The sequence below is a fragment of the Notothenia rossii genome, assembly GCF_949606895.1.
Source record: "Notothenia rossii genome assembly, chromosome: 3".
NCBI lineage: Eukaryota > Metazoa > Chordata > Actinopteri > Perciformes > Nototheniidae > Notothenia > Notothenia rossii.
The window spans coordinates 44,966,411-45,038,499 of record NC_136901.1 but is presented as its reverse complement, the minus strand read 5'-3'; the positions used below and the strand labels follow the sequence as shown (position 1 = coordinate 45,038,499).

General features: G+C 40.5%; 4 protein-coding genes and 1 long non-coding RNA gene across 12 annotated transcripts in view; 2 read left to right on the top strand and 3 right to left on the bottom strand.

Annotated features, from left to right (window-relative positions):
- The window catches only part of LOC307031576 (kinesin-like protein KIF1C), a 47,518-nt gene extending 35,939 nt beyond the window's left edge, over nucleotides 1-11,579 (bottom strand). Inside the window, exons 1-11 of the mRNA XM_079668787.1 lie at nucleotides 11,282-11,579; nucleotides 4,093-4,220; nucleotides 3,465-3,541; nucleotides 3,152-3,230; nucleotides 2,967-3,067; nucleotides 2,819-2,884; nucleotides 2,160-2,338; nucleotides 1,746-1,857; nucleotides 1,593-1,670; nucleotides 1,439-1,504; nucleotides 1,263-1,341 (exon numbers count right to left, since the gene is read on the bottom strand). Of these exons, the coding sequence (XP_079524913.1) occupies nucleotides 1,263-1,341; nucleotides 1,439-1,504; nucleotides 1,593-1,670; nucleotides 1,746-1,857; nucleotides 2,160-2,338; nucleotides 2,819-2,884; nucleotides 2,967-3,067; nucleotides 3,152-3,230; nucleotides 3,465-3,541; nucleotides 4,093-4,198 (943 nt within the window). The 5' untranslated portion in view covers nucleotides 4,199-4,220; nucleotides 11,282-11,579. The remainder of the gene's footprint in view (nucleotides 1-1,262; nucleotides 1,342-1,438; nucleotides 1,505-1,592; nucleotides 1,671-1,745; nucleotides 1,858-2,159; nucleotides 2,339-2,818; nucleotides 2,885-2,966; nucleotides 3,068-3,151; nucleotides 3,231-3,464; nucleotides 3,542-4,092; nucleotides 4,221-11,281) is intronic.
- Nucleotides 11,580-15,755: 4,176 nt separating this feature from the next.
- cysltr3 (cysteinyl leukotriene receptor 3) lies at nucleotides 15,756-24,389 on the bottom strand. The gene is made up of 5 exons (XM_079668819.1): nucleotides 24,269-24,389; nucleotides 20,665-20,815; nucleotides 19,304-19,471; nucleotides 18,824-18,991; nucleotides 15,756-18,083 (listed from the first exon to the last, which is right to left on the bottom strand). Exons 1-5 carry the CDS (start codon nucleotides 24,273-24,275, stop codon nucleotides 17,552-17,554), a joined length of 1,026 nt encoding a protein of 341 aa, XP_079524945.1. The 5' UTR covers nucleotides 24,276-24,389; the 3' UTR covers nucleotides 15,756-17,551.
- Nucleotides 24,390-26,887: 2,498 nt separating this feature from the next.
- LOC307031580 (E3 SUMO-protein ligase ZBED1-like) lies at nucleotides 26,888-29,164 on the top strand. The gene is made up of 2 exons (XM_079668793.1): nucleotides 26,888-28,135; nucleotides 28,305-29,164. Exons 1-2 carry the CDS (start codon nucleotides 26,903-26,905, stop codon nucleotides 28,848-28,850), a joined length of 1,779 nt encoding a protein of 592 aa, XP_079524919.1. The 5' UTR covers nucleotides 26,888-26,902; the 3' UTR covers nucleotides 28,851-29,164.
- A 5,652-nt stretch (nucleotides 29,165-34,816) lies between these two features.
- LOC307031607 lies at nucleotides 34,817-46,775 on the bottom strand. Of its 6 annotated transcripts, none has more exons than XR_013806007.1 (4): nucleotides 43,282-44,522; nucleotides 39,870-39,969; nucleotides 36,410-36,751; nucleotides 34,817-36,214 (listed from the first exon to the last, which is right to left on the bottom strand). It is a non-coding gene; the product is annotated as an uncharacterized lncRNA (long non-coding RNA). The 6 variants fall into 6 exon arrangements; XR_013806008.1 differs by having other exon boundaries at nucleotides 39,905-39,969; nucleotides 43,282-44,519; XR_013806004.1 differs by lacking the exons at nucleotides 39,870-39,969; nucleotides 43,282-44,522 and adding an exon at nucleotides 46,697-46,775.
- LOC307031591 (putative high affinity immunoglobulin gamma Fc receptor IB) lies at nucleotides 40,277-51,154 on the top strand. Of its 3 annotated transcripts, none has more exons than XM_079668820.1 (7): nucleotides 40,287-43,377; nucleotides 46,254-46,381; nucleotides 46,715-46,750; nucleotides 46,934-47,188; nucleotides 48,817-49,056; nucleotides 49,131-49,268; nucleotides 50,628-51,147. In XM_079668820.1, the coding sequence occupies exons 1-7, from the start codon at nucleotides 43,271-43,273 to the stop codon at nucleotides 50,738-50,740; spliced, it is 1,017 nt and encodes a 338-aa protein (XP_079524946.1). In that variant the 5' UTR covers nucleotides 40,287-43,270; the 3' UTR covers nucleotides 50,741-51,147. The 3 variants fall into 3 exon arrangements, with proteins under 3 accessions (XP_079524948.1, XP_079524946.1, XP_079524947.1); XM_079668821.1 differs by having other exon boundaries at nucleotides 40,290-43,377; nucleotides 46,240-46,381; nucleotides 50,628-51,145; XM_079668822.1 differs by lacking the exon at nucleotides 49,131-49,268 and having other exon boundaries at nucleotides 40,277-43,377; nucleotides 50,628-51,154.
- The last annotated feature ends 20,935 nt before the right edge of the window (nucleotides 51,155-72,089 follow it).

The following is a 72,089-nucleotide window of genomic DNA, read 5'->3' as shown; positions in this document are numbered from 1 at the left end:
TGAGGCGGACCAGAGTCCGGTTGTTTAGTTCACTTCAGAGGTCTCGGACTGCGTTCACACCGACCCAAATGAACCGCACCATGCGGCTAAACGCACCAGGGTTCGATTCAACCGAACTGTACAGGGCAGGTGTGAACACACCCTTGACTTTTTTAAAAACCTTTGCATGAGATCTTTCCACCAGATGTGCTCCAGTCAGTCTGAAGCATCCTCTGTGCTCCAGATGTGCTCCAGTCAGTCTGAAGCATCCTCTGTGCTCCAGATGTGCTCCAGTCAGTCTGAAGCATCCTCTGTGCTCCTGATCTGCTCCAGTCAGTCTGAAACATCCTCTGTGCTCCTGATCTGCTCCAGTCAGTCTGAAGCATCCTCTGTGCTCCTGATCTGCTCCAGTCAGTCTGAAGCATCCTCTGTGCTCCAGATGTGCTCCATCCTCTCAGTGAACACAGAGCTGCTGGTCAGACGCTGAAGGCTCTTCGAGCAGCTCTCACTGATCCTGCTGGGATGTTCCATGTTTGTTGTTCTTGTGTCTGGATGTTTGTCTGTTGATGTTACACATGGAGCTGCTTGGATGCAAGGAGCATTTCAGACTTGACCTGACCATCCAAGTGTTATCGTATCGTATTATTACGTATCGTATTATTACGTCTCGTATCGTATTATAACGTATCGTATTATTATGTATCGTATCGTATCGTATTACTACGTATCGTATTATTACGTCTCGTATCGTATTATAACGTATCGTATTATTACGTATCGTATCGTATTATTACGTATCGTATCGTATTACTACGTATCGTATTATTACGTATCGTATCGTATTATTACGTATCGTATCGTATCGTATTATAACGTATCGTATCGTATTATTACGTATCGTATCGTATTATTACGTATCGTATCGTATTATAACGTATCGTATCGTATTATTACGTATCGTATCGTATTATTACGTATCGTATCGTATTATTTCGTATCGTATCATATCTTAAGACGTGATGAATAAAAGGTGTTGGTAACGTCAGGGCACGTTCCCACACCCTAAAGCCTAAAGCCACTCTGAAGTGCGTAAACGCAGGCGAGCAGTTATTCTCCAGAGAATCATGAACAGAACATATCGTCTGAATCCTCTGGAACCATCCGGACAGGAAGAGCTTTGATTTAGTAGATCTGCAGCTTTCCCTTAGGTCAGAATACAAACATAAATAAACGAGACCCCCGATGTGCCGACTGTTACGCCATGAGTGCATGTTGAGACTGACCCAGGTTCTCCTTCAGCAGCCAGGTGAGCACCGAGTCTCTGTACGGGATGAAGTCGCTCCTCCTCTTCTTGTTGCTCTGCTACACATTCAGAAACCATATTCATTCAAACGATCAAATATAAAAGAACAAGAAAAAACAAGTTGAATTCTTCATTTGAATGAAATGATGTTCTTACCATCTCAGCGAGAGCAGAGATGACCTTCCCCAGCGTGGTGAGGGACTTATTGATGTTGGCTCCTTCCTGTGGACAAAAGACAGATGTTTTAATTAGAACTGCAGAAAGTGACGATTAAATGGTTAAATAAATAAATAAAGATGCGACCTCTGACCTTTAGCCGGGTGCCCTTCGCCCCCGAAGAGTCGGCGCGTTCACTTCCTGCCAGATCCACCAGGCTGATCTTACTCACCTGAACACACAGACATTTTACATTGAAATAAAATGCAATGTATTATCAGGACAGTAAATGTGTGTCTTTCTGTACCTTCTCGGTGTCGAGGCCGGTCATCTGGTCTCTTCGTCTCTGAGTGAAGACGATGGTGAAGACGGCGTGAGATCGAGACGACGTCTCGTTCATGTTGGTCGCCGCCACCGTCCTGAAGACAGGAAACAGGAAGAAAGAAAGATATTAGATCCCCCATGAAGTAACCTATCTACACACAGGTCATTTTCACAGGTTGACTCATCTGGACTACAGCTCCAAGAATGCCTTGTAAACATCCATGACTTAAACACTTTATCCAGGATCAAAGCCACATAGCTGCACCTGCAAGGTGAATACAGCTGGTAACAGAACACGTGTTTGAATGCGTAAAACCCGTCTTCGTAGTCCAGGCCTCAGGTCTCGGATGATAGTTATATTATAGAATATAGTTTATATATTAATATAAAGACGTACCGCGCCTTGTTGCCGGCGTCCATCAGGTCTCGGATGTCGGGGAACCCGGTGACGGCGAGCTTTGAGAGATCCTCGACGTACGGGCCGAGGATCGGATGCTCTCGGACCCGAAGAGTCAGAGAGGACTTCGGATTCAAGAGGTCTCGAACGCGCTCGCAGTAAATCTCCATGTAGGACACCTGGAGGACGAATGGAGATGTCACAGGTTAAATGCATTAAATATAAAGAGTTTAGCCTTTTCAACTAAATGTTTCTAAACAATAACAAATATACGTGTTTTTAAAATAAAGAAAACCATTTCACAAAATCACGAACAATTATTTTGTTTTCTTAAACACTTAAAACAGAAGAAAAGGAAAAAGCAAAACGATCAAAATACATGAAAATAATTCTAAAAGAACATTTTTCACAAAAAATAACCGAGAATGATAGATTTCTAAAAAAAAGTCAAAAAAAGGTAGAAAAAAAAAAACCTTTAACAAGAAACACCGTTTGTTCTGATCAAAAATAAGAAAAACATATTTACAAAGAAATGAAGAAAATATAATCTTTCTAAAAGATAAATGTGACGACAACGTTTCACAGAAAACCAGAAAAAAAACCATTACGAAATAATTTTACAAAGAACACGGATCAGATAGTTCTGATTGAGTTTTTACCTCCACCGAATAGTTGAGGTCAAGATCAGCGTTTCCTCCTGTCCTCTGGAACAGGTCCTCACACAGCTGGGGGGGGGGGAGAGAGGGCTCAGTAGCATTCACTTCCTATATAATAACACATACCAGGTGAAACTGAAGTGATATGTACCTGAGGAATGATGCCCTCCTGGCCCGGCTCCTGCCTCCCCATCATGGTGTAACTCTTGCCTCCTCCGGTCTGTCCGTACGCAAAGATACACACGTTGTACCCTGGGAGGTAAACAACAACGTTAGTGTTGTTATTGTTGTTATTATTAAATAAACAGTTGGATGATGATGATGAGCAGCCGTTACCCTCGAAGGCGTGCAGCAGCATCTCCTCTCCGATGTCTTTGTAAACCTGACGCTGACACGCAAACCCCGGCTCCTCTGCCTGAACATATTAATGACAACAAATTCCTCAAGTTAAATACACTCATCCATTTCCTCAAAATGGGTTAGATTTATTTATATCCTTAAAAATCCATATAATTTATTATTTCTTAAAAATGTAATCTACATTTTTATCGCCTTAAAATCGAAATATACGCTTTTTATTGACTAACTTATCAATACATATTAAATAGATTTCTCTAAACACATTCTATATTTAGCAGTCAGGTCTCACCGTGGTGTGGGACCAGTAGGAATAATCGAAGCTGAAGTTCTTCGCTCCGTCTTTGGGCTGCTTGGGGTTCGTGATGCCTGGAGAATAACATGAATAATTATAAAACACATTTTAAACATCTTGCATTTATTCAGACTCACACAGCGCTGAGGGGTTATTACATATACATTTAAATACTACTCGTTTCTATGTTCTATGTTAGAAAGCAGAATACCCAGCATGCCTCTGTCTCCCTGACATGTGACCTCTGAACCTATTTAAACACACGCACGCACGCACGCACGCACGCACGCACGCACGCACGCACGCACACACACACACACACACACACACACACACACACACACACACACACACACACACACACACACACACACACACACACACACACACACACACACACACACACACACACACACACACACACACACACACACACACACACACGCACACACACACACACACACACATTGTTTTTTTCTCTCATTAGTGCTTAACAACTTGTGAACATATTTAGTATAGACATCCAGTGTGTGTGTGTGTGTGTGTGTGTGTGTGTGTGTGTGTGTGTGTGTGTGTGTGTGTGTGTGTGTGTGTGTGTGTGTGTGTGTGTGTGTGTGTCTCTTACAGGTGGTGTTTCCCTGCATCTGGATCACACACTTGGCGTTTCGTCCCGTTTCTCTGGAGTTGAACGGCCGGACTCGAACCGCCACTTTCACCGAGGCTCCCGCCATCTTTAGGCCCCGCCCACTTCACCTGAGGACAGCCAATCAGAGAGCTCGATTAAACAACACATTCTGTTTTAGAAACAAAATTATGAAGAAAAGAAAAAAAAGAAGGCAGGGAGGTTCTGAAGGGGTGAACAGGTGCATCATGGGAAATGTAGTTCCAGGTGATTCTCACTTTTAAACACGATAACTTTACATAATATGTGTTTTCTGTTAAAAAGACACTTGAAGGAAATCAAGCTGAAATAAAGAGCAGCAAAGAGCCGTCTATCAACAGAACATTCAAAGATAACACTTTTGATGACAGATTAGTCATTAAGTAAAGAACAGTCAGAACACTTTGTGAATAGGTTACGGATATTTAGTGGGAAAAGTTACAATATTTCTGAGAAAGAAGTTAGAAATATTGAAGGAGGAAAGTCACAGAACATTAAAAGGGAAAAGTTGTGATGAAATACTTTTAGAAATATTACAGTTTTGTGCTTTAAAAAAACAACAAGTTGGAATACTTTCAGGCAACATTTTGAAAACTCTGAGATCTTGTATTATTGTAACGGGCGTGGAAAATCATCAGCAGAATTTATCTTTCTCACTTCCTTTCCTTCCTCTCTAAACCCTCCTTCCTTTCCTTCCTCTTCACACATCTCATTTTCCTCTCCTCCTCCCTTTCCTTTCTAATATTGTTTTAACTTCTTCTCTTCCTCCTCCTCCTCTTCCTCCTCCTCTTCCTCATATTTTCCTCTGTCTCCACATTCCTCTCTGTGTTGTGTTTGTGGTCTTCATGGAAACTCCAGTCTCTCTCTCTCTGTGTTACTGTACTCCTCTGACACAGGTCCGTCTGTAAGTGAAGCTAATGCAGAAGAAGTGTGTGTGTGTGTGTGTGTGTGTGTGTGTGTGTGTGTGTGTGTGTGTGTGTGTGTGTGTGTGTGGTCTAGCATTACTATACTTGTGGGGACCTAAATCGGTTTACACAGTCACGTGTGGGGACTCGCGGGGGGTGTGGCGCAGTAAGATAGACTGTCCATTATGTCCCCATAATGGGGTTATGGGGACATAATGGAGGTCCCCATAACCCCCTCATGGGGACATAATGGAGGTCCCCATGAGGGGAATCATTCATTTTAGGGTGTAGACTTGGTAAGGGTTAGGGTTACGGCCCCTCCACACGGTGGCGTGCGTTGTCGCTTGCCGGCGGGGGGGGCTGAAACTCGACCAACAACCAATCACATGAATCTCCCGCCCCAGACACACAAGCACGCCGTTTGATTGGCTAGAGCTTGGACTGGCATATGATTCGATTGGCTGACGCCTCCTTCAAAGTAGAACATTGCTCTACTTTTGCAGCGAGCACCGCGAGAGAAGCTACGCTTTCACAGAAGGATCCACACTTGTGTTTTTCAATGCAAACACAAACGTGTTCCGTTTCATATTCATGTAAATAAAATCCAAACACAGAAAAAAGTGTTACATGTGTATTTTTGATCCACACATATTGGTTTTCCGTTTAAATCCTGAACCTGCAAACACAAACTGCTTTCTGTGCACGGATCGCTGTGCATTCGTGTGTGGGTTTTTTGAGACTCCCCTGACGGTCAGCCGATTCGTACTTGTAATTTCTCTCATCTATAGCCAATCAGACGTCTCCTCCAGTCTAAGCCAATCACATGAGCGCGCCCGCACGAGGGTAGGATTTCTTGCGTTCATGACACTTCATGTACGCATTTTGCGCAGTCCGGTCAGCTCGCTAAACAGAGGGCGGAGCTTCAGGTGATCATGCAGAGCTGCGTGTCTCCGTCAGACTCAGCAGGTGATCTGATCTCTCTCTCGCGTCTGGTTACACTTCACTCGCGTTTATGTCCATATCGATCAGATCCAGCTCTCCTGATAATAATGACCGGCGGGGCTCCCCCCGTTGACAGTTCACTGTCTAGCACTGGCTTCGTAGTGCACTGATCGATTAGGCTAAGCTAACCTGTAGTTGCTCCCTCCACACTCACAACAACAGCACAGTGATCCGTGTGTGTGTGTGTGTGTGTGTGTGTGTGTGTGTGTGTGTGTGTGTGTGTGTGTGTGTGTGTGTGTGTGTGTGTGTGTGTGTGTGTGTGTGTGTGTGTGTGTGTGTGTGTGTTCAACATATAATCACAAGAGCATTGTTGCACAGAAAGCAAATACATATTTTTTCAGCAAACCAGTTTTCCCTCGACCTCAATACATTTATTTTCCTTATATTCTCTTTTTATTTGATGCATTCAAAATATATATATATATATTTGTTTTAACAGTATATCACATGATGAGTAAAACACGTTGTGTTGACACAAACTAACCTATAATCGTTTTCCAAGATAAGATCACATTCCCAGACTTTTAGTCAAAGGAAAAACAGACTCTGAATGAACCCTCGTCACATACACACCCTACAGCTCCAAGTGTGTGTTAATCCGCCACTGAAAATATATATATCTCACCCTCTGTCTGAAACCAGAGCCCAGTCTGATCTGATTGGTTAGCTGGCCGTCTATGTTGTTATTGGTCAACCACTAAGAGATGTCCCACCCCTTGGCCTATCACGTACAATGTGTTGGAGCGCTTTTATGTCACTATGTCCTTGAAGTAAACAAAGGAGTCCAATGAAGCAGAGCAGGGCCTCTCTTTAAGCAAATAACTATTACACAATGGTTTACATGTCTTACAATAACTGAGACACACTACTGAAGAGTGTGAGTGAGTGTGTGTGTGTGTGTGTGTGTGTGTGTGTGTGTGTGTGTGTGTGTGTGTGTGCGTGTGTGTGTGTGCGTGTCTCTCTCTGTGTGTGTGTGTGTGTGTGTGTGTGTGTGTGTGTGTGTGTGTGTGTGTGTGTGTGTGTGTGTGTGTGTGTGTGTGTGTGTGTGTGTGTGTGTGTGTGTCTGTGAGCCAGGTTTCTCAGGTATGTTTCAGACCCTGTCATTATGGCAGGAAGCTGCAGACGCACCTGAGAGTCTGTATGTGGAGCAGATGGTTTCTTCATGGAGACAAAACACTTCTTTATTCAGGCTTCTTCCTGATTTAAACTCATCTAAAGAGCTGTTTAGCAGTTTAGAGTTTTATATTACCATTTTATTTATATTTTAACTTTATTATTACTCTATTTTCTTACTTTAATTCATCATCTTTGAGTGTATTTGATTATCTTTCATTATTGTACCTTGTGTTTTCACTGTTGAATGTATCATCTGTACAATTATTATGGTATTATTTATTTCATTATTCGTTAATTTATCTCAGCTTTAATTATATTTATCCTGTTATTTATTTATTCTTAGATTATTTACTTTTTATTTGAACTTTTCTGTTTTTATGGAATTGTCTTTTATCCATCGTGTTATTATGTACTCATTCTAAACAGTGACCCTGTGTCAGTGTAGACTCAGCCACTGGAACTAATGTGTTAAAGGTTAACCAGGTACAACTCATTACTGTAACACACACACACACACACACACACACACACACACACACACACACACACACACACACACACACACACACACACACACACACACACACACACACACACACACACACACACACACACACACACACACACACACACACACACACACACACACACACACACACACACACACACACACACACACACACACACACGGTTTAAACAGAGGGTGTGTGCTTTGTCAACACGGCCTCACATCAGGAACTCAGCAAACAGACAAGATGGTGGACAGAGATACTGGATTGGAGCCTGCATACCATAGACCCGGGCAGAAACGCTGACATCAGAACACAGGCATCCTCACACACACACACACACACACACACACACACACACACACACACACACACACACACACACACACACACACACACACACACACACACACACACACACACACACACACACACACACACACACACACACACACACACACACACACACACACACACACACACACACACACACACACACACAAACTCTGGTGGAGCAGGCTGGGCTAGTTTGAAAGCTAACAGCTGTTCAAAGAGACGTTAGTAAAGACAGATCTTTGCCTCAGAGATAAAGTGTGTTTTTTAAATGAAAAACAAATGTGTGTTAAAGATCAGATAAAATGTACTTTATTAAATCCCAATTTGGGAATATTTGTTTTGTTTCTAACTGCAGGATAGCGAGCTCACGCCAGCTGTTATCGTGGTGCGTTCAAGTGCTTTTTAGTTAAAGTGAGAATGTCTGGGAAAGATTACAAATGAAGTTAATGCCCCCTGGCCCTGATCTTAATGATTAGCTTCTGTTTTGCACTGCACCCCGTACACACATCTATGAGTGGATTTCTTTGAACTGAATCAAACTTTAAAGTGTGCATGTTCTCAGGCAGGTTCTGCATCTTATTCTGGGATGTCTGATGCAATTTAGACGTTAAAGTTAAAGTATGCTGAATCACCTTAAATAAGCTTCTTTTTGCAGCCGGTTCGTGCGTTCACACAGATCTGAGAGTGGATTCTTTCAAGATGGAATTTAAACCTGTAATGATATGTTTTCTGTGAGTAACGATGATATCTGGTCCCTCTGCAGGTCATTGATCCTCTGATCTGATCACAGACAGACTGAGCTCCATGTGGCTCTCCGGAGGAATGTGATAATGAATGGCCTTCAAACACACACACACACACACACACACACACACACACACACACACACACACACACACACACACACACACACACACACACACACACACACACACACACACACACACACACACACACACACACACACACACACACACACACACACACACACACACACACACACAGCTAAAGATAGCCCTCAGCCTGGTTTGTAGGAAACATTTCACACTCGTCTCTCCTTCACAATGACAACGAGCTGCCTTCACTTGCAGTGGGAAATGTTGGCATCACAAACACTAAGTATTACATTATATCTGTTTGTGATGTGAGCCGATAAGTCAGGACACACTGAGGCAAGGTGTGTGTGAAGACTACGGTGTGTGAAGACTAAAGTGTGTGTGAAGACTAAAGTGTGTGAAGACTAAAGTGTGTGAAGACTACGGTGTGTGAAGACTAAAGTGTGTGAAGACTAAAGTGTGTGTGAAGACTAAAGTGTGTGAAGACTAAAGTGTGTGTGAAGACTAAAGTGTGTGTGAAGACTAAAGTGTGTGAAGACTAAAGTGTGTGAAGACTACGGTGTGTGAAGACTAAAGTGTGTGAAGACTAAAGTGTGTGAAGACTAAAGTGTGTGAAGACTAAAGTGTGTGAAAACTAAAGTGTGTGAAGACTAAAGTGTGTGTGAAGACTAAAGTGTGTGAAGACTAAAGTGTGTGAAGACTAAAGTGTGTGTGAATTCCGAATTTTAAAATAAATTAAAATAATAGATGTTTACGTTCCTGTCCGCCTGTCTCAAGCCCCGCCTCTTCGATGACATCATCACGGTGATGAAAGAGGGCGCGCTGTGATTGGTCGATGGGCGAAGTGACGGAATCAGTCATGAGCTAATCTGAAGGAGATGATCCTCCAACTCATGATATCAGTTTACTGACACACACACACACACACACACACACACACACACACACACACACACACACACACACACACACACACACACACACACACACACACACACACACACACACACACACACACACACACACACACACACACACACACACACACACACACACACACACACACACACACACACACACACACACACACACAGCTGGGATGCCTTTAGCCTCGCAGGCTAACTTTAGCCCGGCGTGCAGAGGTTAGTGTGTTTACAGCAACATTCCTCAATTATTCCCTTTATCTGAGAAAAAACACAAAACCCTGAATATATTTTATTTGTGGGGTAATTTAAAATGCATTATTAAATTATAAACACCTAAGGTCCTTCTTTTCAGGTATCAGGTTATATCATTAAATAGATATTTATAATTATAATTAGTAACAACAATTAGTAGCATTCCTACTCTCTAAATATGGACCATAAAGGAACAAATACATGTTGTTTCATTTGTATTTATTGTTTTGGGGTAAATGTAGTGTTTATTAAAATGCATATAAATAAATAGTGTTTTTAAAGTGCAAACCATGACTGAACTCCGTCCTGACGATTTAAAGTGATTTAACGTATAATATTTATCATGTTTTAAAGCATTGCATCGTATTGTTTGTCAGTGCATTTTTTAATTGTAATAAAAGGTAAATAAAAGAAATATAAAACATAATAATAATTTAAAGACAATTAATAATATTTGGAATGGAAAATACATGTTTTTTTCTTTATATTATATTACATTGAATTATTTTCAATTAAATTATCCTTTTATTTACTTGTTTATTTTATGATATGCTCTCATAGGTCTTTAAAGTGTATTATTCTAAATGAAATGACATATATTTATTATTTATTTTATTTTTTATTTAACCTTTATTTAACCAGATAAAAAGCATTGAGATAAAATCTCATTTACAATGCTGACCTGACCAAGAAGGCAGCAACGATACACAGAACACAAACATATCAAATACAGAGAGCATAACTAAGAAAACAAAAGAGGAAAAGCAGTTACTACATTGTGCACATTATTATACCACAGGGTATCACAGACCTAGAGAGTCAATCAAAATCATTCATTCATATTTACATGTTATTAACTGGAGCTGAGGCACCTCGACCGGACCGAGAGGAACCATCTCACCGAGACACAACAAACAAACAGCAACACACAGCTGGTACCGGCCCGGGCCTGTCGGTACCGGCAGACACACGCACGCACGCACGCACGCACGCACGCACGCACACACCCACCTCATAGACACACACACACACACACACACACGCACGCACACACACTTGGTCAGAAAGTTTGGGGTGGGGGCGCAACTGAGCCCCACACACTTCTCTCTCTCTCTCTCTCTCTCTCTCTCTCTCTCTCTCTCTCTCTCTCTCTCTCTCTCTCTCTCTCTCTCTCTCTCTCTCTCTCTCTCTCTCTCTCTCTCTCTCTCTCTCTCCACACACTCTCTCTCTCACACACACACACACGCTAAGCTAAACTAAACTTTACTCACTAATTTAGTCCTCTGTAAGTTTCCTCGGGATGACGTCACTCCAGAGAGAGAGAGAGAGGCCGCGGCGGGGCGGAGAGTCCCGGCCGAAAACCAGGCTCTATGTCCGGCTGTGATTCTGACCCAGAGCCGGTCCCTGGTTGGCTCCGGTTCTTCTGTTAGGGGGTGATTGGGGGGGGGGGGGTTTAGTGACGGTAAACCGGAGAGTTACCGGAGAGTTAGAAACTTTAGAGAAAGAGAGGAAAGAGAGAGAGAGAGGCTGGCCGAGGCCTGGCCGCGCGGCGGTGTGCGAATGCGCGTCCCCGTGACGGAGGAAGGGGGGGGGGGGGGGGGGGGGGGAGTCAGAGAGAGGCTGACCCGGAGAGAGGGGCCTGAATCCCCGCCCCGATAGAGCCTCGACCCGCCCCTCCTCCAGAGGGAGGGCTCACTCTGACACACATTCAGAAAACTTTCATCTGGTCCAAAAACGCTTCATATAAACCTCAATAACTCAGTCTCATCTGAACACACACACATTAAACTTATATTTTGAGTTGTAGTCAACCTAAACTACCAGCAAATATTATCATTATTAAATCCATCCAGAATAAATGACTGTAAGACAAGAGACTTAGAAGTCATTTAAAACGGACCCGGCTATTTTAAAGTTGTATTTGTAGTTAGTTGTATTTATATTAACGGATATATGTTGAAATTAAGTCAGACTTAAACACTCAAAATGTGACATTTTTATTAAATCCATCACAAATAAATGACAGTAAAACAACTTCGAAGTCATATCAAAAAGACGCTCCTGAACCTGCCTGAGAGTTTTGCTAGTTTAAAGTTTTATTTGGTTTTAAAATAATTAATTTACATTTTCTTGTAGAAATACTCGATACATTGTCAAAATGAGCTCCTGATAGTTGATTCGGCATACTTTTAATGCGAATAAAATATAATTAAATAAAGGGCTCATATCATAATTAAAACAGCGAAAAACGTTCATCTCATCAAAAACAATGCTTCATATAAACCTCTATAACTCAGTCACATCTGAACACACACAATTAACAGATACCTTTTGTAATTAAGTTAGACTTAAACTCTCAAAATATGCATTTTTTATTAAAAGCATCACAAATAAATGACCGTATATCCACTTTGAAGTCATATAAAAAAGACGCTCCTGAACCTGCCTCAGAATCTCGCTATTTTTTAAGCAAGTCATTTTCTTGTAAATCACCGTGTACAATCTGAAAGTGAGCTTTAAATAGTTAATCCGGCTTGCTTCGAACAGACAGAAAATATCATCATTATTAAATCCATCCAGAATAAATTACTGTAAATTAGTGCAGAACCTGCCTGAGAATGTTAATGCTTTATTTTAATCCAATCAAATTTTTACAAAATGCTGTCAAAGTGCTGATTCTGCAGAATTATATATATTGTGGTATAATAATTATTGATGCATTAACTTCTTAAACAGCTGGTAATGGTGGAGTTTATTTTTTATAAAGTACAGTGACTTTTCAAATACATGTAGTGCAGTGAAAAATGAATGAGAAATACTCCAGTGAAGTACAGTGCCTCATAATTATAACATTAACACGTTTTCATCACATGAGTTTCTGTGTGTGTTCCTGTCAAACATTACGAGTTTCTGACTGTGTGTGTGTGTGTCTGTGTGTGTGTGTGTGTGTGTGTGTGTGTGTGTGTGTGTGTGTGTGTGTGTGTGTGTGTGTGTGTGTGTGTGTGTGTGTCTATGTATGTGTGTATGATTGTGTGTGTGTCTATAAAATGGGAGGGGTGGGGTCAGGAAACACCTGGAAGTCAGGAAACACACACACACACACACACACACACACACACACACACACACACACACACACACACACACACACACACACACACATGAACGACGGCAGTAACTCCTATAATAAAACCCTGGTCCACAGAGATGTAATGACAGAGGGTCACCGGAGGGGCGCTGCTGTTCTACTGCAGTTGATGTTTGAAATGAAGTACTTTGGCGCCCCCTGTGGGCTAAACATGAGAATTACACCAGGTCATTTGTGATAATCTCAATGTAGCGGAATAAAGTAATTTTTCTAAATAAATAAAATTGTAATAATTAAAAGTACAATAACTATATTAATAATTATTTGTATCTTATTGTATTTAATACACAATATATGTTTCCAGCTACTTTCTCAGCTCCTTATTATTTTCTTTTAATATTTTTTAGTGGAAATACATATGACAAACTGAAGTATTATTACAATGCTCCTGAAACATATAAGTGTTAATTAATATTTTAAACATGAAAAAAATATATACAAACAAATTATTATACTTTTTTATTTATATTTATATTTATTGTTATATTTATTAATTATATTATTATTTTTGTAACTCATTTTTTTTATATTATAACATTGATTTCCTGTGTGCTATGGTGAGTTAATTTCCTCCTGGGAAAATGGAACAATTTTGTTTTGTTTATAACTGTTCTTCTGAAGAAAGACACTTCATGGGATCTGTAATATAAAACAAGACCTTACACATTTCTGTGAAAATACTCAAGAAAACCGATTCAGCTTTGGAGAAATGCTTCCTGTTTACGTGACGGAAAACATTTAGTGCCACGGAAATAAATATTTAAATAAATATTCCTCACAGGAAACATTTAAAACGCAATAAAACATTCACACACTTACACACGTAGGCCTACATACGTATACACACACACGTACACTAGGGTGACCAGACATCCCCGTTTTTAGGGGTCAGTCCCCGTTTGTATTGGCCTGTCCCCGGTTTAAACTGTCCCCGGAAATGTCCCCGTTTTTTAATGTACGTTAAAAACAGCAAGGTGAAATAACACGTTTCATGTCAGGAAACACTGGGTAAACACAGACTGTGGTCATTCAAGCCAGCCCGCACGTTGTATTACGGCGGGCGAATATCCAATGCATTACGGTAGAGGCCTGTAAAAACTACCTTCAAAATAAAAGCGTTTGCTCGGTCAATAACAAATATACCTAAAAAACACACCAAACATATTCATATATACTGGAGCTTAAATTAAGAAATATGTACTATATAATGTGATCAATAATAATTTAAAACAAACTACATATAACTACCACATTATAACTGAGTGAATGTAAAATGTAAGGATACAGTTATAAAGACATATCGGACATTTCCACTGGGTGACTAATTTCAATTGATGTTGACACCATCTCACAACACTCCTAAAATAACATTACTTTCTGAAGCATGATTTAAAATGTATGCTGTTTAAAATCTCAAATTAGATCTATTGTCCATCTATATTTTGATTATTATTTATTGGAAACTGTCTATAATCAAAGAGTCATTCTAAGTCAATCAAATACTTATTTCACTTCAGGGTGATAGCAGGACACCCCATTTAGTCAAACAAAGAAAATCAGGACATTCTGATGTAGAGTTTCAAAATAAAATACTTTTGAAATCTCATATATGGGCTATCGTCCTTCTGTTTGTATCTAACAGTTAAAATGTTCGAATTACATTGAACCAGAATTGTCTCCAATTTTTCTTTAACAGTGTCGAAAATTGGATATGTTAATGAGATATTGACCGCAAAACTCAAAATATCCCCGGTTTTAATCTTGAAAATCTGGTCACCTTAACGTACACACGTACACACACGTACACACGTACACACCTACGCACATGGATACATACACACTTAGACACACGTATACACACACACACACACACACACACACACACACACACACACACACACACACACACACACACACACACACACACACACACACACACACACACACACACACACACACACACACACACACACACACACACACACACACACACACACAGTTCTACTGCAGTTGATGTTTGAAATTAAGTACTTTGGCGCCCCCTGTGGGCTAAACATGAGAATCACACCAGGTCATTTGTGATATTCTCAATGTAGCGGAAAAAAGTAATTTTTCTTAATAAATAAATAAAAAGTACAATAACTATATTAATAATTATTTGTATCTTATTGTATTTAATACACAATATATGTTTCCAGCTACTTTATCAGCTCCTTATTATTTTCTTTTAATATTTTTTAGTGGAAATACATATGACAAACAGAAGTATTATTACAATGCTCCTGACAAATATAAATGTTAATTCATATTTTAAACATGGAAAAAATGTATACAAACAGATTATTATACTTTTTTATTTATACTTATATTTATTGTTATAATTATTAATTATATTATTATTTTTCTAACTAATTTTTTTTTTATATTGTAACATTGATTTCCTGTGTACTATGGTGAGTTAATTTCCTCCTGGGAAAATGGAACAATTTTGTTTTGTTTATAACTGTTCTTCTGAAGAAAGACACTTCATGGGATCTGTAATATAAAAAAAGACCTTACACATTTCTGTGAAAATACTCAAGAAAACCGATTCAGTGTTGGAGAAATGCTTCCTGTTTATGTGACGGAAAACATTTAGTGCCACGGAAACAAATATGTAAATAAATATTCCTCACAGGAAACATTTAAAACGCAATAAAACATTCAGACACTTACACACATACACACACGTACACACACGTACACACACACACACACACACACACACACACACACACACACACACACACACACACACACACACACACACACACACACACACACACACACACACGTACACACACGTACACACACTTCTTATGTGCAGACCAAGAAAATGTCCAACTTTGATAAAAACACAAGCATATAGTTTAATGATATATTTTCTCAACAGTGCAGAATTGTTAACTTAATAAAAATTCCAAAATATTTTTACATTTTTTCCCCTACACTTTCTACATAACTTAACATTTGTCAAAAAATTATTCAGTCAACATTTTGTTACTAAAATATTTCAATTTACAATTATTAATAATTTACAAATGTATCAGTTATTACAGTTTTTCCTGAAATATTTAGAGTTTTTTTCATCAATAATTTTGGTATTTTTTTGTCTAGAAATATTACGTTTTCCTCCAAAAAATATATTTCTATTTATAAAATTATTACGAAATTTCTTTCCATATTACTTTTTTTCTTGTCTAATTTCCAAAAGAGCTGCCTCGTTGGTTCAGGTTGAAAAGCTTTCGTCCAATCAGGTGCCTCGTAGCACAACCATTAAGTGTCCAATGTTTGTAAGTATGGCGGTATGCAAGAGAAGCAGAGAAACATATGAATCGATTTGTGCACAAAGACATAAATAATTATTATAATCGTACTGCTTTAAGTTCAGAGCACCTTTGAATAAATAAATACAACTAATATACTAAATATACAAAAATTAGATTTCATGCAAATCTTTCCGTCTCTGCAATCTCCCGAAAAGGCATTTGGTGAAAAATGGACTATGATTAAATATCTTTGTTAAGAGATATGTGCATTTCTATAGGAGCCTCCCTATTGGTCTAGCTGTCGTCCAAAATGTGTCTAAAATAAAAACATTTTTTCCCCAAATATGTCGAGCTTCCGTCCAATCAGGAGCCTCGTAGCACAGCCATTAAGTGTCCAATGCTAGGGAAGTGTACCATCATGGTTTAGGGGGACATTGGGTGTTGGATTGAGTCTAGTCAAGCCTTTGACCAATCAGGTGCCTCCTACAACCCCAAGAGTACCGTCATGGTTTAGGGGAACAAAATAGAAGAACCTTTCAAAATATGCTGACAAACCAATCAAGCTTTCGTCCAATCAGGTGCTTCGTAGGACACCCACAAACTGTCCAATGCCAGTAAGTGTCCTTTGGAAGTGTACCATCATGGTTTAGGGGGACATTCGGCCTCGGACAGCCAACAGTTGGCGTTCTTCCTGAGGCACAAATACATATTTTGCTGAACTTTTTTAATAATGAAATAACGTTCCATGCTAGTCCAGGCTTCTTCCAATCAGGAGCCTCGTAGCACAGCCATTAAGTGTCCAATGCTAGGGAAGTGCACCCTCATGGTTTAGGGGTACATTGGGTCTTCGCAATAAAATAGAAAAACGTTTCCAATCGTCCAATCAGGTGCCTGCTACCACTCCCAGAGTACCATCATGGTTTAGGGGGACATTAGGGGTTGGATTGGGTCTTCGTAATGAAATAGAAAGATGTTTCCAAATATGCCGGCAAACTAATCAAGCTTTCGTCCAATCATGTGCCTCGTAGGACACCCATTAAGTGTCCAATGCTAATAAGTGTCCTTTGGAAGTGTACCATCATGGTTTAGGGGGACATTGGGCTGTTTCTCCGGCGGTTCATTGATATAGCGGTGGCGATGGACCCCCGGCGGCCAGACAGCGAGGTGCGTGCTTCCCTCAGGTTGTCCCTGAACCTGCGGGTGGAGTAGTAGTACAGCACCGGGTTGATGCCGCTGTTGGACGCCGCCATGCACAGCGTCACGGCGACCACCTTCTGCAGCGGAGCCGTGAAATCGCAGCTCCAGCCGGCAAACGTGGCGTGAAGATGCACCGAACGCATCACGTGGTAAGGCAGGAAACACACCACGAATGTCACCATCACCATAGCGACCAGGTGTATGGAGCGCCGGCGGTTGCATTGGCGAAGTCGTGCGGACGGACCCTCGGCGCCGTGGAGGCTTGAGCGTCTGGTGAGGTGGCGCACGATCCGACTGTAGCTCAGCACGATGGTGAGGAAGGGAAGCAGGAAACCGATCAACAGCGCCACGTAGTTCATGATCAGAACCGTCTGCGATAAGGAGCTAGTCGGAGGGTCGAAGCAGCGATAAACCCCCGACCTGAGAGAAGGAACAAATCAAAAGGGATGTTTTGTATGTTCAAAATAAAGTATTTTGGGTAGGGGATAGGTATTTTTGTTTCCTTTGACAGACACATTGTTCTGTACTTTTTTTAATGTGCTGAAAGTGCCTTGTCTGCAAAATAACAAATGAAAAGATTTTATTTTATTTTTTTAAATAAAGTAGGAAGTGAGAAGTAAACCACTATTGCCAAAGGTGTGAATGTGTAATGAAAACCTAAATGTCAATATTAGACATAAATTGCACAACAGGTAATGGTGGCGACATTATATAATAATTATATAATGTTTTATTTTATATATATATATATATATATTTATAATGTATTTAATGAAAGATAAACAATTCAAATCTAAAGGGGCGTTAAAAATAAAGTACTTTGCCGCCCTCTGCAGGCTAGAAATGAGAAATACACCGGGTAAAACTAATGAAGGTGTGAATATGTTATGAAAATGTAATTATTACACTTAAAATGCACAAAAGGTAATGGTGGTGACATCATCTCATTATTATATTACATTTGATTTGATTTTGTATTTTTTACAATATATTATATTAAAGCTCACCAATAAAAAACATACAAATAAAACGTAATATTCACTTTTTTAGCATTTATTTTTTGTTTTATTAATTTTTAAAATGTAATTGATATTGGAAAGAGAAAATAAAATACATCAAAATGGAAGAACACATTTTACGTTTATTATTTCCTGTCTCACCTGCAGATCCTCCCTTGGATCAGGAAGGGTGCGGAAGCCACGCCCACAAGCAACCAAACTCCCAAACAGACCAATAGGGCTTTAGTGGGCGTGGCCAGAGCGCGATGACGCAGGGGGCGTGTCACCGCGAGCCACCGGAGCACGCTCAGTAGAGTCAGGAAGAGGATGCTAGGCGGGAAATTATTCTATTTTTATTATTTTAATATTACAACTTTTCTTCTAGAAATACCACACATGTGTTTATGTTCTGACTGAGACTATTGAATATTTCTTAAAATATTGCTAATAATACCATAATTTTCTGAAGATATGAATAATTTTTACCCCGAATAAATATATAAACTTATTTCGTGAGATGGTTAAGATTTTTTCTTATTGTATAATATTAAAATGTTAGAGGGGAAAAAACAGACATATTTTGTTTCTCTAATATTAAACATATCTGCTCTAAGTGTTCAAATGTAATTCACTGTTTGTTACCTTGTGTACAGGTTGACGTAGAAGCAGAAGACGTAGAGTCTGCACAGCCAATCAGAAAAATTCCAGACGCGTCCATTGAAGTAATAATGAAGCCTCAGAGGCAGCGTGAGCGAGAAGCTGAAGTCTGATAGGGCGAGGTTCGTCATGACGACACAGGAGGCGGAGCTTCTGCAGGGAAAAAGGAAGAGATTACATGTGTATTATTGTTTTTTTTTTTTAACCCAAACCCTTATTAACACTATTATTATTTATTTTAAAAAGTATTATTGTTTTTTCAACACTTTTATAACAATACTAAAAATACTAATATTATTATTTTAAAACGCTATTATTATTATTATTATTATCATTTACATTACTTTTTTTGTTAAATTATTATTATTATGTTTATCATGAACACTATTATATATATTTGTAACGCTAATATCACATCATTTTTTTTAACATTTTCATAATCATAATTATTTCATTTATTTTTCAACACTATTATTATTATTATTATTATTATTATTTTTATTATTATTTTTATGTCATTCATTTTCTTTGGAGATTTTGAAAGATGTTTTCTCATAAATTAAACTCAACAGCAGGTACAAACTTAAGGTTTTGTAGAATATGATCTTTTCTTAAAGCATATTTTTAACATTAAAACAAATAATGACGTGAGAGCTGTGTTCCTTAATTTGTTTTGTAAATAAAAAGTACAAATATCAAATTATAACCTTCATTTTGTGGACAGGTGTAGACGCTGCTGTCTGAATGTTTGAGAGGGATGTAAATATTATATTATTATATGTAATAATATAATAGGAGTTACAGCAGCTCTCTGTGTGTCATAAAGGCGTTAGTGTTGAGTTTGCAGTTTAATGCAAATTAAATTCAAACCGTCTCTTCTGAACGGTACTGATAATATCTATATATGAATATACTCCACTCAGAAACTGTAGAGATCATTTGTTTCTAACGACAGTCTCATATTTACAGTGTGATATCTGTGTGTGACTGAACACACACATTATAATCCTGCAGACTGTGAACTGTGCGGACGGAAATACAAAATTATGAAAACACAAAAAAAATAAAAATAAAATAACAATAATAAAAAAAATTAAGATAATAACAAAATAATAATAAATACAATTAAGAAATAGAAAAAGATTTAGGAAAATGTAAATATATAAATAAAAAGAATAAAGCTGCAAACATGATGTCTGTTGTTGATTTGTATAAAACTCAAACTGGTTATTCATGTTTTATCTGAACGGTAAATCACCTGAACGAGGGGCGCTCTGCAGAGAGGGGAATGCGCTTGTCTTCTTCTTTATTATTATATATTTATTATTATTGTGTATTTCCAGTACCTGCGGCTCCTCTGCAGGATGAAGACGACGAGCGCCCCCCCGTTACAGATCAGGGCGATGGGGAACAGCAGCAGGTAGGTGGCGCTGTACACAAAGTACTTAAAGGAGTCCTCGGAACACCCCCCCACTGACGAGCTGTTACTCAGGCACACTGAAAACACAGATTTCAAGATAAGTGCAAAGATTTATAAATAAAAGTCTTAATTATTAAATAAAAAAAATCTATTGAAAGTGTTGAGAACAAGAAAGTGATATCTCATGAATTCAAGGCAAAAATAAATTCAATATTAATAATATCAAAACTACTGTGAATAATTTGTAATTTTCAAGTAAAAAAAGTAAAAAGAAAAATTTGTGATAATTTGAAGGAAAAAAACTATCAAGAACAGAAAAAGAAATTTTGATTGTTAACGAAGAAAACGTCAATTTAATTTGAAGAAGATGATGAGAAAAGTGAAATATCTTTATGAATCAATAGTTTACATTTTTAAGGAAAAAACTTTTGTAAATACAAAAACACATTTGATCTGAGGAAAATAAATTTGAGCAAAGCCAAAGATTTTGGGGAAAAGTCTTAATAATGTCCTTATTTGGAAAACACAGATAAACATATTTTAAGAACAAATATCAAACGGATTACAAAAACGGTTTCAAATATTTCTACGAGTTTTCTGACGTGTCATGTTTAAATATGCTAATGAAGCTAATGATGCTAACGCTAACTTTTTGTTATTTTGGTAGCAGTAACAAAAACTAATTCCCACAAGTATTTTCAGGTGTGTCTAAAACAAATGTTATTTCTGTAATCTGAATACCAGGAAACTGTGTGTGTGCGTGTGTGTGTGTGTGTGTGTGTGTGTGTGTGTGTGTGTGTGTGTGGGTGTGTGTGTGTGTGTGTGTGTGTGTGTGTGTGTGTGTGTGTGTGGGTGTGGGTGTGTGTGTGTGTGTGTGTGTGTGTGTGTGTGTGTGGGTGTGTGTGTGTGTGTGTGTGTGTGTGTGTGTGTGTGTGTGTGTGTGTGTGTGTGGGTGGGTGTGTGTGTGTGTTAAACAAAGCAGTCCTTGTTAGTAAAACACCTGCTGACAGGAACACACCTGACGACAGTATTTGAATGAAGAGTTTGACCATTTGGGTTTTTATGGATGTATTAGTTTCTTGTTCGTTATGAAGGACGCTTGTTGCTTTAGTTGTGTCTCTATGATCATAGTGTGTGCGTTGATGCAGCTCTTCTTGTCTATTTGTGGTCATTTCCAGAAGTTTAGTGAGTTTATGGAAATTATTTTGAGTTTTTGTGAAGTTTTTTGAGTTTTCGTAGTTACATTTTTGAGAGTTTGAAGGAGTTTTTTGCAGTTATTTTGAGGCCATTTAGTAAATCGTTAGTCAACCTTTGTGGTCTGGAGTCTTTTTGTAGTTATTTATAGTTTCTTTATGTCCATTAATAACGTGTTGTTGTCGTTCTGAGTCTGTTGTTAGTGAATTGGTGCCTCGTTGTCATCCTTTAATGTGTTTGTGTGGTCGTTTAGTGATCGTTTAGTGGTCGTTTAGTGTAGTGATCGTTTAGTGGTCGTTTAGTGTAGTGATCATTTAGTGGTCGTGTAGTGGACACTAAGTGGGCTTTTCATGTTGTTTTATGTCCCTTTGATGTAGTTTTTGCATCTTTACAGTTGTTTTGTGTTTTCTCCTCTCATTAAACCTCTCATAAAACACGTTCTCCACAGCTGACGAGGAGCAGATGTTTATTAAAGTGTGTGTTCGCTGCGTTTCCTCTGAGTTTCTGCAGTACCGCCTGTGAAAAGTGTTTACGCTAAAAATGTCTGACATACAAACAGCGCGACCTCCGACCTCTGTGTTTATATTTACTGTCACTGCAAATGCACTCTGAGATGAAACTTCAACCTCTCCTCACGTCTGATTTAAGACCGTTTAGAAATGCCTTTTTATAGTCTTTCTGGGAGTTTTGATAGTTATGGTTTCTGTGGTAACTCTGAGTCACTTTAAAGAGGCTCTCTCATGATGTCTGTGGTTTCCCCTCTCCTGTAGTGTGTTAGGTGTTAGTGGAGGTAAATGGTCTGCAAGACATGTTTAATCTGAGGTTCAACGTAAACACTGTTGCTGCAGAAACTCAGAGGGAACTCTACAAACAACTTCTTTAGTTTCAATCACTTTAAGACAGGAGTTCAGGAGCAGAAACAAGAACCTGTTAAAAACTGGTTTTAAAAACGAAACCGTCCTCTTTAACCTGTTCAGCCCGAGCCTGTTTTCCAGGTCTCAGGCTCGAAAAGGACATTCCCAGAACAAATGACCATATCTTCCCTTCTAAAAGGGTAACATTAATAATCTTTTTTCTCAAAGTAATGATAAACCTGTGAGTTTGATGTAGAAGAGTCAGAATCAATATAGATGTTTTTATTTTAAAGAAAATTCAGATTGAACATGGTAACTGTAAATTATAGTGTCCGTCCAAAAAGAACCCATTACTTCTAGTGAAAACCACCCTTGAATGATGGGATCGTACTAAAAGCTTTAGGAATCCAAACTATAACATATAATAAGTACCCTGTATCAAGATTGATGCAAAACAAGTGACATTTGACCTTTTTAGAGAGGTTTGGAAAAGAAAAAACCCTTCTGGGGTCATTTGGGTGGATTTTCCATATCTCTGGAACCCCTCGGTCGATTTTAGGGGGGCTGCCGGGCTTAACAGGTTAACTTTACAGATCTTCTATTATGAGATGTTTAATTAGAGAAAATATACAAAATGATCACAAAAAAACGCCTCCTTTGGACTCCTTTGTTTACTTCCTGAGCATAGTGACATCACTACGGAACACTCCTATTGGATAGGACTCCAACACATTTTACGTAAAACAAACTCCTAACATCTAACGCAAACTATCCTCCAATTACTTTTACTTTTGACACATTAAGTACATTTTGCTGATAAAACTTGCACTATTTATAAATAACCAACATTGTTTAAACTTTTACTTATATTTGAGTATTTTAACCCAACGAGACCTCTGTTAGCGTTAGCGGTTAGCTCCGTTATTTAGTTCGGCAGGACTCAGCTAACAGATAAAACTAACTAGCCTCCTAATACTTTAATTAAGCTACTAAACTTTTTGTTTACATAAATATTTGTATTTCTAAGTTATTGTGTGTTATATATCTCAAGTCCCATCCAAATTAATAATGTAAATGCAAAAGAAAGTAAACACATAATGCAGGTAGGGTTATAAGAAACACCATCATTAATACAACTAATCTAATGATGTCATTTTTATAGAATAGACTTGATGGGCATTCTTTATACTACTTGTACTTTTTATACTTTAAGTACATTTTGTTGATAAAACTTCGACTACTTTCACTTGACCAACATTTGTGCGATTTTACTTGTTGTATTTTATCAACAAAGTATTTAGATTTTTTTCCTTTAGTAAAATATCTGAGTCATCTTTAAAACATGTTTCTGCCAAACAGAGTTGAGTTTATATTGAAGCGAGACGATCCTCTGACTGTTTAACAAACCAAAACACCTTTTAAGGCTCTGAATTTAAAGAATCTAAATATTAAATGGCTTTATTTTGAAAGGTCGTCACTCACCGTTCATCCTGTCTTCATCTCTTTTTATTTCATTTCATTTTTATTCTCCATCCCTCCGTTTATCCCTCTTCTCCTGCGGCGATAAACCCTGAGTGAGTGTCTGAGCGAGAGTGTGTGTGTGTAATGGATTTCCTGGGAAGTGGGCGGACACACACACACACACACACACACACACACACACACACACACACACACACACACACACACACACACACACACACACACACACACACACACACACACACACACACACACACACCAGTTGCGGTCAGATTCCTCTCTGGAATGTGTCTTGAACCTATACAAGTGAAAACGTGACTGAACATGTTTCATATTTATGCTGTTGACATTCTTACACGCACGCACGCACACACACACACACACACACACACACACAGACACACAGACAGACAGACAGACAGACAGACAGACAGACAGACACACACACACACACACACACACACACACACACACACACACACACACACACACTCTCTCACACACACACAGACATACACTCTCTCAAACACACACACACACACTTCGAGGCAATTTTTGTGAAATTGTTATAATTTTATATTTTTATATTCAATACATGTATTTGTAATACAGTCCTACAGCCAGCAGGTGGCAGAACAGGAGATTCATTTTGCACACAAATACTGTTATTAGCGATCCCTCTTAGACAGGGGTGCCCAATACGTCGATCGCAAAGGTAGTGTGGGTAGATCGCATGGCATTGAAAAAAGAGAGGAAAGAAATAAAATAAGTTAGCCTATCATCCATCCTTACTATGGCATTTGCCACTTGATTGACGTACAGGTAAGCCAGTCTGAGTTGTGTTGTGCCATACGAGTTCATGCAGTTATGAGGGGGCCTCCCCCCCCCCGCACTCGCGACACAGATGGTGCAGGGGCGGCCCTGTCGGTAGATCATTTGGGCTTGGTCATTTTAAAAGTAGCTCCCAAGCTGAAAAACTGTGGGTACCCCTGCTCTAAGAATTAAACACATCGGAGACCTTATATAATCCCACGCTGCTCAAAGCCGTACGGTTTCTCTCTCACTTAAATCTCTACGCTTCATCTTTTTTTTTTTTTATTCCCAGCTGTAATGTTTCTCTTTTTTTTTAAATGTTAACCTGATTAAGTTTCACAAAAATAACACACTTAGCAATAAAACAACAAATAAATAACTGTCACATTCCCCATCGTGGGAGTCTTTTATAATATTTCACATTTAACAACAACAAAGAAGCTTTCAGTGAATATATTACATTTATTTCTCTTATCATTAAAGTCACATGTACTCACTTCCTTTTTAGTGAATAACAAACAGACTGCAGGAATAATGAGAAGTATTCAGCACGCATTAGCACTCTCTCTGGGTAAATGTTAGCCTAGCATGGTTAGTTTAAATATGTGTGTTTAAAGATAAATGAACAACTCTAAATCCTGAAAACATCAGTAATAATCTGGCGCCCTCTAGAGGTCTGTGTTATTACTGCAACAACACTTCACTTAGTTATCATTTCAACTGATAGAACTTAAATATAAATATACATATGATTACAAATGAATTACTTTTAAAGTAGTCACAAACGTATACCTAATGGTACTGTTATGACCGGCCCGTAGGCCACAACAGGAAAACAGAGAGAGACGTTCAAGGATTCCAAAAACCACGGCACTTTAATTGTGATCTTTCAACACAACACCGGAAACATGAAAGAATGGGCGAGAGTCCTCCTGCAGCCGGCTTGGAGAGAGTCATGAAGGCCCTGTGACTGCGGGCAGCTGGGCTTAAGTGTCCCAGGTGTCCCCAGTCATGCTGATTGGCCTCTTCAGCTCCACCCCCATCGCAGGACCTGCAACACACCTGCACACTCACAGGCCCCAGGCCTCACAGTACAAATTACACAAAAATGACCTACATTTATATGATGAATATCTTTTACTGGAGTATATCAGAATAATTTCTGAACATGAGGAAATACTTACTGAGGTAATAAGTGTTATATTAATACTGATAATAATAATACAAATAATAATAATAATAATAAATTGTAGTAATAAAAATACAAAAATAAAACATAATAAAATTGTAATTATAACAATACAAAACATAATAAAAATAATAACGAAATATAAGAAAATAGTAATAATCATAATAATGTATTAACCACTTCTACACCGCACCTCCGATACCGGGGGGGGGAAACGCGTCATCTGCAGGAAACAACGTCTGAGGGCATCTTAATATTCAATAGACTATGTGTAGCGACAGCAGGAAACAAACAAAGTCGCTGAGAGGCTGAGGCCGGGCCTGGTTGATATTGTGTGAGACGCTACAAGAAAGGACTTGGTGAGATCAAAGACTCTGTTGCAAAATAATCTGGTTTAATGAAAACTGGGATGATCAATTTATACTCCTTGGACATGTACATCGTTATATTAATTAGGGATGGGCATGATTAATCGATGATCGATAATTGATCGTTAAGGATTTTGTCGATTTCGTATTTTTCTTATCGATGATCGGTAATAAAACATCCTACCAGCAGGGGGCGTTATAGCGTAAGGAGTCGCGACAGCAGAGAAAACTTCCTGCGAGCTGCTCACTCACAAAGATAACAACATGAAGCGTGCGAAACGAAGTCCGGTGTGGGACCATTTTGAGATAAAAAACGAGTCCGCTCACTGTATACACTGCGACACGGTTTACAAGTACAACACGACAACAACTCCGATGATGTACCACTTAAAGAGCCTTCATCCCAGCGTGTTAAGAGGCACTGAATCCTCCGTTCAGCCCACCATCACCTCAGTTTTAAACCGGAGGAGCTGTGATGCGAAGCGGGCGGAGAAAATCACAGAAAGTATCGCCAAAATGATTGAAGTGGACATCTTCCCCACAAGTGTCGTCGAGGGGAAAGGATTTAGAGATGTGGTTAGTTTACTTGAACCAGCGTATCAGATTCCCTCACGGCGCACTATCACCAGGGTCATAGAAACCCACTACAAGGAGCGAAAACAGGAGCTCCTAAACAAGTTAGCCACAGCAGCTAGTGTTGCTATAACAACAGACTGTTGGACCGCTTTAACAGCGGAGAGCTACATCACTATCACATGCCACTACATTTGCGACAACTGGCAAATGAATTCAGCGGTCCTGCTCACTGAAAGCCTTCCAGGCCGGCATACTGCCGACCTTCTCGCTGAGAAGATGAATGAAGCTGTAGAGCAGTGGGGATTTGAAGCCAGAGTTATCGCCTGCGTCCACGACAACGCGGCCAACATTACGGCTGCCAACAATCCCACCAGAGTCAGCTGGGTGTCTGTTGCTTGCTTTGCACATACTCTCCAATTAGCCATAAATGACGGGTTTGCTCTATACCTGCATCGGGTCATCTCTGCAGCTGGTAAACTCGTTAGCCACTTTAATCACAGCACTGTGGCAACCAATGCGCTTAAGGAGAAGCAGGAGCAAATGGGCCTCGCCACCCACCGGCTTATTCAATCGTGCAAAACACGGTGGAACTCAGTCTGTGAGATGTTTGAGCGACTTGTGGAGCAGCGCTGGGCTGTTGTTGCTGTCCTCTCGGACAGAACCCTGACCAAGCTTCAAGATGCCAGGGTCCTGGAGCTGAAGGATGAGCACTGGCGGCTCATGGAGGACGCACAGCCTGTGTTAGCAGCACTTAAGTGTGTCACAACTGCCATGTCTGCCGAGAAGGACGTCTCCATCTCAAACATTTATCCAGTAAGCTTCAGCCTCATCAACACCCATCTCATGCGGAGAGAAGGAGACGAGACCAGAGTAACCGAATTCAAGACCAAAGTGAAGTCCTCCCTCAGCAACAGAATGAAGGTAAACTAACTAATTAGTTGACATGACACTCATAATAAATAGCCGCTGATGACGAGACTGACATAGGCATAGCTAAATGTCGCTTATGTGCTTTGCTTATTTAGATATGGCATATTTTCAAACGTTTTTTATCGATCATCCGACATTTTTCTATAATTTATTTATACAGGTTTGGTCTGACGAGTTTGTGACATCCGCCCCAATGATTGCATCCATGCTGGATCCCCGTCACAAGCATTTGAGCTTTCTTTCGCCACCACAGAGACTAATTGCTAATGCTAAACTGGTTGAACTGGGAGAGGCAATTGATGCAGGTGAGGCGGCTATCCCACAGACTGGGAGAGAGGAGGCGGTGTTGTCATGCCGGGGAAGTCCCACAACTGTCACTGCCACTACGCACGTTTCTGCGATGGCACTTCTCCTGGGGGAGCAATACTCATCTACCCCACAGGACACTGGCATTGAAACAGAGACTCAGAACTTTCTGAGGGACATACCCCCACCTCTGGAGTGCAGCCCGACTGATTGGTGGAAAGTGAACGGTGGAAAGTTTCCCAGGCTGGCTAAATTAGCTAGACGCTATCTCTGCATCCCCGCCACCTCGGTCCCGTCAGAGCGGGTCTTTTCAGCCGCTGGACTGACCGTCACTCGGCTCCGTTCACGTCTCACCCCCGAGCATGTTAACATGCTAATTTTCCTCAACAAAAACCAGTAGGTTAAGTAAGCTATAGCCTCCTAACCACCGTAGCCTTTAGTCAGACCGAGGCCTATAACGTGTTATTGTTTTGTGTTTACTATTGTTAGTTAAAGTTTTATATCTAAAATAGGCGGAATTGTATTTATTTTGTTTGAGAACACTGGCTCTTATTTTGTTAATATCCCCGACGCCTCCGACATTTGTTTTGTTTATTGTTTGCACATTTAAACACAGAAGTGAGTTTCTGATACTATTGTTAGTTAATGTTTTATGTCTAAAATAGGCGGAATTGTATTTATTTTGTTTGAGAACACTGGCTCTTATTTTGTTAATATCCCCGCCGCCTCCGCGACATTTCTTTTGTTTATTGTTTGCACATTTAAACACAGGACTTTCTCATTATACTATTGTTAGTTAATGTTTTATGTCTAAAAGAGGCGGAATTGTATTTATTTTGTTTTTGTTTGTTTTAAGAACACTGGCTCTTATTTTTTTAATGTCGCGGAGGCGTCGGGGATATTTCTTTTGTTTAACATTTGCACATTTAAATAAACATAAAAGTGAGTTTCTCACTTCTGTTATTCTGTATCGACCTGCATTAATGTTCACGTGTTCTGTTAACGGTTGTTTTATGGTCAGGCTTCTGTGAGGAGAGCAGTTAGGGGCGGGGTGGAGAGCAGAGGGCTTTTTGAGTGCGTGTCTGTGTGGGCGCGTGCGTGTGGGTGAGAAAGGCTGCATGTTAGGGAGAGGAAGAGCAGCACGTTGTTGAGCGGTTTGTTGTTTTTGGTTGTTTTGGCGTGGTCCCGGCCCACAGTGACCCTTCCTGTAACCGCAATAAAGCTGTTAAGATTGTATACGCTTCGCTCGTCATTCCGACCTGTCCGGGTGGACGTTACAATACGTCATACAGTTTTTTTGACGGGTATAAATGTTAACGATTAATCGATAATTGATCGTTAACGTCTCACGATGATCGATTAAAGAGATTTCTTAAAATGCCCATCCCTAATATTAATCAGAGCAATCATTTCAATCTGAGGTCAACAAAAAGTACAACGGCCCTGTGTCACCCTCTCTTCCACACACACCTCCCGCAGGTGAACAGGATTATAATGAGTGCCGCCCATATCCATGTGACCCAAGCCAACCAATCAATAGAGATCAAACAAATATCTTATATTAAAACATAAAGGATTACTAAACACGTTTCATGGCTCCTACACACCAGCTTCTAATTATTAGGATAGTATACATAATAATTACTAACATTATTCAAATGGGAGACATGTGATAATTATAACTTAGTAATCAAGTCCATACAGTTGCAGTTCATGTATGTGTAGTTTCCCTTCTTCTTTCCTGTGTACGAGTCAGTCAGGCCCAAAGGTACCACCTCCTTGGCTCAGTCAAAGATAATCCTTAGTGTCATTTAAGTCTGTCAGTCGAAAAGAGTCAATACTGTGGAAAAGATGTCACTGATGTTCTTCCGTCTCTTCCTGACGTTCCTGCATCTTCTCCACGATATTCTCGCTTTGATCGAAATGTTCATTTTTTAAGCCAGCCACTTCTAGTCCGAACACAATATGGCTATTTACGACCCTCTCTTGGCCCATGGCTTGTAAACGAATCTGCGCCTTCTTTCCAGTTAGGCCGAGCTCGTGCATCAGATCCTCTGTACAAAACACTGATGTACTTCCTGGGTCCAGGGAAGCATAGGTGGTGACAATCTTGCTGCCCTTCGTTGACTTGACTTGCACTGGAACTATGGGAAGTTTACAATTGTCGTCACAAGCCCCTGTAAGGCCACTTGACACCAGTGCGCTGTCCACTGATAGCTCTGATGTACTCTTGGCTTGAGCAGGATTGTGTCTTGCTTCATTGGAAGGGATGTGAAGTATGGTTGGATGTTTGAAGCCACATTTTGAACAGGAAATTTGTTTATTGCAATTTCTGCTAATGTGCCCCACACACAGACAGCCGAAACAGACACCTTTCTCCATCAGGAAGCTTCTCTTTGTGTGTTCCTTTTTCAAACTGATGGCACGAGTCCAAGGTGTGACCTCCTCCGCAGCGCAGACATGTCCTCCATCTTGTCAGAATGTGTTCCTTCCATTCAGTATCTGTCTGGGTTTCATTTTCAACAAGAGCTACAGTGGTGGCAAAGCTAGTTCCTTCAAAATGTGAGCGAGGCTCTGATCTGTTTAAAGCATTATTTGTTGTTATGAAGGGAGCATCTTGAATGTTTCCAAACACTGGGTCAGTCAGGATTTTAACTCAATGAAGTGTGTGATGTCAAAGAATGTTGCTCTGCGGCTGTTCCTCTCCTGCAGCTCACAGGCTAAAGTTCTCCACTTGTCTCTGAAATGGTAAGGTAACTTTGAAATGAAAGGCATTGCTGTTGTATTAACAGCGTGGTTATTTCATTTTGGTTTCTCATAATGCCCAGTATGTTGTGTTGATCTTCACTTGAGTTCAAGCTATCTCCATAATTCATTTGTGTTATCAAAGTGGATTTTTTATGAGATACTGGCTCTGAGGAAAGGAACCAAGGTGACATGTTCTCATTAGGCTGTGTAGTTGGATCCAAGTAGTCATTGCTAGCCTCTCTTTGGTTTAGCAACATTTGTGGAGTATTTGTATTGTCCTTGGCAGTGTAGAGGACCTGTGGTTTAATGTTTCTTTGTTCAAAACTTCGTCCATTCCATGGAGCTCAATGTGCACATTCAGTGGTAAGGCTTACCTGGCTGTGATCCGCGTTGAAGGCGGCTTCCAAACTGCAGTCTTTATTAACAGCCAGTAATTAGTTAATAAAAAAAGTTTAATGAAAACTGGGATGATCAACTTATACTCCTTGGACATGTACATCGTTATATTAATCAGAGCAATCTGCTGTCAACAAAAAGTACAACGGCCCTGTGTCACCCTCTCTTCCACACACACCTCCCGCAGGTGAACAGGATTATAATGAGTGCCGCCCATATCCATGTGACCCAAGCCAACCAATCAAAAGTGCTCAAACAAATATCTTATATTAAAACAAAACGCAATACTAAACATGTTTCATGGCTCCTACACTATGAATGTTTTATATCCATGCAACGGGAAGAAACTCAGCTAACTGATCATTTTTTTTATTTAAAAAAAAAAACACAAAGCTAGCGCTGAGCCTATGAATTAGCCACGAGCGAAAAATGCTAACGGGGTGTTGCACAGAAACTCACTCATAACACCCTTATTACTTATCGTAGCTGCACGCCCAACCCATCGATCTGATCGTGAGATGACACAGAATCGATGGGTAAATACATCTTCACTCCATGATAAGAACTCGTGAAGCTATTAACAAGAACAGACATCAAAACATGTGGCGCTAGGTAGCTAAAAACGGCAACATGGCTCACCTTGGTCGTTGTCTGGTCAAAAGTGGTCTTCAATGGCATTAAAACGATAAAGACGCTGCTGAAGTTAATCCATAGGTTAATCCAATGTGTCTTTGTCCCCTTGAAATGATTTCTGATAATCCATCAGCAATAACAACCCAGTCTCACGGCATGTCGTTTTATAGTCAGGGCATGTCATCTATTGATTCGTGTTTACCAACACCATTTTCACACGAAAAAAAGGGGAAAATGGTGTTGGTGAACACGAATCAATAGATTAAATGTCCTGACTATAACACGACATGCCGTGAGACTGGGTTGGCAATAAACCTGCTTTTCCGTTTCAAGATGTCAGAGCGAGAGATAGGTTCGCTCAAATGCAAACCTGCATGCGCAAAGCCCCCACCTTTTTTTTTTTTTTTACCATGTGTGTGAGTGGGGACATTCCCCTTCAATTCTATTGGCTCTAATGGTCAAAAAGAGATGTCAAAATCGACCTATGGGTTCCAGAGAAACGGTAAAAACACCCATTTCCACCCAAATCACCTCAGAGGTAGAGTTCTTTTTGCTAAACTTCTCTAAAAAGGTCAAATGTCACTTGTTTTGCATCAATCTTGATACAGGGTACTTAGTATATGTTGTACTTTGGATTCCTAAAGCTTTTAGTCTACTAACCCATCATCCAAGGGTAGTTTTCACTATAAGTAAAAAATAATTTTTGGACGGACACTATAATTTACAGCTTTTTACCATGTTCAATCTGAATTGTTTTTAAAATAACTCACAGGTTAATCATTGCTTTGAGAAAAAAGATTATTAATTTACCCCTTTTAGAAGGGAAGATATGGTCATTTGTTCTGGGAATGTCATTTTCGAGCCTGAGACCTGAAAAAAAGGCTCAGGGCTTAACAGGTTAAGCAGAGTGTAACATTCAGTTAAATCTCGTGGTGCTTAACATAAATTGGAAACAGTCAAATTAAATAAAATGTGTCCTGGAGTCAAATTTGTGAATTTTGGTTAAAGAGTATTTATTTGACTTGCAATGAAGCTGACCACCAGCAGGTTGCGCCAAAAACGGGGGCAGCAGAGCTCTTTTCCACATGGAAGAACCGAGCGCTCTGACCTGCAGGAACAGGGAATATAACCAGGCTTCACTTTATTTCAGAGTTCCTCCGCCAGCTGTTGTTGTTGTTTAGGTTGAGCATTGGTCAGACGTGTTTACATGACCAATAAAACCTTCACCGTGTCCTTGAAAGCACCGCCTCACAGAACTTGATAGGCCGGTTCCTTTTGGATTCACTTCATGTACGTAACTATAGTTTCTTCAAATAGTTTCTATCTGTGTTTTTAATTATTGTTTTATTTGTATGTATGCACCACGACACCGAGTCAAATTCCTCGTACGTTTCAACCTACCTGGTGATAAAGATGATTCTGATTTAGAGAATGTCAGTTTTGTTGAAGTTATATTTGTTTCCAATATAAGTTGACTTCCAGAGTGCATTGGTTTTACCGCCTGTTCTTTGACTTTATATTATTCAATATTTCTAGGCCTAGGTCTTTTACATAAGAATAAGCTAAAACTTCAAAAACAAATTGAATGATTGACCTGGAGGATCTCATGAGGAATGAATACGTCATTAACATAAAGAGAAGAAGTCTGAGATGTTGTTCTGTGAGTCATGTGACAGAAGTCCAGTGGGGTTTTAACTCCTGAGACTCAGGCCGTGTCTCAATTCAGGGGCTGCACCCTTCGAAGTACGCAGCCTACGCAGTCCTAGCCCACGTAGACCGGGTAGGCTGGACCGAGCGGCCTACGAAATGAGACGGTCTAGCCTACGGAGCGCTTCGTATTTACGTCACGGGATATGCGCTGTTCGGTTGCGTTGCTCCAGCAGCCTGCTAGCAAATTAGCCGAAAAGGATCCATGGTTTAGAAGATGTTAAATAATTGTGCCTGTTATTATTATGCTCCAAATATCTGGACCAAACTCCCAGAAACCTGCAGGTCCGCTGCAACTCTGACTACTTTTAAATCCAGGATGAAGACTTTTCTTTTTGTCGCTGCTTTTAATTGAAACTGAGCCGTTGTGTTCATCAGTAAAGTGGAACTTCTGTGTGAACTATTCATATCTTAAACTGCACTGTAACTTTTTATTCATTCATTTTTTCTTTTAATGTTGCTTTTATTATCTTTTCTTTTTAATGACTGTTTTTAAATGCCTTTGTCTGAATGTCTTTCATTTTTGTAAAGCACCTTGAATTGCCTTGTGTTAAAAGGTGTTATATAAATAAACTTGCCTTGCCTATGTGAAAATAGGACTCACGCTGACCTTTGACCTTTGAAACCTTTATTGGCTGTTTGAGTAATAATGTAGACCGTATGAAATAGAAATGTCTCATTAAGACATCACTAGTCGAGCTGATGGTTGAGTTTAGAGATAAAGAGCTAACTGGAACTCCCTGAAACAGAAAGCTAAATACTTTCAGCTTCACCTCCACTGCAGACCTACATGAGGCGGGGAAATAAGATAAGATAAGATGGAGCTTTATTAACCCCCGTGGGGAAATTCAGCAGTTCAAACAGCAACAGGCTGAAAAACAGGAAAGCACAGATTCATACAGATTCATACAATCAAAAATAAGATCAAAGATACAAATAATAAGACACTATGAAGTAAGAAATGAGTAAAAAATGAAAATGAGCATTTATACATATTGGGTCATATATACTTATTACATATATAGATATATTAACATGGGTGTGTGGAAACAGTTTGATGTCCAGTAATTGTTTCACATTATTGACCCCTTTTTGTGCAAAAATACTCAATCAAATTGAGCATTTCAGCCAGGATATAAGGTGTTTAAGTTTTAATCTTGAGATATGCAATACAAATAAGAACAAATGATATAAATAGAACTTCAGTTTCTAAAGTAAATACAACAAATATCACTGAAATACAGGACACAGTTCAGAGCAAGCTGTGTTTGAGTTTTAAGAACATTCACTTTCTGCTCTCAAAGGTTAGTTTATTATCATCTGACAATTATTCAATTCATTATCTGTGAATGCTCTGATTCAACTTCAATCAGTTATCATTGAATTGACTTCTTATCGAATTCTTATTAGTTTGTATCCCTTTAGCACTCAATGTACTGGGTTTGTTTTCATTATTTCACATTCCATGTAAATCTACTTAGAAGAAAATAAATACACTTTTTAAAGTCTAATTCAAAACAATCATTTAAAGATTTACCCGGACATTTCCCTGATGCATATTTTCAAAGTGTATTTAGTAGAGTAGAGATATACTGGAGATATTAGCTGCAGATATATCAACCTAAAGCAGACTATGTTTCTGGAGCTATAAGTAAAAACAAAGCACACGTGAAATATATCACCAACAGATAGATACACACTTTGAGACCTCTTTACACAGACTTTAAGATTTAAACTGACCTGCTGGTATCTAAATAAACCCTCACCATGAATCACTGTATCAGATATTTTGTGATCACTTCCAGGCTCTGACACACAAACACCAGATCAGACGCCATGTTGTTAGCTCTGAGTCTGAAAGATAGGCTTCACCGTCGATCCTAAGTGTTCGGCAGCAAAGTCAATCCTTCTGATTAGCTGAAGTGTAATTTCTGGAATCACGTTTGGTGCAACCCTCACCAGGTGTTTGTGTCACAGAGGGTTGTAAAGCCCCTCTACCACGACAAGGTAGTGATTCACGGAGAGGATTATTAAGTTTAGAAGCAGGGGATGGAAGACAGTCAGATGTAAAGTGGTCATTAAAATGTCCGGTGTTCATTTTACATATTTCCTCTTCGTCGAAACACTCTAATGGTCTCTTCATGTTAACTCTTTTAGATTTCACAACAAATACATCAACAACAACACCAACACCAACACCAAAACCAAGACCAACAAGGAAACAAACCAACCAAACTCCCAACCAAACGTATCCTCCGGGACCCTCTGGATGTTCAGGACCTGAGGACAGAAACAGAGAGCAGTGAGGAAACGACTGGACCTCCCCTCATGTTGGAGAACAGCTGATCATGAAGGAGATGAAGAACAGAATCTGTTTCCTCTCCAGTCTCATGTCAGACATTATCTACCGATCACAGAGCATCAACATCATCTTTACACCAATGGAGGAACTCTTCAGGAGAAACACCAACTCACTGTCAGAGACGCTCAGATGGACGGAGTTCACAAACTCTCCCTTGATTTGATTATTGGAGAGAGTTATAACCTGACACTGGTAGTTTCCTGTGTCTTTGACGCTGACGTTCTTCAGGAGAATAGAAGCGTCTCTGTTATTCTTCTCTGGATCTTTCAGCTCAACACGACCTTGATAATGTGGATCCTGGTAGCTTTCAAACAGCCTGTTATCTCTGAAGAAGAAGACGGATCCCTTCAGCTCAGGTCTTTTCCACTCTAACAGTGTGATGGCAGCATCTGTGGGAATGTGACACTGAAGAGTGACGTCTTCTCAAGACTTTGCCTTCTTCCTTTTTTCTAAATCTGGAGAAAAACAGAAAGGCAGAAGTCAGTCATTTCATTGTGAGCCGTTTGTATATTTATGAGGACTGTTGCAAGCAGCTGCAACATCTGATACAAACAAAGGTTTACAAAAACAGAAAGGCCATTACAGACTTGGGTTTTGTTATTATTATCATTTTTTAATGATTCTTCTGAGAGAAGCTGGATTCCAGTGGTAGATTGTAGTGTGCCACTGGGTTCCTACATGTATTCTAGTTATGTACTTAAGTATAATGTTGAGGTATGTTATCAGTACATTTTAATCTATGATACTTTATACCTCAGTGTCAGTGATCATTAGGGGTGTAACGGTTCACAAACATTTTGGTTCGGTACGTACCTCGGTTTTTAGGTCACGGTTCAGTTCGGTACGTTTTCGGTACAGCAGAAAAATAAACATACATTTTTTTTTAAATTATTCTTAAACTGTGAATATTCACTCAAATAAATACAAAATAAAATAAACATTAATGTGCAGCATTTCGATGAACTGAAGTAATCTGTATTTGAACTGTACTCGTACCTAAGCAGCCAGTTTGACAATAGGACTTGCTTGTCATTGTATTTTCATGTTTGTTTAAAGAAAGATGAACTTGTCCACATTGCTTGCTGAAAGGGCAGATCTGCTGGCACTAACAATGTCTCTGTGGAGAACACCCTCTCTAGGGACAGAGGTAGCAGATACAGCCAGGTAGCGCTTTGCTAACATGGCAACATAAGGATATTTGGCGTTTGTAATAGCTTTGGCTCGGTCTGAACTAGTTGCGAGTGGTGGAGGCTTAAATGCTAGAGGGAGTTGGGTTTGCACTTCAGTCTTTTTTCTTTTGGTACCGGTGATATTCACGTTCGGGTGATGCCTTTTCAAATGAGTGTGCAAGTTTGATGTATTGCCAGCCGCGTAACCAATGTTAGTTGATTAATGCCGCCTCAAGTCAGTATTTGCAATGTAATTACATACACGCTCCCCTTGACAGATTAACGCCACGCGTGAGGTTTAGATTATTTCCCTGTCTCAATCAAAATGGAACTGTATGAAATAAAACGGCACATTTGTCTTGTAGCAAATAAAAAGGGATCACTGTGAACGTGACGTAGTACACGTTGAAGATCCAATGGGGATACTGAATGGCGGTTCCGACTGATCTCAATCAGTAAGGCATGACGCAGACCCAACGTTTCGTTGCTCTGATTGGCTGTAGACAGTGGTGTAGTGGGGACGCTATTTTAATTAGGTCATCCCAAACAATGCCACACAAGTGCGCAGTGCACTCACAAAACGGGCAAACAGGTCCACAGAAACCACCAGCATGCTTAGTCCTACTTTAGATGCTGTACTGCAAAAAGAAGACGGCGCTGCGCTCAACACACACACAGACTCAAAACCATGGACACACTGGCACATAAGTTAAATAAACAATTTATAGGCCTATGTTGCATAAATGCTTGAGCTACAGTATTGCAACCAAGCAGACAGCGCTACTTCTCTCTCTCTCTCTATTTTCAAAATCTATTTAAAACTCATAACAAACAGAATTCCCAAAGTTGTCCTGAAATTAACGAAACAAAAAATATAGCCTACTTTTGCAAACAACATTGAATCTGGACTTGAAATTATTCTGATTAGGCCTAGCCTGCATTGCAAATAAGCAGACCACACACACCATGTATAAATCACTTCAGGGGACATTACATTGACTTACATGCATTTCCTGGAGACTTATCCTAACCATAACCAACACATGCCTAACCACACCCACCCACACCCCCACACACACCCCCCCACACACACACACACACACAGAGTCCCCCTGTTGCCTTGATGACAGCTTTGCTCACTCTGGGCTTCTCTCAGTCAGCTTCATGAGGGCGTCACTGTAGCATTTCCATGTTATGCTACTTTAAAATCCTCTACTTTTAATTGACATTAGTAACTTTGCAGGATTATATTACTAATAAAACATATAAATAAAGTCATGAATATGATATATTATTGTGTATTAACAAATATATAGTATAAGATGTATTCATAAAAATAAAATAGAAAAATATATTCTTAAATTATTACTTCAAACGATTTGACACCCAATTGCTTTTTAGTATTTAAAAGTGTATCAAAAATATTCTATACCATACAAACCAAATTATATTGGTTATATATACAAATAGATGTATATAAAATGTACCAAATAAAATCAATGAACCATAATTGTTGTTAAGACTTATATATACAAAAACTATTTTAGCATGAAAAGTTTATTGTTGTTTACTTTTAAGATCATTTTACATTATTATAATAAGAGGAAGTGTTAGAGCCAGGTTTTAGTTTTGGTCAAAATAATATTGCCATCTAGTGGCGACCTTGTGCACTGCATGGTGAATAAAAGACTACAATTCCCATGTTGCAGCCAATTGAGAGACAGAGGTGGTCAACCTGTGTGGAAGATGCCGACACAATTATTACAATTATTTAACGTTTATCATCGAACAGAATATATAAAGAGAATCTTAGTTTGCTTCAATAAACGCTTTTACTGTATGTTGAGTTTTGCCTCTTGTGTTGTGTTCACTCTGACTGAAAGAGTATTTTCTGAGTCTAATTTGTGTGGAAACTATTTTATTTGTATTAACCGCAGAAGCCTTGTAGCCAAGAGTAAAACTGATAACCTGAAGGATTAGTAGATGTGTTTCAAAAGGTGTTCAGAGTGGTTGAAGGAAGCGGTGACAGGAAGGAAACGCTGGTGTGGGCTACTTTCAGAGAAACAGTTTGATGTCACATCACAAAGTGGTACAATGGATCCAACAAGTCTTCAACGCCTCGTCTGTAAGTACAATCTTTATATTGTTAGCATGAGGGAAGACGTTCAGATATCATAAACACATCTGAGAGTTCACTGACCTGCACAACAAGCATCCAGAGTCTGGAGAGATGGAACTCTCTTTACTGTTTGGTACGTTCAGGAGGAACTGCTAACTAATATGATTGTTGTGGTGCATTCAAGTTCATGCTGAAAGAGAAGTTTGGTATTTCCTCAACTTCTATCCAGTCTGACTCGTGCTAACTTTGCTCTACATTAATGTGTTCTAAAAGCACCATACAGACCTGTTGAAGTGTCCTGTGTGTCGCAGTAAACTCACACTGTGGTTTCTCCTCAGTCCTCACCTCCCTGCTCCACTAACCAGGGTCAGTACACTTTCTCCGTCTGAGAAACCACACACACACACACACACACACACACACACACACACACACACACACACACACACACACACACACACACACACACACACACACACACACACACACACACACACACACACACACACACACACACACACACACACACACACACACACACACACACACACACACACACACACACACACACACACACACACACACACACACACACACACACACACACACACACACACACACACACACACACACACACACACACACACACACACACACACACACACACACACACACACACACACACACACACACACACACACACACACACACACACACACACACACACACACACGTAGCAGCTTCACTTGTAGCTTCGGTGCTGCTAGCCTCTTTCTTTTTGTGAATGATATTCTTTTTAGAAAATAAGTCAAGTTGTTTGCCTGCCATTGTAGAGCTTTCTCGTTAGCGTTCTTGAGGGAAAGAACTGCTGCCAAATCACTGACATACCCCCAGCTCGCCGCGGGGTCACGAGCGTGATGACGAATCATAATTTTTTAAGGAAATCTTTTTTATTATAATTACTGTGAAATGTATTATGTTTTTGTCATTATTACAACAAATACACACTTGCAAGTGATAACACTGGCAATGATTTTATATTTATTAGACTATTAAAAAAAAGATCTTGCTCCAAATAAGTGGTGGTACGGCTTACCCCTGCGTCCAACGCCCACTACACCTCTGGCTGTAGGTCTATTGAAATTGCATTCGGAGGCATTTTGATCTGACCCCGGCCGCGCTGATATTATAACGCCAGAGAATTTCCAAACCTTTAGTGTATAAAACTCCCCCACTACTTAGACTATTCCTTGCACCCCTCTTCTAGCATAAGCCCGAATGGTCTCAACCATATTGCATCAGTAACTGCACTTGTTGTTACAGCAGGATCAGTTTGTGTGTTGTGGACACGACCCGTATATTTTCTCAAGCCGTTTTCTCAACATTTAGCATTTTGCTTATTATTTAATTTAATTTTCTTACTTTAACATCATTTTTCATGGTGGGGCTAAGCCATTTCTTTGTATGGCTGTAGCCTACCCCAGCCATACCCTGGCGCCGCCACTGCCAGAGACCCAGAAACATATCTGATTTGTTGCATTTTTTTTCTAACACAAAAACACTCAAATGCGTAGTGCATGGAGCGAGAAAGAGAAACAAATCAACGTAACACTGTGATATTACAGATCAGCAACACAGATACCATTCTCATTTACATTTTATTTATATAATTAATATACAAAAAACTTGTGTTTATATATTATATACGCATTAATAGAGTGGCGAAGTCCCTCCCCTTCCGGTGGACCTCCATGGGACCTTATTTCGGAAAAAATATGTATTGAAGTCAATGGAGAGAGAAAGATTATCTTTCGATCCCGTTTGAATTGTGCCACGAATTACACATTATGTTTTTCAATTTAAAAGATTATTTTGCAAGTCAAAAAAGAAAAAATGTGTCGCAAAACTGTGAAGCAACACATTTTTTTGTGTGAAACCCTCAGTGAACTACATCTCTGGTCTCGCAGAACAACACACGTCACCAAGATGGCCGTCACTAGTGATGGGATTTATGGCTCTTTGAAGGGAGCCGGATCTTATGGCTCCGTTCCTTTCAAAGAGCCGTTCAAAAGAGCCGGTTTTTTGGCGGGGTTACTTGGTTTGTCTGTGAAATAATCACCAGGATAATGATTGACTGTATTGCCAGACCTAATGTCAATAATCTGCTTTGTAAACACGACACAAGGTGGCGCCATATCCATGTCATTCATGTCCGTGAATGTACTACTTTGAATTTACCCTCCGTATGTGTTAAGTAAATAAAGTTGCCTTGCCTTGAATGAAATTCACGCAACTCTTAATATTAGATACTGTGTTTTTAAGTGGCGATGGAGATCATTTGTTGACCCTGCTTTAAAGGATATTTTGCCTTTACAAATAGTGCGCTTTTTTGGTTGAAGTTCATCAAAATGCTGCTGCGTTTTCGCGTTTGGCTCATTTTCCATCCGAAAAACACGTCGTCTACCTGTCCTGTAGCCTACCACTTGTTATGACTTCTCTCTCTCCCGTATTCCGTAAGACCCACCCCATCTCACTCCTCCTGCTGAAACCTACTAATCAGAGTAGGGGCGGGTCTTCACAGAATACGTTTGGGGAACAAAATCAAGCTTTTTAACAGGCGAGTGGATTTTGGCAGGCAGTGAGGGCGGACTAACAATTGAACGATAACAAGAACGGCTCTCACCAAGTACGACTCGGTTCCCCTCGTTCATACCAAAGAGCCGTTCAAAAGAATCGGCTCGTTCGCGACCGACACATCACTAGCCGTCACTACTGTCTTGTCAACAAAAGGATTGACTACCCTCACTATCACCACAATGAAACACGTCCAGAAGAATGTCATGCAAAACTGCCTGCCTTCCTTCCTTTGATTCTCTCTGAACTGCCTGGTCTTTTTAATGTTTAATGTCAACCATTTGTGCAGATAGCATGAAGTAGAATAGATCGGCGATCGCCGATGCTAGCGTTAGCATTTCTCCCCCCGGCTTAAATGGTGTATTATAGAATGATCACACCGGTGACAGTACTCTTCAAAGGGTTCACGAAATATGACTACTACTCTTACTGTTTAACATTTTGGGTTACTTGATGTTACTTCATGTTAAGGCTAATAAAAATGACAAGGCTGTAATGCTAACTAAGGTGCTAGCTACTAGCTAGGTAGCTAACTTGATCCAGCCACTCCTGGTCCTTTCATCAGACGGGAAGCGAAAGAACGAGCAAGACCCATTGCTGGTATGATAACAACCTGGTACTAAGCACACAGGCATCTTGTTAAAGTTATCTTATCTTAGCCAGCGCCATATAGATAGATTATAAATATATGGCGCTGATCTTAGCTATCTCTTAGTGGAGGAAAACAATTATGACATCACTTCAAGACTCTGGGATTTGAAGTCTTTCTAGTTGCATATTTTTCATAGTCTTATATTTCAACAGTTTTACGACAAATTCTGACTTTTTTGACATGGAAATTATTTTTTAAGATTGACAAACATTATATGTGTAATTCATGGCACAATTCAAACGGGATCGAAAGATACGTTTTCTCTCTCCATTGACTTCAATACATTATTTTTCCGAAATAAGGTCCCATGGACCGGAAGTAGATGGGCGTGACTTCGCCACCCTATAAGATATCACTGCTAACAAAAACGGATTTTAACTCTAAATGTAAAATGTAATGCATGCCCCTCACCTCCTGCAGCCATAGAACCAATAATCAGGAACATGAACAGCCCCACATGATGAGCTGCCATGAGAGCAGCTGGAGAAGAACAGGAATTGATCTGAAGTGAGTATAATCCAGTGTGAACCGGTCTGTGTTCGCGCAAAGGTTTTATACACAGAGGAAGGAAGAAGAGGAGGGGGGAGGAGGAGGGGAGGATCCACGATCACATGATTTACAAGAACCACTTGCTGAATGACATGTTCAAGTACAGAGGGGAAAAACTGTGCGGTCAGATCATTACAAAAGTGATCTAAGATTGAGTCTGATAATCAAATGTGAATCCATTTGAAGTCCATAAAGTAAGGGTTAAACTTTTAAAGAAACATAAACACACATATATATCTATATGTATATAGATATATATGGGTATATGTATATACACATGTACACAGTACCAGTCAAAAGTTTGGACACACCTTGTCATCAGTGGCGGCGCCAGAGATTTTCTCTAGGGGGTGCTGTGGGGTAGCTTGACGTTTCATAGAGGGTGCTCAAACTTTAAGGGTTTCCCATTAATGCACCAGTGCTACAGTTGAATTTTATACAGCAACTCATACTTGCCAACCCTCCCGTTTTTCGTCGGAGACTCCCGATTTCATTGCCCTCTCCCGGTTTCCTCCCGGGGTCATATTTCTCCCGCATTTCTCCCGATTTCTGACAAAATCAGATTTACTCAGGACTGTTTCCACTCGGACTTTAATACAGCTACACCATTGTTTGGTTTCCATGGTAACACGTCTCTTTAGTAGCGCGCGCAACTGAAAGTCTGAGAGGGTGAGGCAGATAGTCACAGAAAACAGAACAAAAATCGACAACTACTCTACTCTCTGCTCACTCCTTTCCTGCCCACACATATGCTCCATCAAGGATGGTGCTACAGGCCGCAAGGCATTGCACTTAGAACTACAATATAAGCATGTTAATGTTAATCTAACAGCTCCGGCGATCCACTAGCACCCCCCCCATCTTGCATTTTGAAGTGCTCCCGAAGATCTTTTTTTTATTATTGAAGTTAAAAGCATCAATCTGGTGCACTTTGAGAGCAAAATGAAGAGATATGGATACATCTCTCAACATACATATGAAACAGAACTGTAAACAGATTTACTATTTTTTTATAGATATTTTACAAATCACTCTTTTAAAACAAAACGTTTGAGACCCACTGAGATAACTAGACTAAAGTGAACTATCTAAACACTGAGAGTCCTTTACATCACCTGAGCTGAGGTTATCTGAGACTCTCAGTCTGACACGAGAGAGTTCTCCCTCCACTTTGTTGTTGAAAAAGCTCCTTATATCCGTTAGCTTGGCTAGCTAGCACCAGATGCTAACCACAACGATCTCCGGTAGAGACCCACCGGTGCTCGCGCACGCACTCAAAATGGCTTGTGTCACACACACAGAGCAGAGCTTGAATGAAACACAGAGACCCAGAAGTAAGCTACTTGTACTCACGAGACCTATTATGTGAAGAATCCCTCTCGCTTTCAGGTGGTTTTGATTGAGTGTCCACACGTGGACGTTTAAGCACTAAAAAACGATCCATTTGTCACTTTGCTGTTAGCAAATAATTTGGCGCTCCAGCTAACAAGAAGTCACTAAAGTGTCACAAAGTAATTTAGCCTATGGGTAGGTCAAAAATCTAATGGGTGCTGGCCATTGGCCTAATCACCTGTCTTGGCTTTATGTTTTTGGTCAAACATTTGTTTGTTTCACATTTGCATTGATGTAATCAATAATTTTTCTAATTCAATTTAATAAAAAAAAAATATATATTTTAGAAAAAAAAACAAAAACATATATTTATTGGGGGTGCTTAGGGGGTGCTTTGGCAATCCTGGGGGGTGCTTCAGCACCCCCTAGCTCCCCCTTGGCGCCGCCCCTGCTTCTCATTCGAAGGTTTTTATTTATTTGTACTATTTTATACTTTGTAGATTAATACTGAAGACATCAAATCTATGAAAGAACACATGTGGAATTATCCAGTAAACAAAAAAGTGTTAAAAAATCTAGAATATGGTTTTTATCTTAGATTCTTCAGAGTCCCCCTGTTGCCTTGATGACAGCTTTGCTCACTCTGGGCTTCTCTCAGTCAGCTTCATGAGGGCGTCACTGTAGCATTTCCATGTTATGCTACTTTAAAATCCTCTACTTTTAATTGACATTAGTAACTTTGCAGGATTATATTACTAATAAAACATATAAATAAAGTCATGAATATGATATATTATTGTGTATTAACAAATATATAGTATAAGATGTATTCATAAAAATAAAATAATAGAAAAATATATTCTTAAATTATTACTTCAAACGATTTGACACCCAATTGCTTTTTAGTATTTAAAAGTGTATCAAAAATATTCTATACCATACAAACCAAATTATATTGGTTATATATACAAATAGATGTATATAAAATGTACCAAATAAAATCAATGAACCATAATTGTTGTTAAGACTTATATATACAAAAACTATTTTAGCATGAAAAGTTTATTGTTGTTTATTTTTAAGATCATTTTACATTATTATAATAAGAGGAAGTGTTAGAGCCAGGTTTTAGTTTTGGTCAAAATAATATTGCCATCTAGTGGCGACCTTGTGCACTGCATGGTGAATAAAAGACTACAATTCCCATGTTGCAGCCAATTGAGAGACAGAGGTGGTCAACCTGTGTGGAAGATGCCGACACAATTATTACAATTATTTAACGTTTATCATCGAACAGAATATATAAAGAGAATCTTAGATTGCTTCAATAAACGCTTTTACTGTATGTTGAGTTTTGCCTCTTGTGTTGTGTTCACTCTGACTGAAAGAGTATTTTCTGAGTCTAATTTGTGTGGAAACTATTTTATTTGTATTAACTGCAGAAGCCTTGTAGCCAAGAGTAAAACTGATAACCTGAAGGATTAGTAGATGTGTTTCAAAAGGTGTTCAGAGTGGTTGAAGGAAGCGGTGACAGGAAGGAAACGCTGGTGTGGGCTACTTTCAGAGAAACAGTTTGATGCCACATCACAAAGAGGTACAATGGATCCAACAAGTCTTCAACGCCTCGTCTGTAAGTACAATCTTTATACTGTTAGCATGAGGGAAGACGTTCAGATATCATAAACACATCTGAGAGTTCACTGACCTGCACAACAAGCATCCAGAGTCTGGAGAGATGGAACTCTCTTTACTGTTTGGTACGTTCAGGAGGAACTGCTAACTAATATGATTGTTGTGGTGCATTCAAGTTCATGCTGAAAGAGAAGTCTGGTATTTCCTCAGACTTCTATCCAGTCTGACTCGTGCTAACTTTGCTCTACATTAATGTGTTCTAAAAGCACCATACAGACCTGTTGAAGTGTCCTGTGTGTCGCAGTAAACTCACACTGTGGTTTCTCCTCAGTCCTCACCTCCCTGCTGAGCTGCTCCACTAACCAGGGTCAGTACACTTTCTCCGTCTGAGAAACTCAAAGCTGTGTCTCTGTTGACCTGATGCATCACTTTAGTCTCAGAGTAACTGAACTCTTTTCTGTCCTCACAAACTGAACTCTGCAATGTTAGATTCATCAGTGAACATATCAGTTCTTCTTCTTCAGTGTTTAATAAATCTTCCTCCCTGCAGCTCGTCTGACGGTGACTCCCAGCAGCTCTCAGGTATTTGAATATGAACCTGTCTCTCTGAGATGTGAGGACGCCTCTGAGGGATGGACTGTGAGGAGAAACACGAGCAGGGAAATAAGAGCTGAGTGTAAAGACTGGGGAACACCTGCTGGTTCCTCCTGTACCATCAGCTCCATGGACCCAAGGGACAGTGGAGTGTACTGGTGTGAGTCCACAGAGGGATCCACCAGTAACACCATCACCATCACCGTCTCTGGTAAGATCAGCCTCTCTGTTTCCGCATCAATACTAAAAAGTCATTTAAGAAGTTCATCAGAAAGAGGAAGCTGGACGACCTCAGAGCTGCTAGCTTGTGCTAACCACAGGGTGCTACACACACATTCTCTCACACACTGTCATCCACTAAGATACTCCTCAGTACAGTCTCATACTTTAGGGACTGGGAAAAACTGATATTTAACATATTATTTATTTCTAAAATATAATTATTTTAGAGAGAAAATGCTCTTTTTCTAAAGTGTCCTCTGAAGTGCTTAAACTCCAGATGGTCCTCACAAGGATATACGAACAAGAATACAGTCCCTGGAAATCATCAAATACTCAACACCTCGTCTGATTAGCTCCAGATTCAAAGGTTTGAATCAGGGCCGTGGGAAGTAGGGGTGCTGACGGTGCTGCAGCACCCCCTGGTGGAGGACAGGGGATCTGCACTTCCACAAGATATAATACAAAAAAAACGAATTTTCAGCCTTGATGTAACAACATTCATAATTAAGTAAAGATAACACCCTTTTCCCCGGTTACATTTTCCATTTGCCCTGTACGATGGGCGCTGTGAGTGATGAAGTGGGGGATGTTGGCTTAGCAGGCGCCCACAGCTCACAGCCAAAGTTTGAGAGATAGAGCGAGGGGATACCGCGGTACCGGCGGGGATTGTTGTTAGCTTCTGCTGCGCTAACGGATATAAGAAGCCGTTTCTACAATAATGTGGAGGGAAAGTCCTCTCCTGTCAGACTGAGAGGCTCAGTGAGGTAAAGGACTCTGAGGGCTTAGATAGTTCACTTTAGTCGAAGTTATCTCAGTGGGTCTCAAACGTTTTGATCACAATTTATGTAAACAAATATTTCCAAGGCACACCTTTATAATTATTAGGATAAATAAAAACAGGTTTGAAATCATTCCAATGTATACTATAGGACAGTAAACCAAAAATATCGTTTAAAACTGGAGAGATTTTAAAATATACATAAATAAATAAATGTTAACTTGTAAAATAAGATATGAATGAACAACACAAATAAAATAAGTTACATGTATTTGTTATTGGCTATGGTAGGTTATTGGAAATGTTCACATACCTGCTTATTTGATTGATAAAATGCAAACCGATCTTTTTCATATGGGTGTCTAGAGTTGTACCTAGATCAGTCTCTAATTGGGCGCTCAAAGTGCACCAAATTGAAGCATTTTACTTTAAAATGTTAAAAAAAATCTTCCCCGGGGGATACCCCCGGACCCCCCCTAGAGGATGTGAAGTCCACCCCTCCAATTAAAACATGTTATAATATATAATAAATTTGAAGCCTTGTTATATAAGCTGTCCACCATGTCAATATATTTCTCTTTTTGCAGTGTTGTGGTCTTTTGTAGAGGTTTTTCATTGCCAGCTAAAATATTGCCTTATAGGGCAGCACTTTGGTCAGAACCAACCCTGGTGTCATCCCCACAGCACCCCCCATTTGAAACATGTTCCCACGGCTATGGTTTGAATGTCACATGAACATAAGCTGCAGTGTAGAAATGGCAATGAAAATCACTTTATGTGACGTCTTCTCCATTTGAACATAAATACAGTTTGTCCTGCCATGTTGTCTCTGTGTTCAGGTGGATCAGTGATCCTGCAGAGTCCTGCCCTCCCTGTGATGGAGGGAGATGACGTCACTCTGATCTGTAGAACAAAGATGGCCGACCCCCCCTCTGCTGATTTCTACAAAGATGGCGTCTCCATCAGGAATGAGTCTGATGGAAACATGACCCTCCTCCATGTCTCCAGGTCTGATGAAGGCCTCTACAAGTGTAGAGTCCAGAATAGAGAGTCTCCAGAGAGCTGGCTGTCTGTCTCAGGTGAGGAGCTTTCCTCTGGTTTCAGGACTCATTCCTTCAGATGTTCACCTGACCAGGTGTGATTCTCTCTGCAGAAAAACCTACAACCTCCTCTGCACCTCCTGCCTCCTCCCTCCACCTTGTGTTCAGGGTGATCTGCCACCTGGTGGTTTTCTGCCCGTACTGCATCTCTACTTTCCTCATGGTGTCTATATATCGAGAGAGGGCCAGAGGTAACTTCTCTCAGTTTGTTCATCTAAAGCAGCGGGTTTCAAAGTGTGAGGCGCGCCTCCCCTGGGGGGCACCAGAGAGCTTCAGGGGAGGCGCAGCGTGAGAAAAAAAACAACGAGAAAAAGACGAGTAAAGTGACGCTTGTACACTTGTGGCTGTCTGTGGAGACCGAGTTCCCCCACCTCGCCAAAAAGGCTGTAACAGTGCTCATTCCCTTCACCTCCACCTACCTGTGTGAGTGCTCATTCCCTTCACCTCCACCTACCTGTGTGAGTGCTCATTCCCTTCACCTCCACCTACCTGTGTGAGTGCTCATTCCCTTCCCCTCCACCTACCTGTGTGAGTGCTCATTCCCTTCACCTCCACCTACCTGTGTGAGTGGTTTTCCGCATTGACTTTGATCAAAAGCAAGTGTCGGTCGGCTGCAGCCAGAGGATGATCTGCGTTTATTCCTGTGTGCATCAAACACGCAGACTTATTGTTCCCACTAAAGTAGGGGTGAGTGTAATAAGAAGGCAAAGTTGACGTTCAGTGTGTTACCGGGAGCATATAAGGATTTATCCACCATGTCGAAAACATAAAAAATGTTTTAAAAAAATTTCTTGAGAACACGGCGTGCGGAAATATACGGGTCGTGCTGCAGCTAGATGTGCCTGTCCGCTTTAAGAAGGTGTCGGCGACTGACATGCAAGGAAGAACGGCTGTCCACAGGCTGTTCCAACTTTAACAACTGTATTAACTTCCAGGGTAGTGAATTGAACATGCTATTGTAATTGGGTGTGTGGTATATTTTCATGCACGGACACGCATGTTCCACAACACACAAACTGAACAACACTCAATTTTCCGATCGCTACCAGCGTCCTTGCGATCTTGTTATAATAACAAGTGCACGTTACTGATGCAATATGGTTGAGACCATTCGGGCTTATTCTAGAGGGGTGCAAGGAATAGTCCAAGTAGTGGGGGAGTTTTGTACAATATTTTTAAAACATAAAAAGGTTTAAAAAAGGTATTGTTTCATGTTTTAAGAAGGTGACGCTACTCAGCCAATCAAATCGGTGCAGTCAGTGAGTCAGCACGATAGATTCAAACACACACAGAGACGAGACAAGAGGAGAGAAACAGTCTTCATGTTCTCTTACTGGATCTCTTTGAAATGCAATTGAATACCCCTGCATTATAGCAACAACAACAATGATAATAACAATAGCAATACAAATTGGGAGGGGGGGCGCGGCTGTTCTTATGTTCTCTGAGGGGAGGCTCACCTACCCACACTTTGAAAACCCCTGCTCTAAAGGGATTTAATCTGAGACAGAACTCTTAATATGTTTTCTACATTTTCTTTCTGACAACAGGAAGGGACCAGTCTGTCTCCGTGGCGATGACCCCGCCCACCCACGCTGAGCAGGGATTGGACGATGACTACGATGATGTCATGTCTGCTGTCACCACAGAGCATCAGTTCTGACCTATATATCTTATTTAAATAAGATATATAAATATATACTGAAATTTTTTGTAGTAATTTGCTAAATTCCTATTGTATTTCCTCTTTTTTGTGTATCTTATTTGCTGTAAAAAAAAATTACAATCAAGTAATGATATCATTTACTTAAATAAATACATTTCTAATAATATTTCTACCTTTTCTCCTATTTGTTGTATGCACTAAATACAAGTCCTTGAAAACCTGCTCGACTAAATTTAGATTTAAAAAAAAATCCTCCACAGCTGGTTTTTAAACAATAATTTTTATTGAGGGAAATACAAATAACCCTACAATTCCAAACCTGGCTCAGTGGTCCAGAGTGTGATGGTGTAAGACAGTATTAGATGTATTGTTAGTATCTCACGGAGCAGCAGGGGGCAGCAGAGCTCTGCAGATCAACCTTTATCATCAGGGTTAAAACATGAGTTCAGTTCTGAAAACCCGTCAGAATCTTCCAGTGTATTCTGTATGAACATGCATTAAGAGTCATGAAGTCCCTCTTTCTAACTCAAACTAATGATAACAAAGAGTGAATCGTTCAGATCGAGCTCCAAACACACATTTCCTGGATCCATGAACTTCCTGGTTTTACATGTTATTTGTAAAACGACACGATATACTTTATTGTCCCAGTAAGGACATTTGTTCTGGACTGTCCTGCAGTTCCCCATACATGTACATATACTGAAGGATTATTTGAATTATTTGAAGTATTAAAGTAACGTGGTATGGCAGGAAAGTTCAATCTGGTATATTCCTTTTAATGTCACCTTATATATATTCATGTGTGTTAAATTAGAAGGGACAAAGTATCTTTTCCCTCCCCCAATATATTGAGGTGAAGTCCTTGTGTTTAGAGAGAGATGTGAGCAGGGGACACCCTTATTTGGGGATAGTGCCAAGACGCTGGAATGTTTCCCTCGTAAAAGAAGGGTGTGCGTTACACATGCTTGGAGCAAATGTGTGTGTGTTTTCATTGCAGTAAATATATGTGCTACATGATTACTGGTCAACTATACCTCTGTTCTTATTCTTTCATGTGCGGGTACTAAATGGCTACAAACATTGTGGAGAAATTAGCTTAAACATGTTTTCTTATTCTATATGAAATGGAAGCAGCTTTTATGACAGGGACGAGAGAGCTGGGGGAGGGGACACATTCCGAAGAGTTTCAGCATGTCAATTATCAGGGAAATCTACTTGTTTTCAATAGACGTGTGTGGTTAGTTACTTTGTATTAATAATAACAGTATGTGTAAAGGAAGCTGGAAATATGCAATGTGAAACCTTTTATTTGAAGTAAAGATGTGAACGATAGCTCAAACAAATGGAAGGGCTGTAGGACAAATGAGTGTGTTCTCTATATTAGGCCTGTGTGAAGTTTGACTATTTGAAAAGCATCTCTAATACTGCTTAAGAGCATAGGTAATGTGTTCCTCGTTATTATTGATATGAAAGTAATTAACATGTATTACGTATATTTAGCCAACTATAACAACTATATCTTAAAACATACTTTTAACTTGTGTGTGGCAGCCTGAGGCGGGAAGATGGACACAGGGACAAAGGGCCATAAAGGGGATGTGTGTGTGCTGGCTACAAGATGTGAAATAAGATAAGGAAACTTGTTGTTTAGAGCAGGTTCGTACCAGACACCAAAAGGTGTCTGGTCTTCGTCAAACTGAAAGAGACTTTTTGTTTCCGGGTTTCTTCTGCTGTGTCGCACTGATTGGGTGCGACAGGCCATGTGTTGGTTTCTGCCAATAAGATGACCTCTGGGGGAAAGCACGTACACACCTCCTCCTGTGTTTTAGTATGAAAGCCTGTGTTTTCCTTTGGTTCGCGCTCTTGTTTTTGACCGGCCGTTCCTGAGACCTGTCTCACACGTGGTAGAACCTGAGCCCGGAGTACTCTGCAGAGTGCTTCGTGATTTCTTTGTATTTGTATTGTTACCTTGTATCCTTAAAACAAGATTATTGTTTCACTTGCATTCTAGTGTTTCTTAATCCCTTCCTTTTTACGAATTTACCCAGCTTATCAAACGACACGCGGAGACGAGGTTGGTTTTAAACATCCTCCAAATCTCCAACAATACACACACACTAAACATTAAAATACATTCACATATTATCACTCATGCACCGTTTGAACAAACACAGACACACAAACTGACAATAGGCGCTTTCACACCAGAGTACTTTTCCCTTTTAGCTCCGATAGTTCCTGGGATTTTGCGTTCACACCAAAAAGAGAACTTAGTTCATGAGAACTCACCCCCCACCCCCTTCCCCTTTCAGTCCCTGTTAGAGAGATGGTACTTTCTTGGGAAAAAAATTCCAATTTCTGATTGGCTGGGCGAATTGCAAACCACTCCCCGTAAAACTCTGAAAAGTTTTTGTGAAGCCGCCATTTTATTTCCTCGCATTAGCATTATTAGCATTAGCATTAGCCCAGCGCACCAACGGAGAGAGACTAACTTATGGCAACAAAAAATAAAACATGGGAGCGGTGGAGTGATGAGGAGGTGTCGGCATTTTGGCAGTAGAAGCTGCTGGGAGTCCCAGCAGCTTCTACTGAAGCCAGTCCCCAACTCCGGGGACTTCCGGCCGCGGACTTCGGGCGGCAGTATACGCCGTGAAGTTGTTTGCGGCCTGCCCGTAAACCCAAAGCAGAAGAAGATGAAGTGATGTCAGTGGCTTCATTTGACTAATCCTTCCCCAGGGACTTATTCCGGTGTGAACGCGATCTGCTCTTTAGCTCCATGAACTAAAGAACTCCGGGGAACTAAGTACGGCAAAGTACTTGGTGTGAAAGTGACTAATGGAGACCTGTTGCGCAACCCTCATGGCCAACATTTAAAAGTATATATATTACATGTGAGTGTTGAGAAGCTCAATGTCAGGAATGAGTGCTTATAGCGGTTCAGCTCGTGGGAACCCTGAATCTTTTTTGTAAGCTGCACGTAAAGAAGTTTGGAGGAAAAAGATTGAAAACCTGCAGAAACACACACTGAGCAGAGTGTGTGTGTGTGTGTCAGTTTGTTTCACAATAAAAACTCTTATTGTTATGCAATCTCGTGGTGCTTAACATAAATTGGAAACAGTCAAATTAAATTAAATGTGTCCTGGAGTCAAATTTGTGATTTTTGGTTAAATAATATTTATTAAACTTGCAATGCACCTGACCGCCAGCAGGTGGCGCCAAAACGGTTCAGTTTCAGAAAATATCACTTTTTAAAAAATATTAGTATTTAAAGCGTTGTACTGCACTCGGACCAAACGTTTTTAATATAGTTTTAATTTATTTAATATTAATGTTTGCAGTCAGTACTATTCAAGAGAAATATATTTGAATCCGTCCCATTATTTCTACAAAGTTCAACAAAAGGCTGAGCCGAATATAATTCACTATTATATCAAATGAAGCCTCCTTTTTTTGGTTATAAAGCAGATAAAGAAAAGCACAATGCCTAAGGTAAATTATATTTAAATATACACTGATTTTATTTGCAGTAATTTGCCAAATCTTTTGTGTATTTCCTTTTTTTGGTATTTTATTTGGTCTAGAAAAATCTTATAATATATTTAATAATATCAATTACTTAAATACATTTCTACTTTTTCTTCTATTTGTTGTATGCACTAAATACAATTCTTTGTGAAAACCTGCTCGACCAAATTTAGATTTTTTTTTAAAGGAATCATCCACAGCTGATTTTTGTTTATTTGTATTTAGGGAAATACAGAAAAATACTTTACAACCCTCCCATTTCAAACCTGGCTCAGTGGTCCAGAGTGTGATAGTGTTAGACCAGGCATGGGCAAACTAAGGCCCGCGGGCCATATACGGCCCGTTGGGCTTTTGAGTCCGGCCTGCCGAATATTGGTACAAAATTGTCCAAATTATAGTAAAGACTGCATTCATTTTGCCTTTTTCCTGCAATACCCGGCATTTCAGTTGATCCCAAGATGGCACACTCTAGAGACAATTTACCTTTGCTGGAGTCTGGTCTCCCAGCTGGCCCCACTCGGCAACCCGGCAAGATCGGCGAATACAAGTTGTAACAAGCAGTAGCGCTGAGCAAAGTGACTAGAACGCGACCACACACTTATAAAAACACTTAAATAAAGTCAGGCAACACTAACCAGGCTTAGCGTGATTCTGTTCATGTGACCTTACTTTAATAACAATCCGTTCACTGTTATTGACCATTGTGAAGAGGCAGACGTTTTCCTTTTGTTTTGTATTAATGCAGCTATCGGATGGAATCAATACATGGGCTCCATGTGGCCATCACAAGTAAAATCATAACGAAAACTACGCCGGTAAAATATGCGTGTAGAAAACGGCTTATGCCACAATATGATAGCAACAAGTAGTCAAGATAGTCTGATTAGCTTCGGTTGCTATGCTAACATCACCTGTAGAATGCCAGAGAAACGTTCACAACAGCGTTGTGATGCCAAAACAGCTTTCAGACTAAAACACATTCACTGATGGGGATGGGGGATATTTATCAGCTGCTTGTGACAGTCAGACAATGAAAACTTTACAGCGGCCGCTGCCGTGAGCTAACGGGAGAATAAAGTCCGGTAGACGAGCAGCACTGCAGCGGGCGGTAATGCAGCTGAACCACATAAATAAACAATGCACCACGGCACTCTTGAGAAAGGTATAAGGTTGGAGAAGTAGTTCTTTAATTTAATCTGGCTTCGTATAATTAAAAACTACCCGACGCAGTTCTCTATTGATGTTGTTGTGAGCGGTGTTGCGGAGAAAATCAGCGAAGTAAAACGCTGTGTGGGTCATAAGAAGGCACGTAAACGGTTACGTCATGACGCAACCGATGATGCAATAATTCACCTTTGAACCTGCATCTGTAACAATGAGTGGACCAAAGAAAAGAAAAGTCAACATTAAGTGCCGAGTGTATAATGAGGAGTGGACAGCTAAATATTTTTTTACTGATCTGCTACTGGCCCGGCCCGTCTGTCAAATTTAAAACTCATAGTGGCCCCTGAGCCAAAAAGTTTGCCCACCCCGGTGTTAGACAGTATTAGATTTTGATATTGTTAATATCTAACCGAGCAGCAGGGGGAAGCAGAGCTCTGCAGATCAACCTTTATCATCAGGGTTAAAACATGAGTTCAGTTCTGAAAACCCGTCAGAATCTACCAGTGTATTCTGTATGAACATGCATCGCAGCATTAAGAGTCATGAAGTCCCTCTTTCTAACTCAAACTAATGATAACAAAGAGTGAACCGTTCAGATCGAGCTCCAAACACACATTTCCTGGATCCGTGAACTTCCTGGTTTTACATGTTATTTGTAATACGATACGATATACTGTATTGTCCCAGTAAGGACATTTGTTCTGGACTGTCCTGCAGTTCTGCATACATGTACATACACACATATTAAACATTCAAATGCATTCACATATCATCACTCATGCACCGTTTGAACAAACACAGACACACAAACTGACAATGGAGACCTGTTGCACAACCCTCATGGCCAACATTTAAATATGACATTACATGTGAGCAGAGGTGGCGTTAGACTTTTTTGTTGCCCGTCATTTTGACTGACAGGATGACTTATGCATGTCCACTAAGATATGCATGCACCTCGCGGGAGCGCGCACAGCGTAAAACAAAAAACTCCCAGACATTTCAATCATCTGTACGGCAAAGTACGGTTAGGAAACAATATCATTTCCTTTTTGGTGGGCATACATAACACCAGAATCTGCTTTCATATTTTTCCTTCATTGTTAAAAAAATCTGTCATAGACGGAAGATATTCGGTTAACGCAACCACTGCATGTGAGTGTTGAGAAGCTTAATGGCAGGAATGAGTACTTATAGGGGTTCAGCTCTTGGGAACCATGAATCTTATCTGTAAGGACAGGGCCGAATTTACCATATACATTGGGGGGGACACATCCCCCCCAATATTCAGTTACGCTCAAAATGTCCCCCCCCCCCCAATATATAGCCTAACTGATATAACAAAAATTAAAATAAAATTGCCATTCTATGACTTTTTTATTTTACTTATTTGTATACTTGAAAATATTTATTTTCTGTTATTGTGAACTTCACCAAAATGATATATTGTTTTCATATGTAAATTGGTGCCTTTGTTTGTTTATGCATACATTTATTTTGAACCCTGGGGATGTATTTCGCTGTCGTATGTCTGAGTCCAATTTCAGTTAGCTTGATGCTCCAAGCAGGTCAGTCATGTTTTAATTTGCCCTCCATCAGTTCTGGTATCTTTTTCTAGTTAGCCCTAAAGTAATCTATATTATTTTATTTCCTAATGGTAATGTTAATGAACCCTCCGGTTTAGCTTCTTTGTGTAAATAACTTGTAGTTCTGACAAGGCCGTAACCATGGAGTCAATTCGGGTGGGGTGAATTCGGCACTGAGTTCTGACGTTAGAGGAGGTGAGGTCCACCACCTGCCCACACCCCCCGTCAAAAATTGTCCCACCCACATTGAGGATGCTTCCTACGCCCATGCCATTTAACAGGTTAGAAAGTATTGCATGTGTTAGTGAATTTTTATATATTTTCCTTTAGAATGGCAGGAAATTTGAATTCAAATTTTGATTTAATTGTTGGTCTACCCCAATGTTGACTCCATGGTTACGGCCTTGTGTAAACTGCACGTAAAAAAGTTCAGAGGGAAAAGATGTTTATTAAAAACCTGCTGACACACACACTGAGCAGAGTGTTTGTCAGTTTGTTTCACAATAACAACACTTTGACCTCATTTCAATCGGTGGCAACAGGTTTCATCTCACCGACATGTTTCTGCAGAGCCAAGAAAAACAACCGCCCTAAAACTGCTCGTGCTTTATTAATTTGCACATTTACTCTCTGACTTTGGGAGTTGTATACGTTGTAAAGCAACTTTCCCTCCTCTCCTGCTTCCCAGTATGAAAGCACGCTCTCACCGTGCAGGAGGTGAAACTGAAATCAAGGTTTTATTTTTGAGTTTCTGCTCAAACAGAAGAGACTAAGGCCCAATCCCAAACCACTCCCTCGACCCTACCCCTCCGTGACGCAGTGAACTCCGTCTGTAGCCACACTCGCAGCTCAACGAGGCTCCCTCCTGTCAGGTGGAGGGAGTAAATACAGCAGCAAGCTTTGGGACAGCCTCCCCTCTCTCCGGAAGAAAAAGGAAATGCCGTAACTGTATGTAACAACGGTTTCAAATCAGCATCTCTTAGACAAAAAGTTTAAATTAATAACTCAAATATAACTCCAAACATCTTTCATTGTGTTTCAAAGCTCTTTTAGTTTTAAACCTGATGTTTATAAGCTTCTTAGTTTTTGCAACAGTCTGTAAATATACACAACTTTATAATAAAATGCACACATTTACCTTTTTCTAGACTAAACACAGGTATGATCCTAAGGCCCATTCCCAAAACCGCCCCCTAGTTTTGGAATGGGCCTATATGAGGAAGACGGCTGTGTTTTTAAAGATGGCGGCTGATTGCTGTTTTCGGGTTTGTTTGCAGGAAATTGAAATCTAAACTGTGTGTTGAAATATAATTAAAGTTAAAATGAAAAAATCGTCCGTATATCTGTTTGTTCAAATGACAAAATAATACTTTTTAATACAGTTGAAATAAATACAAATTTAAAAAAAGAAACACTTCTTGAATCCGAAAGCATTTTTTTACGTGATATAATGATTAAATAATAAAAAATTAATTAAAAAAAACACCCTAAAAAAATATCAAACTTATTCATCAAATGTATTTCAATTCGTATAAATAATAATCATATTAGGGGTGGATATAATCAAAATGATTTAAATAATAAAAACAAACCCCCAAAAAATGATCAAACCACTGCATCAAAAATATCAAATGTATATAAATAATAGTTGATTGAAAACTGGTAGCAGGACAGAGATATATCTTCATGACATTTCAATAAATGAGACTTTAAGGAAACTCCCAGTGACTCTTCAGGTTCTTATAATAAATATATTCAATCTCTCGTTGTCTGGAAACAGAAACTTAAGGCAGACGGCTCGTGTGATGAAAGGCAAATACTCAGAGTTTCACATCCTGCTGATCTCTAATATTTGCTTAACATTTAAATATTCCATCCCTCTTTTCCACGGAAGAGCAGAGCGCTCTGTCCTGCAGGAACAGGGACTATAAACCAGGCTTCACTTTATTATTTAATGCAGATTTCCTCAGTCAGCTGTTGTTGTTGTTTAGGCTCAGCAGGAAGCGGTCAGACGTGTTTACATGACAAATAAAACCTCCATTGTGTCCTTGAAAGCACCGCCTGACAGAACTTGATAGGCCGGTTCAGTTTGGATTCACTTCATGGAAACAGAAAGCAGAACTAAAGCACCTCTCATAAAACACAGGGTTGAGTGTTCACTGTAAAGAAAGAATAATCAACGAGACACGACTAAAGTAAATATCATTCAAAGGCTCTGAATCCTCTCGCCCTATAACAACACACTCTGCGTCACGGAGTTACACCCAGATCAGTTTCCAGAGAGATAAACTAATGAATAACAGGAGAATAAATAATAGAATAATATCTAGAGTGTGATTAAACCACTATGTATGATTTCCAGTGTCATTTTAATGGAGTTTCTTATAAAAGGTCACTCGATGACCCTGAACGTCTCGTTTACAGAAAACTGTCTGCGGGGTTTACCCACAACGGGTGGGAAACGGTATTTCGATCTCTCCGTACACACAAACTGAAAGATTGACAATAAAGTTGACTTTGAATATTTTGTTTTCATTCCTGCACATATTTTATTCCAATTCTATTTCTATGATTTCAATCATATTCAATGTAAATACAGCGATATTTGACTATATATTTCGTGCTAGCTTGTCAGGAAAAGACAAATAATGCTGAATTCTGCTTAATTTCAGAAAGGAGTATTCATAAGAGCCAAACTCTCCATCCAATCGAGGAGAAATTAAATTTTTGCAGAAATTTCCCAGATGTCAAACTATTTTAATATCTAATCTCAGCATGGATCGTTCGTTGTTATCATGACTGAGTTTATTGTTCTCTCTTTGGACACACATATAAGGATTGAACCTTTGACTTCGCTCTCAGTAAAACTTTGTGTAACGAGAGTCATCCTGCTCTCACTGATGATCCAGAATACAGAGTATTGATGTGTCCTAACATTTGTACACCGTGTCAGGACTCAGAGCGTCCTGACTCAGAAACTAAAGATTAGTCCCAGCGCCATCAGGGCCTTAGATTCAGAGACTTCACAAAGCCTACTGAGACCTGGAGGATCCCATGAGGAATGAATACGTCATTAACATAAAGAGAAGAAGTCTGAGATGTAACTAGAGATGGCAAAAGTACACATCCTTTACTCAAGTAGAAGTACAGATACTCGTGTTTAAAAATACTCAGGTGAAAGTAGAAGTACTGACTAAACTTCTTTACTCAAGTCAAAGTAAAGAACTTTGAAATGTACTTCAGTAAAAAGTAACCATAACTAGCAGCTGTTTTAAAGAGTACCTGACCTCCCTTTATATTAATAGAACAATAATGTCATTGTTAGCTAATGAATGTTTCCATGCTGAACAACGGTAACATGACAACGTTTCCATTGGTCCCTCTTCTTTAGAGAAGACCAGGAAATGATGGATACACGGATCGTGTTCAAATCAATAGGCACGCAATGACTCTAAATAATAATGATCACGCCACCAAACACACATTCAGACTAAAGGAACCAGCCTGTTTGGAAAATGAGAGAAGTAGAAAGTACAGGTATTTGGGTTCAACATGTAAGAAGTAGAAAGTACAGGTATTTGAGTTCAACATGTAAGAAGTAGAAAGTACAGGTATTTGAGTTCAACATGTAAGAAGTAGAAAGTACAGGTATTTGAGTTCAACATGTGAGAAGTAGAAAGTACAGGTATTTGGGTTCAAAGTGTAAGAAGTAGAAAGTACAGGTATTTGTGTTCAACATGTAAGAAGTAGAAAGTACAGGTATTTGAGTTCAACATGTGAGAAGTAGAAAGTACAGGTATTTGTGTTCAACATGTAAGAAGTAGAAAGTACAGGTATTTGGGTTCAAAGTGTAAGAAGTAGAAAGTACAGGTATTTGTGTTCAACATGTAAGAAGTAGAAAGTACAGGTATTTGAGTTCAACATGTGAGAAGTAGAAAGTACAGGTATTTGTGTTCAACATGTAAGAAGTAGAAAGTACAGGTATTTGAGTTCAACATGTAAGAAGTAGAAAGTACAGGTATTTGAGTTCAACATGTAAGAAGTAGAAAGTACAGGTATTTGAGTTCAACATGTGAGAAGTAGAAAGTACAGGTATTTGAGTTCAACATGTGAGAAGTAGAAAGTACAGGTATTTGGGTTCAAAGTGTAAGAAGTAGAAAGTACAGGTATTTGTGTTCAACATGTAAGAAGTAGAAAGTAGAGGTATTTGAGTTCAACATGTGAGAAGTAGAAAGTACAGGTATTTGTGTTCAACATGTAAGAAGTAGAAAGTACAGGTATTTGGGTTCAAAGTGTAAGAAGTAGAAAGTACAGGTATTTGTGTTCAACATGTAAGAAGTAGAAAGTACAGGTATTTGAGTTCAACATGTGAGAAGTAGAAAGTACAGGTATTTGTGTTCAACATGTAAGAAGTAGAAAGTACAGGTATTTGAGTTCAACATGTAAGAAGTAGAAAGTACAGGTATTTGAGTTCAACATGTAAGAAGTAGAAAGTACAGGTATTTGTGTTCAACATGTAAGAAGTAGAAAGTACAGGTATTTGAGTTCAACATGTAAGAAGTAGAAAGTACAGGTATTTGAGTTCAACATGTAAGAAGTAGAAAGTACAGGTATTTGTGTTCAACATGTAAGAAGTAGAAAGTACAGGTATTTGAGTTCAACATGTAAGAAGTAGAAAGTACAGGTATTTGTGTTCAACATGTAAGAAGTAGAAAGTACAGGTATTTGAGTTCAACATGTAAGAAGTAGAAAGTACAGGTATTTGTGTTCAACATGTAAGAAGTAGAAAGTACAGGTATTTGAGTTCAACATGTAAGAAGTAGAAAGTACAGGTATTTGTGTTCAACATGTAAGAAGTAGAAAGTACAGGTATTTGTGTTCAACATGTAAGAAGTAGAAAGTACAGGTATTTGAGTTCAACATGTAAGAAGTAGAAAGTACAGGTATTTGAGTTCAACATGTAAGAAGTAGAAAGTACAGGTATTTGTGTTCAACATGTAAGAAGTAGAAAGTACAGGTATTTGAGTTCAACATGTAAGAAGTAGAAAGTACAGGTATTTGTGTTCAACATGTGAGAAGTAGAAAGTACAGGTATTTGTGTTCAACATGTAAGAAGTAGAAAGTACAGGTATTTGAGTTCAACATGTAAGAAGTAGAAAGTACAGGTATTTGAGTTCAACATGTAAGAAGTAGAAAGTACAGGTATTTGTGTTCAACATGTAAGAAGTAGAAAGTACAGGTATTTGTGTTCAACATGTTAGAAGTAGAAAGTACAGGTATTTGAGTTCAACATGTGAGAAGTAGAAAGTACAGGTATTTGAGTTCAACATGTAAGAAGTAGAAAGTACAGGTATTTGAGTTCAACATGTAGGAAGTAGAAAGTACAGGTATTTGAGTTCAACATGTAAGAAGTAGAAAGTACAGGTATTTGTGTTCAACATGTAAGAAGTAGAAAGTACAGGTATTTGTGTTCAACATGTAAGAAGTAGAAAGTACAGGTATTTGTGTTCAACATGTAAGAAGTAGAAAGTACAGATAAGGATTGAACCATTGACTTCGCTGTCAGTAAAACTTTGTGTAACCGAGAGGAAGGAGAGAGATTCCTCGTACGTGTCATCCGACCTGGTGATAAACCTGATTCTGAAAGCACGTTCACACCAGGAGTGATACTCAGAGCCATTGGCCCCGTCTATGTTGTGCTAGCTTGTTAGGAAGAGATAAATAATGCTGAATTCTGCTTAATTTCAGAAAGGAGTATTCATAAGAGCCAAACTCTCCATCCAGTCGAGGAGAAATTAAATTCTTGCAGAAATCTCCCAAATGTCAAACTATTTGAATATCTAATCTCAGCATGGATCGTTCGTTGTTATCATGACTGAGTTCAGTGTTTTCTCTTTGGACACACTAATGAGGATTGAACCTTTGACTTTGCTGTCAGTAAAACTTTGTGTATCGAGAGTCATCCTGCTCTCACTGATGATCCAGAATACTGCCTGAGTATTGACTTCTTCCAGAAATCTCTAAATGTGGTAAAGAGTCATTTGACTCAGAAGCTAGTGGTAACTTCCAGCGAAAAGAAGCTTAATGAGACATGGAAGATCTCATTAAGAATAAATATAGTGACTAACATAAAGAAAATAAGTCTGAGAAGTAGCTCTGTGGTAATGAGTCATGTGACAGAGGTGCAGAGGAGATTTACTGCTGAGAGACTTTGGCCCAATCCCAAACCACTCCCTCGACCCTACCCCTCCGTGACGCAGTGAACTCCGTCTGTAGCCGCACTCGCAGCTCAACGAGGCTCCCTCCTGTCAGATGGAGGGAGTAAATACAGCAGCAAGCTTTGGGACGACCTCCCCTCTCTCCGGCAGAAACAGGAAATGCCGTAACTGTATGTAACAACGGTTTCAAATCAGCATCTCTTGGACAAAAAGTTTAAATTAATAACTCAAATAAAACTCCAAACATCTTTCATTGTGTTTCAAAGCTCTTTTAGTTTTAAACCTGATGTTTATAAGCTTCTTAGTTTTTGCAACAGTCTGTAAATATACACAACTTTATAATAACATGCACACATTTACCTTTTTCTAGACTAAACACAGGTATGATCCTACAGTAAGTTAAAACATATGAGGTTATGATGAGGTTGTTAACATCGCAGTTTATCAGTGGATGTTTGCTGGAACTACTTGTTAACAGCTTGTTTCCTGACGGACACACACAGCGTGACTCCGGTCAGGTAGAGACCGGTCTCAAGTCAGCACCGCTGCAGACTCGCTGTTTGAGGGCTTGATAGCCCACTCCCCCTCCACACCGCTCCACACTCGTTGGTTTGGAACAGCCCTCAATATGGCGGACCCTCCGCGTGAACGTGCAAACGGAGGGGGAGTGTGTAGGGGTAGGGTGTAGGGGGCGGTTTGGGAATGGGCCTCAGTGTGTTCTTACCAACCCACTCTCTTCAGTCCGCGTACAAATGACACGACTTTACACATTGGAAATGCGTGCAATAGATACGCAGAAGTCCGATTTGGCGTGCATATGATACGCTAACCATTCCCATTGAGATCTGAGGTCGAGTTTTGCGTGCTTATGATACTCCCACGTTACGTCTGTTATTTTTTTTCTACATATCTTTGCCATTTATTGTCTTCCTTATAATAATGATAATAGTCATTTATAAATATCATTTTAGAGCACACCTTTGAAATCGAGAATCAGGCTCGATATATGGTTGAATTAAAATCAGTAGGCGAGGCTGTAATTTCTCCAGCTGTTACTCTCATGAGCGAGGCAGAAAATAATAGTTTTAACATGCCAACAAGCTGCTGTGTCGTTTATTAATAATAATAATAATACATTTGATTTATATATCACACTTTAAAGACAAACGTCCTCTCAAGGTGCTTCACCAAGCTATAAGGAAAAATAAGTAAAAAGATATCTAAAGGAGCATATTGGATAAAATATGGCAATATAAAAAATTAAAATAAAAGGTTAATAGATTTTTACATGTTAAGAAGCCCAGACACAGTTTTGTGAAATAAAAAACAGCAGCCCCTGATACCGGGGGCTCTCGGGCTAAACAGGTTAATCTGGCCCGACTGCGCGCGAAAAGAAAGGTACGGAAGGTGCTAGTTTGTGAGCTCTTATTCGCGGACGACGCAGCTCTGGTGTCTCACGGCGCAGCTGGTCTACATTGCCTGATGGACAGATTCAGTGCAGCATGCTCTGAATCTGCACTGATCATCAACATCAGAAAGACAGTTGTTATGCACCAAGCAGGAAGCGCAGCGTCACCGGTAATGGTGAACGAGCATGTGCTTGAGACTGTTGACCAGTTCACGTATCTTGGCTCAACAATCAGCAGTGACCTGTCATTAGGTAAGGAGATCCAGACTCGTATCGGCAAAGCCGCAACGTCTTTCAGTCGTTTGCGCTCAAGAGCCTGGAGCAACAAATACCTCACCGAGCGCACTAAGACACGCATCAACCAATGTTGCGTGGTCGCTGTCACGGCTTGGCTCTCAGCCATAACAAACGCAGCGATGAGACGACGACGTGAGTACGGAAAAAAGAGGAGTTTATTCACACTCCCCAAAACAACCGACCACCAAACAGGGTTAACAAGCTCTATGCAGGAGGATAGCTGTTCCGGGCTGCTCTTCCTCCTACGTTCCCCGGGCCGAGAGAGAGCCACTGCAGCCTACTTAGATCCGTTATTGAGGCGCTGATCAGATTGGGAGCACCTGGAGAGAGGCTGCACCTGGATACAATCAGGGAGAGAGAAGCACACACACCCACACACAAAGGCACACCCACACCAGCATAGGCAGTGAAGCAGGGGTCGTCACACCCCCCCCCCCCCCTTAAAGTCGGTGTCCCCAGGGCCACCGGCACCACCAACCAACCCCATCCCAAACCAAAGCAAAAGTTCATGGAAAACAAAACCCCACATATGGAACTCCCCCAGGTCCCTAATGAAAAAAAAAACAAAAAAAAAACACCACCTTCACACAGCAATCCTCTCCTTCAACGCCCAGCCACACCTTTAGCAACACCAGTATCTGAGAAGCACTATTTAAAAAGAATGGGCAGACCAAGAAAGATTTATCACAGTATGACATTCAATATATATACATTAAGGTAAAACCTAACCATACTTAGTGCCATGGGGCTCGTGACAGCGCGTCAGCAATAACATTGTCAGACCCCCTAATGTGCCTAACATCAAGGTTGTAAGCCTGAAGAAACAAAGACCACCTCGTCAGTCTTTGGTTAGGACACTTCATTGAATGCAAAAAGGTCAGGGGATTGTGATCTGTGTAAACCAAAATTGGTCCTCCTGCTCCCACATATACAGTGAAATGCTGCAACGCCCAAATGAGTGCTAACGCTTCCTTCTCAATCACCGAATAATTCCTTTGGTAACTGTTAAGTTTCTTTGAAAAGAAACTGACGGGTCTCTCCACCCCCCCCTTGTCAAGCTGGAGCAGAACCGCACCGACTCCCACCTGGCTTGCATCTACTTGGAGACTAAAAGGACGATCAAAACATGGAGCCGCTAACGCCTGAGAGGAACACAACAGAGACTTAACCCTATCAAACGCTCTCTGACAGTCGACCGACCAAGTATATTTTACCTTAGCCCTAAGAAGTTCAGTCAAAGGAAACACTGTAGTGGAAAAATGTTCACAGAACCTCCTGTAGTAACCCACCATACCCAAAAATCTCTGGAGTTCCTTTTTGGTTGTGGGTTGTGGGTATTCAGATATTGCTCTAACCTTGGCCAGAACTGGAGCCACACAACCCTGACCCACCACATGGCCAAGATATGTCACTGTTGCCTTTGCAAAGGCACATTTGGCCAAATTAATAGTCAGATGTGCCTCCGTCAACCGTTCAAACAACCTCTCGATGCGCTGAACATGAGCAGTCCAAGTGTCACTGCAAATTACCAAATCGTCTAGATACACCGTACAACCCTCTAAACCCGACACCACGCGATTCATCAAACGTTGGAATGTAGCAGGAGCATTTTTTAACCCAAACGGCATTACCTTATATGAATAAAGTCCAGATGGTGTGATAAATGCCGCTATTTCCTGTGCCCGCTTGGACAAGGGGATCTGCCAATACCCTTTAAGCAAATCAAATTTGCTAACATACTTTGCGGACCCCACCTGATCTATACAGTCATCCATCCGTGGCAAAGGAAAAGAGTCAGATTTTGTCACCGCATTCACTTTTCTTAGATCAGTACAGAATCTAGGTGTCCCATCCTGCTTTGGCACCAAAATACATGGAGACGCCCAACTAGATGCTGATGGGACAGCAATTTTGTTCTCCAACATGTAATTAATCTCTGCATCCAGCCGATTGCGCTTAACTGGTGGCATGCGATAAAAATGTTGCTTAATCGGCTGAGCGTCCCCAACATCAATATCATGCTCAGCCCAGTCAGTTTGCGACGGAGTGTCTCCAAACAGACACAGATATTTGTGTACCAATGCTGAGAGTTCCTCACGTCTTGATTCCGCCAAATGAGACAACAACCCGTCTAAATTATCTAGCGATTCCGAATTTCTCAAATGACCACAGAGCAAACTATCATCAGGTTCAGGCACCCGTCAAACCATGTGTCACCGCAACAGCCGGCTGCACCTCATCCTTCTCCACCTCTGTGTCCGTGTTAACCTCCCGCTTGTGGTAGGGTTTCAGAAGATTTACATGACAGAGGCGTTTAGTCTTCCTTCGTTCTGGTGTTGCCACAACATAATTTAAATCAGTAGTTTTCTCAATGATAGTGTACGGACCTGAATATTTAGCCTGAAATGGGGAACCAACAATAGGCATAAGTGATAGAACCTGGTCACCTGGATTAAACTCCTGTCGTGCCGAACGACGGTCATACAACTCCTTCATTTTACTTTGAGACACTGACAACTTTTCCCGTGCCATACTTAAAGCAACAATCAAACGACGTCTGAAGCCATTCACATAATCCACCAAGCTCCGTGGTGGCTCAGTGTCCACACAACCCTCTTTCAGCACTGCCAAGGGGCCCCGTACAGCATGTCCGAAAACCAACTCATTAGGGCTAAACCCCGTACCTTCATGTACCGCCTCCCTTGCAGCCAACATCAACCAAGGAAGACCTTCCTCCCAGTCTCCATCTAGCTCAGTACAGTAAGCACGTAACAAGGATTTCAATGTCTGGTGAAACCTTTCCAAAGCACCCTGACTTTGGGCGTGGTAAGCTGTTGACTGGTTCTTCTTAATCTTCAAAAGCTTCAACACCTGAGCAAACATGTGAGACGAAAAATTGGAGCCTTGATCACTCTGAACGACCTTAGGAATACCAAATATTGAGATAAACTGCAACAAGGCCCTAACCACCGCCTTAGTTGTAATCGACCTCAAAGGATAAGCCGCTGGATACCTAGTGGTTTGACACATCACAGTCAGCAGATATTTGCAACCAGACTTTGAACATGGTAAAGGGCCCACACAATCCACAATGAGATGTGTAAATGGTTCACTTACCACTTGTATCGGCTGTAGTGGTGCTGGTTTGATCTTCTGGTTCGGTTTCCCTGTCAGCTGACACACATGACATGTTCTAATATACTGCGACACATCTGTCTTAAGACGTGGCCAGAAGTAGTGTTTCAGGATGTTCCAATATGTTTTCCGAACCCCAAAGTGTCCACACTCATCATGTGCGACTTTCAGGACAAGAGGACGAAGCTTAGTTGGCACCACCAGCTGGAAAACCTCAGTCCCTGCACCATCAACAGCCCTCCATCTCCTAAACAACAAGTCATTACGCAACATGTATCCACTTGAAGCGTTTTCCCTCTCTGCCACTGGCACAGCACAGTCAAAAAGGCCTTTCAGCGAAGCATCCTGACGTTGCTCCTCTCCCACCTCATGGTGTGTAAGTAACACCGAAAACTCAGACAAAGATGGAACTTCAACTGTGTCAGTTGACTTCCCATGTGATAGCAAGTCCTGATCCCTTTTGGCCCTAGCCCTTGTAATCACACACGCGGCCGTAACGTCTGGCACCACTGTAGAGCGCTTCTCAGATGCTGACTCAATCAGACCACCAGTGACTAACAACACAGAAGGGCCATCAGCCCAGACTTTACCACCTGCCAAATCGTTACCCAGAATGAAATGTATCCCCTCGATTGGAAAAGCTGGACGTACCCCAATAGCTACATCCCCTTTAACAAGGTCACAGTCGAGATACATCCTATGGACAGGAACAGGAAAAACCGTTAATCCCATCCCCCGAGTCTGAACCGTGTCACCAGTGTCACTTTCCTCAGACAAAGGCAGAACCGAGTCAACGATAAAGGAGTCAAATGCACCTGTATCCCTCAAAATTTTAATTGGAACTTTGACATTGCTACCCACCAATGTCACCAAGCCGTCTCTTATAAAAGGAGCATAGGATGCCAGAACCTCAGGTCCACATAAGTGGTCCGTAAGCACCTCGTCAACACAGCAGCTACTCACAGGAGCAGCAAACGCAACCGGTTTACCCACAAATCTTCCTCCCTTGGATTTTGCTCTAAGCACCGGACAGTCTGGTTTCCAATGGCCTTTCTCACGACAATAGTTACAAGTATCCTCAGATTTCTCCCAAGCCACTTTCTTTAGATCCATCCCCAATGACCCAACATCAACAGACCTTCCACTTCCCCCAAACACAGGTAGATCTCCAGCACGCCCTCCGAACCTGCCCTTATGCAGTAACACAAACTCATCCGCTGCTACTGCAGCCTCGGATGCCGAAGTTACCCTGTGTTCTATTATATAGGTTGCAATGCTGTCAGGAAGGATGTTTTTGAACTGTTCCAAAATCATGAGTTCACCCAATTTGTCAAAGGAAGTGATGTCCATAGCAGCTAACCAACGTTTAAAATGAACAGACAAATCCCTCGCCATTTCCACATAAGTCTGACCCTGTTTTTTCTCCAAGGACCTAAAACGCTGTCGATAAGCCTCTGGAACAAGTTCATAAGCTCTAAGCACCGCCAATTTTATTTTAACATAGCTAGAGCTATCCTCCGAACACAACGCGGAATATGCGGACTGTGCTCTTCCTGTGAGTACACACTGAAGCATCAGGGCACAGTCTGCATCCGGCCAATCCCTAGCTTTAGCCACCCGTTTAAAAAGCAAAAAAAAGTGTCAGGATCACTTTCATTAAATTGCGGCAACAAGCGCAAGTTGTTAGCATCGAACCGCTGAGGAGACCTGGGCACCTGTTCACCGTGCCGCTCACCCAACACCGCACTACCTCTGCCTATGGAAAGACGCTGTCCTTCCATATCAAGTTTGGCTTTCTCAGTCTCCTGCCGCATCCTCTCCACTGCAATCTCCTTTTCAAACTCCATCTCATACCTCATTTTGTCATGACTCAGCTGCAACAACAACATCTCCTTCTGCTGCTCAAAGGACCCCCCTCCTTAACTTCCGGAAGCACACCCGTTTCACGTAATACTGACACAATAGAGGTTTTTATAGTGCTTTTTAGCCTCTTATCGCCAACAACTTCCACCGAGAAATGTTCCGCAATAACGAGCAGCTGCTCCATTGAGAAATTTTCAAGGGCTTCCTGAGAGGGAGCACTGATAAACGCGTCTACCTCCGCCATACTACAACGCAACACCGAGTTTACAGTGAGACAAAAGAGAGAAAAGAGAAAAAAAAACTGATTGGAGTTTCCCCACTAACTACGACACCCGCTAACTAATCTCCTCCCTGGTCTTCATGTGGTTACTTGCGGCGGGTACTTATGCACTAAAGACCGCTGGCCGAGCAAAGCGACTAGCAAGCTAGCAAAAATACTGCGACCACGGCCATGCCCCCAAACCGAAGCTTCAGCCACTTTCACCACAACATTAACACCCCGCACAACGGTCCCAAGGGAACCGTCGCTACCACCTATCAGGAGAAACCCCACACAAAATAACGAACGAACTCACACGCACCCAAGCTTATCTTACCGGTTTGGACGAGCCCCCAGCTGTCACGGCTTGGCTCTCAGCCATAACAAACGCAGCGATGAGACAACGACGTGAGTACGGAAAAAAGAGGAGTTTATTCACACTCCCCAAAACAACCGACCACCAAACAGGGTTAACAAGCTCTATGCAGGAGGATAGCTGTTCCGGGCTGCTCTTCCTCCTACGTTCCCCGGGCCGAGAGAGAGCCACTGCAGCCTACTTAGATCCGTTATGGAGGCGCTGATCAGATTGGGAGCACCTGGAGAGAGGCTGCACCTGGATACAATCAGGGAGAGAGAAGCACACACACCCACACACAAAGGCACACCCACACCAGCATAGGCAGTGAAGCAGGGGTCGTCCCGCTGTATGGTTCCGAGGCGTGGTCAACTTACGCGCGGCACGAAAGAGAGATACATGCTTTTCACATGCGGTGCCTGCGCATCATCCTCAGGATCACATGGCGGGACAAGGTCACAGACGAGGCGGTGCTGGCGCGCACGGGCAGCAAGTCAATGCTCCAAACACTGAAGGTCAGGAGGCTGCGGTGGCTCGGTCAGCTTCACAGAATGCCAGATGGCCGCCTGCCAAAGGACATCTTATACAGCGAGCTGAGCGCTGGTTCCAGAGGCAGAGGACGACCACTGCTGCGCTTCAAGGATGTCGTAAAACGTGACATGAAGGCCCGGGACATTGCGACGGACATCTGGGAGAGGCTGGCGGAGGACCGGACGAAGTGGCGCCAGCAGCTGCCTGAAGGTGGTGACAAACTTGACAAAGACTGGATTCGTGGTCTTGCTCAAAAACGGAGAGACAGCAAGCGCATTTCGTGCCATCTGCGGGCAGTGGCAAGTACTTCCGGCATCTGCCACAGAGGCCGCTACTCCGTGGTATCTGTGGCAAGTATATGCCACAGATGTGGTATCTGTGGCAAGTATATGCCACAGCCACAACTTGCCGTGGCAAGTAAATGCCACAACCATGCCACAACTTGCCGTGGCAAGTATATGCCACAACTTATATATGCCACAACTTGCCGTGGCATGTAGGCTATATGCCACAACTTGCCGTGGCAAGTAAATGCCACAAGTTAAGAGTTAAGAGAAGGTTTACGGTAGCTGCCACTCGCCTTCCCTGGCAAATGCTGATATTTAAACCCGTATTTATCGCGTAAAATGTCGCTGTTTTAGCATGACTTTATCGGACTGATCTGTACACAAGACTGATGATCTGTTACTGATGGTCCGATCATATTTTTCAAAAAGATTAAACATATGTTCTATAGATTTTACTTGGAGAACGTGGTTTGTTAAAATAAATAAACGTGCTATTTTTATGATAATAGTCGGTACTCGAGTTGAGGGGGGATGGCATCCCCCCTGAAATAAAAACGGTTAAAATCATCCCCCTTCTAAAACGCATGGCGGGACCAATACGATTTTCATTGCCATAAGCAATAGCTGTGCACATGATATAACCTTTCACCCTTGATGGATTTCAATCATACATAATACACATAAGGATTATCTTATGTTAATGTTGGTATAGGCT

What these genes read in the sequence shown, in the direction of transcription:
- cysltr3 (XM_079668819.1), bottom strand. An exon ending in ATCCTGCAGAGGAGCCGCAG is followed by an intron (nt 19,472 to 20,664) that starts GTACTGGAAATA and finishes TTTTCCCTGCAG; the next exon opens with AAGCTCCGCCTCCTGTGTCG. An exon ending in TACGTCAACCTGTACACAAG is followed by an intron (nt 18,992 to 19,303) that starts GTAACAAACAGT and finishes TTTCCCGCCTAG; the next exon opens with CATCCTCTTCCTGACTCTAC.
- LOC307031580 (XM_079668793.1), top strand. Translation starts at nt 26,903, where the DNA reads ATGAAGCGTGCGAAACGAAGTCCGGTGTGGGACCATTTTGAGATAAAA. An exon ending in CCCTCAGCAACAGAATGAAG is followed by an intron (nt 28,136 to 28,304) that starts GTAAACTAACTA and finishes TTATTTATACAG; the next exon opens with GTTTGGTCTGACGAGTTTGT.
- LOC307031591 (XM_079668820.1), top strand. Translation starts at nt 43,271, where the DNA reads ATGCCCCTCACCTCCTGCAGCCATAGAACCAATAATCAGGAACATGAA. An exon ending in GAGCTGCTCCACTAACCAGG is followed by an intron (nt 46,751 to 46,933) that starts GTCAGTACACTT and finishes TCCTCCCTGCAG; the next exon opens with CTCGTCTGACGGTGACTCCC. An exon ending in CATCACCATCACCGTCTCTG is followed by an intron (nt 47,189 to 48,816) that starts GTAAGATCAGCC and finishes CTCTGTGTTCAG; the next exon opens with GTGGATCAGTGATCCTGCAG.